This window comes from Mesoplodon densirostris, chromosome 7 (genome assembly GCF_025265405.1).
Source record: "Mesoplodon densirostris isolate mMesDen1 chromosome 7, mMesDen1 primary haplotype, whole genome shotgun sequence".
Lineage (NCBI taxonomy): Eukaryota > Metazoa > Chordata > Mammalia > Artiodactyla > Ziphiidae > Mesoplodon > Mesoplodon densirostris.
The window spans coordinates 104,896,702-104,968,790 of NC_082667.1; the positions used below are offsets into that span (position 1 = coordinate 104,896,702).

At 45.4% G+C, this 72,089-nt stretch overlaps 1 protein-coding gene across 1 annotated transcript; it reads right to left on the bottom strand.

Moving 5' to 3' along the window:
• Positions 1-3,516: 3,516 nt before the first annotated feature.
• On the bottom strand, positions 3,517-25,970 carry POU2AF1 (POU class 2 homeobox associating factor 1). Its single transcript, XM_060105247.1, has 6 exons — positions 25,880-25,970; positions 25,610-25,756; positions 7,384-7,514; positions 6,856-6,898; positions 6,506-6,771; positions 3,517-3,831 (listed from the first exon to the last, which is right to left on the bottom strand). The coding sequence occupies exons 1-6, from the start codon at positions 25,968-25,970 to the stop codon at positions 3,517-3,519; spliced, it is 993 nt and encodes a 330-aa protein (XP_059961230.1).
• Between the last annotated feature and the right edge of the window lie 46,119 nt (positions 25,971-72,089).

Here is a 72,089-nt window from a genome sequence, read left to right on the forward strand (position 1 = left end):
AATATTATTTATAGTAAATGAGGTCAAAAGTACTTTTATACCATTAATTAATAAAATAATTACTAAAATATTATCTATTTTATACTTCATCTTTTAAATTTCTATTATTGTGACTGTTTTATATTGGATGTTATATTTATAGAATAGTTCAAGGATACAATTTAAAAACTACTAAATATACATATATAAGAAGCTGGCCACCCTCTTCACATCATAGAGCAAGTGGTTCACCCTTCTATCACATAAGGAGGTGAGGACTGCAAAGAGCATTTTTTTAAATAAATTTATTTATTTTATTTATTTTTATTTTTGGCTGCATTGGGTTTCCGTTGCCGCACGTGGGCTTTTCTCTAGTTGTGGCGAGCGGGGGCTCGTGGTGCATAGCTTCTCATTGCAGTGGCTTCTCTTGTTGCGGAGCACGGGCTGTAGGCTCACAAGCTCCAGTAGTGGCTCACGGGCTCCAGAGCGCAGGCTCACTAGTTGTGGCGCACAGGCTTAGTTGCTCCGCGGCATGTGGGATCTTCCCGGACCAGGGCTCGAACCTGTGTCCCCTGCATTGGCAGGTGGATTCTTAACCACTGCGCCACCAGGGAAGCCTCTGCAAAGTGCATTTTTAAAAGAGCTGTTGTACCTTAGTAAAGCTGGAGAAAAAAACCCTCAAATCCCTTTCTTTCCGTATCTTTTTTCTGGATTATGATCTATATGGAGAATAAACAAAAAAGACAATGGTGATGATCATCTAAACTGAGGTGAATAACTGGATGTACTTTTGTTCCCCTAAACCAGAAATAAGACACACAGCAGAAAAAAGTGGATCATTAAAAAAATCACTCCTGTAAATATTACCAGTGAAGGCAATGAGCTCAGAGGTTCTCAGCAACTCAGAAAATCGCCGGGAAAAGGAGATCCTTCCAAACTGCTACTCATTCCAAGGACTGGTGTTAGAGGAGGCTGGCTGGTGTCTTGAGTTTCCATTTCATTGTGATGTCTGGTCCTAAGAGATGGCTCCCTTTGCGCATAGCACTCAGTACCATGTACACAGCCCTGGGTTCTGACTGGTGGACTCTAAGAACCTGCTGTGGAAATGCCAGTGGTTGATTTATCCCTAGACACCCAGCATCATGAGCAGGTATTCACATACCATGAATAACAGGAAGAGTAATAGGGTTACAAAGATTTTCTTCCTCTCCTCAGATCCCTACTCTTCTGGAGACCAAGCCTCCTGGCCTCACATGTCCTGCTTGGGATAACTGGGCTGCAAGCATAGTGCGGCTTGTTTTATCTTCCCTGGCAGCCAGTCACGTTGCAAAATCAACAAGACTAGTATAAGCTCCTTCCTAGAATGGCACTGCCTGACATGGACTGCAAGCTAAGGGGATTAATCTGATAAGAAATAAAACACTTCAGCACAGAAAAGTCTGAGCAAATCTTTATTGAAAATGTTTCCATCTTAACAAAAAAACCCAGGAAGAAACCTAGATGGATGGCTGCAACCAAGATATCCATGACCTCAAGATAAGAAGAAAAAAGACACCATTTAAATCTTAGCAAATATGTCAAGTACTTTATTTCTTTGCTTGTTTTCTCAGCTTAAACTCCCTTATGGAGATTGCTTCTGCATCTTCTCAAATCCTCAAACAGTAAGCGGAAAATTCTTGCATAGTGTTTTTTATTTTATAGGAAGCCAGGGCTTTTGATCAAACAGGGCTGAGACCCCCTTCTCCCTTTCCTACTCACATCACTGCCAACAAAGATAGAAATTTGTTATCTAAAATGATATCTTAACCTTTTAAATCTAAAAATTATCTAAATAAAAACAATTCAAGATATCTGTTTGGGGATTTTAGCCAGATACCAGATATTTGGGTCAAAATAAACCCAAAGCAGAAAAATCAAAAAAAAGGCAATTTTTCTCCAAAGTCTTTATTTAAAATGTCAATATATATATATCAAAGAAAGGGTCACTTCCCAGAAAAGTCCATTACTTCTATGCAGAGTCCTCCAACTAATGCATCTGCCAATAGTGACAATGGTGTCCTTAGCAGACAGATGTGCTAGTTCCCGAAGGACATGGCCTCTGTCAGGAGCTGTGCACCCCTGGTGACAGCTGTGCTCAGGCCCCTGCAGATCTGATGCTTCTCCAGCAAAAAAAAATAAAATAAAAATTGAAATGAAACGTAATGGTCCTTCTGGCTGAGGCTCTAGAATCCCCAGGAAGGATGGTGCTTGGGGAGGAGGTCTTGGCTCCACATAAGCGTGGCCCATGGAGGCTTAAGACACTAAAGAAGCACATGTGAGGGCCTCCCTGGTGGCGCAAGTGGTTGAGAGTCCGCCTGCCGATGCAGGGGATGCGGGTTCGTGCCCCAGTCTGGGAGGATCCCATATGCCGCGGAGCGGCTGGGCCCGTGAGCCATGGCCGCTGAGCCTGCGCATCCGGAGCCTGCACGTCCGGAGCCTGTGCTCCGCAACGGGGGAGGCCACAACAGTGAGAGGCCCACATACCGCAAAAAAAAAAAAAAAAAAAAAAAAAAAAAAAAAGAAGCACATGTGGCCACACTCAACCAGGTCTCAGTCACCCCTGGGCCTCAGTGGGTCTTGGCCTGCACGTAGCCCCAAAGAGGGTCTGGACATGGAAAGATACAGTTAGACATATCCCATCATCCTGTTGACCAAAGCTCGGCTCTCCTTGCAAGCATCCTCAAGGAGAGCAGCAAAACCACCTATTAAAGCCATATTTTTCTTAAATTTATTCCCCATCTTAATAACCAAGTAATCTAAAGAAAACCATTCCTCAGCCCTCCTGCTCACCCCTCCCCCCACGTACACACTCCATGCCCCCATCCCTCCTTTGTCCCTCTGACCCGGCCCCTACACGCTCTGATGTTCCCTTTCCCCCCCACCCTCCACCCACCACCTCGCTGAGCCCCAGGCCTTGAGACCCTGCTGTCAAGACTGTAAATCTGGCCCAAGCTGAGAACAGCAAACAAAGGAGCAACTGTGGGAACTGACAGCTCAAGGCCTCTGGCATTGGTTCCGCCCTTGGAGATGCTGGCAGGGCTGGTCTTCTCACAGGGCACCCCATCCATCTCAAAATGACAGAGCACAGGGCATCACTGCCTGAAGACGGCTCAGCAGGGCTGCTGCTCCCATGAAGCAGTGGGCATTGGAGAGAGGGGCCTTCTCCAGGAAGGAAACGTGGCAGAAATGAAAACCCTGGGCCACAGATTAGGCAACACTTGGCATCAAATATTATCTTTAAAATCCCTATAATTCCTTCCCAAAAGGAAACAGAAATGGAAAAAGAAATAAGAAAGGGAGAGTAAGAAAGAGACGAAGGGAGGAAGGGAGGGAGGGAGGGAGGGGGGAAGGAAGTCTGGTTTACAATTCTAGTTTGGGGTAGAAACTGTAGTTTGTAGTTATGAAACTCCAAACAGATATGAATCTGAGGCTCAATCCCAGGCTCATTTTCAAATCCCAGTTTCAGGGGACAGGATGCTCGGGGGGGCGGAGCCAGCCCTAAAAGCCTTCCACGGAAAGCGTGTGGTTGAGGGCATAGGTATCGTTCTCCTCTTCCTCCAAAAGCAGCTTGTCGATGGTCAGGGAACTGATGGCTCTCCTGGGGTCTTCCACGTCCTGAAGGACTGGCTCCGGGATAGAGATAGGGAGCTGGACAAACTGGGGCCCCGGCAGGGCTGGGGCTGGAGGCTGGTACGGTAGGGTGGAGGTGGGCAGCGTGGACAGGGGCTGAGGCCACGGGAAATAGGTGAGAGGTGCCTGGTGCTCTGGGCCCTCCAGCTGGGGTCCCACTGTGGGTGTGGCCGCACTTCTCGTCTGTGATGGGGGAGACACTGGTTGGTTAGCAGCCCTGGGGTATATCCACTGCCCACCCTGGTCCCCATGGGGATCTCTGTTTCCCTCACCTCAGCCCTTTCCTGCCGTCTCACTCCAGAGGTCTCCGTCTCTCCCTGCTCAAGGTCTTCCCCAAGGGAGAAGCCAGACAAACTTCCGCATCCCTTACCCTGTCACTCACTAGCCATATGTCCTTGCTCATGCTACTTCCCCATCTGAAGCGTCTGTAAAATAGATGACACTAAGGACTGACATCATAGGGCTGAGCGAATTAGAGATGCTTTTCCAGATTTCACTGAATATAAAATGCATCCCGATTTCAGAGATATTAAAATATGTGTGAGGAGGGGGGAGGTGTGCATCTTAAAATCAATGAAAACACAGCATGTTAAACAACAAGCCCGTCACACAGCTATATCCCAAAGCAGCCACTGCGGTGCCCTAACACAGAGACTGTCCAGGCTCCACACAGCAGCTTTGGCATTTTAAGGACCCCTTGGACTCAGCTCCACTAGCCTCCCACTACCTCACCCTCCGCTGCCTCTTAGCTGGGCCCCCTGTGGCCATCCCAGGGACCTCCAAAGGTCAGGGCCGTTCTCCCAGGTCCTCTGTAAACAACATCTTACCCCTGCACAGCAGCCACCCTACGAATCCCAGCTCAAGCCTGCAAAGCCAGGGCCTGGATTCTTACTATCTTCCACTGCTGAGGAAGCAGGTGGGGGAGGAAGGTCTTTGCATGGAAAGATGTGTGTGTGAGAGGCCAAAACCTCCCCCTACCACACTCCCTTCTCTGTCATAGCTCCTCCAGTTGCCACTGTGTCTTGGGAGCAAACTATTAAGAGTCACTCAGGGAAGAGCTCATTTTAATCTCCCAGGACCATGTTGCAATGCAGATTCTGGTACAGGAGGTCTGGTCGGGCCTGGATACTGCATGTCTAATTGGATCCCAGGTGACACCAGTGCAGCTAGTCCGGGGACCACAGTTTGAGTGGCAAGGCTTTAGGATGCTTTTCTATAGAATGATAGAGCTGGAAAGGGTCTCAGAGGACTTCCAGCCTCCCAGCAAAGCCTTGTTATTTCTAGTATTTCAAAAATCCAAACAGATATCCTACAGTTTTGAGTCATAAACCTGTGCAGGTCAACTGCAACTGCAGGTTTCTTGGCTCAGGGATAGAATTACATCAACAGGTCATCATAACAGGTCTTATCTCCTGCTGATCTGGAGTGCTGATTGGCAGCTCTAACCAGCTTTGATGAGTTAATTTACAAAATGGCAAAACAAATAAATTATTTCTTAATAAATATAGTTTGTTTGTTACACAACCTTTCAAAGCAAGAGGTGAGATTGATGAAAGGATAAATAATGAAAGGAATGCTTGGTCCTGAAATGGTTGGGAAACCATTGTGTCTACCACTCCCCACCCCCACCCCAGGCCTCTGTTATGGAAACGAGCTGCCTGGGAGAGGTGTTGAATTAGCTCCTTCCCATCCACCATCATTCAGGCCCCACAGCTGGTTTGCTGAGTAGCCAGGTGGGCATGGAGTGGGAGGGCTCCTGCAGCCTGTACCTGGATGGTGCTTGAGGGGCAGGAGCATCAGGGTGACACTGGACCTTGAGGTAAACAGAGAGGATGTGGGAAACCAAAGCAAGTTCCATCATCAAGGGTGGTTCTGCAGTGACTCATGAGGCTCCCGTTCTACCTCCCACAGTTTTCCTTGGACTGGAGCTGGATGTAGCTGTAACCACAGGTCTTTTCTCCTCTGAACACTTGGAGGATTCCCATTCCTTTGGTCAAACAGGCATCATTCACATAAAACTGTTTCTCTTCCTTCCTCCATTCCTGAGGGAGCAAGCACTTCCTTTCCCATCCGGCACTTGAAGACGGCCCTTGGTTAGTGTTGTTGGCCAACTTGGCGACGATCATAATAACTAGCATCTATCGGGTGCTTTCTGTATGCTAGGAACTATGCTGAGCCCAGGAAGTGTTCTAAGCCCTCTACATGCATCATGTCATTGATCCTGACATCAACCCATTTTACAGATGAGGACACTGAGACTCAGAGCATTAAGTCACCAAGCTCAGGATCACATAGCTAGTGAGTGAAGGGGCAGAGATTTGAACCCAGGCAATCGGACACTAGAGGTGGTACTCAAAAAATTACCCTGCAGGTGGGTCTGACTCCATCAAAAGTACAGTTTTCTCAAAAATTGTGTCACCTGTTGCTCAGCCTAAAAATGTTCTAGTAAATCCCATTATTGGGTGAACGATCACCCCCTAAATAATCCGAGTACGAAGGAGAGGCTGGCCCTGGCAAGAGACCCCACACAAGTATCACCATTCAATAAAACTTTAGACTCATTACCGAGACTCACTGCATATGGGGCAGCAGGGGACACTTAGGACAGAGAGGCAGGAGGACGTGCCAACCCCGAGGACAACAAAGCATGGCAAAGGAGGTCATAAGCCTTTTCTATGAAAGATATTTGAAGTCATTGGGAATGAAAGTAGGCCTTCCTGGAGGATGCGGTGGGCTGAGATGATGGGATTATCCTGGGAATCAACAGCAAGGAAGGTCAGGGGTCTGGAAGTCAGCCCCGGTTCTAAAAGGGTGCCCTCAGCATGGGTGGGTATAGCAAGGCCTTTGTGTGACGTACCGTGACGTTGGTGATGAGTGGCTGGGAGGCGTAGGTCAGCACCGAGGAGGGTCCCACAACCGTGTAGCTGGGGCACACGGGCTGCACATACATGTCAGCTGAGTAGGGGCAGCTGACAGCCTCATGGGACACATACTCCGTATAGGGTGCCCATGGGGCCAGGGGCTGGAGGGTGGCCGGGGCGGGCTGGGAGAGCCAGCCGGCACACAGGGCCCCCTCCTCCGTCACTGTGGAAGCAGAGACCTCCATGTCAAGGCAGGAAGGACCTGTGGGAAGGAGGAAGTTACAGAGCGGCAGGTGTCTCCCTGATGAGGGGCCGGGAGGAGGCCAGGGCTGTGGGGAGCTCTTACCTACTGTGGTGTAGGTCGCCAGGGGCTGAGGGGGCAGCACCACCTAGAGGGGAGAAGGGAGACCGGGATGAGGGCTCAGCCATCTCCCGCTGGCCCTCTGCAGGGAGCTTGCCCAGAGGGCCCCAGGGCAGGAGGGTATCGGGTGGGGCGCAAGAACCTCCCTTGTTAGAACTAAGCCCCATGTCCCAACCATCACCACCTATACTTTCGAGGGATCGGTGATCCCATTTAGCAAGAAGGCTGTGCACTGAGGGAACTGGTTTCATCAATGTCCCAGGGGGAGCCCTCAACTCACACCAGGACGTGTGAGACACTTGCTGTTCAGTGGACCAAGCCGGCCGGCCCGTATTCCTCATCGCACTTCAAGGCACTTCTCCCTGGGCCCATTCTCTGGCAGCCACACCAGGGCAACATGCAGCCTCCGTGCCCTCGAGGAGTAGCCCGTGGGGCGGGACGTACACTGCCACCTGACCACCCCCAGCCCCCTACACACACACACACACACTCTGGCCACAGCGGCCCCCTCACCGCGGTCGGTGCCACCGGCGGCCCGCTGCTGGCGTGGCCACGTTTCCTCCGCAGCAGCTCCTTCACTGGCTCCTTCACCCGCACGCCCTGGTACGGCCGGGGTGGGGCCGGGGCTTGCTCTGGAGCTGTGGCTGTGAAGAAAGCATCACTGGTACTCGGTCTCCCTTCGCAGACAAGCCCCACCCCAATGTGCCCCCTCTCCTCGAGGGTCTGCCTGCTCACCAAAGTTGTGCCTGAACATGCAGGACCACACGAGACTTCCTAGGGTTTTCCTCCCAGTATTATCACTCCTCCTGCCCCAAACCTTCTACGGCTCCCCTGCACCCAGAGGATTAAAGCCCGAGCACCACCGGGTGATCTCAACCCATTTTCCCAACTTCTTTGTACACTAACCACTATGGAAAGCCTGACTCCAGCCAGAAGGTCTACCTAGACTCCTCTCCACCTCCCTTGAATGTCTCCCCTCCTCATCTCTACTTGCAGTTTCCCACGGTCAGGATTCCCTCTCACTTTTCTCGACCTCTGGATTCTTCCTGACCCAAGACTACTACTGCAAGCCTCCTAGCTGACCACAGAGCCCACAGAATTTGCTTCATCCTACAACCTCTGCAACCCTTCCAGACAGGTTAGTATTCATCACAGGGGGCAGCAGAGGACAGCATAAGAGCAGGGACTCTGAGTCAGATGCCTCAAAACCTGCCCCTGCCCCTTTCTAGCTGTGTGATCCTGGGCGAGTTACTAAACCTCTCTGTGCCTCTTAACCTGCAGTTTCTTATCAAAGGAGTGTCGTAAGGAGTCACTGACATAGTAAATGGGAAGCATAATACATGCTAAGTATAAAATCAGGTACACAGTAAGCATTCAATACATTTGTAGTCTGCTATGTAATAATCAGTAATCCTTTGGGGGGTAAATTTCTTATGCCCCTAGCTAGGTTATAAACTTCTCAAGGTGAAATATTCCACCTTATCTCTCTATATCATCCCAAGTAGCATGTCCATAATAAGCTCAGGAAGTTATTGGTTGATTAATTGGTTGGATGATTATTCAAAATGCGCTGCCGTTCATCTTCCCTTCACCTCCCCTGGAACTTTAGAATGGGCTGCAGTGAATGCTTCCCGGGTTCTCTGTGTCTCCAAGGACAAATACCCAATGGTGATCCGTGTGACCAGGGGCCAGAGAGTATCCAGCCTTGCCTCTGAGAGAAGGTTCCATCTGCCTTTTGCCATCAATGCCAGGAAACCTAAGCACCATGAGCTGGAACACAGGGCTCTCCCTGGCAGGAGAAGAAGTCCAAAACAGCCATGGCTGGGCAGTGACAATCTGCTCTCCCAGATGGCCCACAGCCGGAGGCCTTGGGCCCTTGGAGGGCAGGCCTGGGTCAGCCAAGAAAGGCAAGTAGCACTGGGCCTTACGACTCACATGGGAGTCCATTATCATCCACTGATAAGGGCCCAGGGACCTGGGCTCTGAATCAAAAGCCCGGAAGCCTGGGTATCTATTAAAGCCGGATCCGCAGTGCTGCCCTAACTAAACTTTGCTCAGTAAATACCCACCTGATAAGACCCCAAGCCTGACCAGCACCAGACCTCCATCCATGCTCCAGGCACACACATGGCCTGGCCTGGAAGCCCAGGCAGAGAAGCAGGGGGAAGAGAGAAGTGCTGTCCAAGAGCCCCAGAAACACATGAGAGTCAGAGAACCCCAGACTCAGGTGCATTTATGGGGGCTTCCTAACCTGGCCAAGTAGCAGAAACGAGCAGGGAGCAATGCAAAATACAGATACCCAGGCCCTGCTCCTGGAGTATCTGATTCCAGGGGTCTGATGTGGACTTACGAATCTATATTTATAAAAATCCCTCAGGTGATTCTGAAGCTCTGCTGGGGTTAGAACCACTGCTAATGCATCCCTGATTTCCCTCTAACATCCCAAGAGGAGATGAAACATCCTCTTTCTAACTTCCCCTGTCACAACAAGGGATCTCTACTGGTATTCATTCATTTTTTCAAATATCGATGGGCACTAGGAATACAGCACTGAGCAAGATAGATGTGGCCACTGCCCACACGCATCTTGCAGTCTAGTGGGACAGGCAAGCAATAAAACAGTTACAACTTGTGAAATTCAAGCTGAAGCAGGAGTGCACAGCAGAGAGAGCCAGACTGGTACCTGCACCCTGGGGTCACCTGTGCACCATCATCATTGTTTAAACAGCAGTGACAATGGACTTAAGAGCTCAAGATACCTGGGCTGTCAGTTTCTGGTGGGAAGGTCTCAGTTGATTTATTTTACATCCCTAAGCCTCAGTTTCCTCATCTGTAAAATAGGGATAATAGTTCCTGTTTCACACGACTCTTGTGAGGATTAAGTGAAATAACACACGGGAAGCTCCCAAAGCCATGTCCGGCATGCAGTCGATGTTCAGCACACGTTATTTCCCTTCCCCTTCCTCCACCCATGTTTACCTTCCTCTGGAGAGTGCAAATGTCAGAAAGCTCTTCCTCCTACTGGACCTGCCTCATGGTGACAAGCATCATTTTTCCTGGCATTACCTTCTAATGAAACTCACAATTCATCCATTTACAGCTTTCTCATCTACAGAGTGAGGATCATAATGGTATATACCCGGTAAGATAATTTGAGAATTACATGTAAATGCTTAGAATAGAGCTTACACTGAGGAAGCACTGAAAAGATGTGAACTAATATCATCATTAGTATTAGTAGTAGTATCCCTTCCCAGCATCTGTAGAGTCTGAACGAACATTCCATTCCTTCAGCTATTTCTTAACGACATGTTTTGAATCCCTCTAACCTTCCTTCTGGCTGCTTCACTCCTCCACAAGTTCATTTGCCGCTTCCCCTTATGCTGGGTGATGCCCAGGGGTGATCAGAGACCCCAGGTATGGCCTGACATGGCAGAGAACAAGGGCCCCTGCCCTCCTGCACTCTGTTCACTCATTCTCAGGGTCACCCACAACTACATCAGCTTTTGTTCACACCCGTATCACTCAACCTACACTTGTCTCCGGTTGGGTTTCCAGCTATTCTTAGGCAAAAAGGGCAGCCTGAGGCCTTGTGCATTTGGGAGAAACTCAAGGGACAGGGTTATTTGGGGGTCTGAGCATGGTGACCACACTCTTAATTCAGTTGGGGGACAAGAAAGTCTCCAGCACACATGCACACATCTCAGACCAGATCAAAGACAGGTATATGGCTCATGCCCCTCTGATGTGCATGTACACTTCTGGGGAAGGGCCCAGAGGACTTCCAATCCCACTCCCCCCTGGGAAGTGGACACATGGACCACTTGGCTGCAAAGGGGACAGCTGGGCACTTCCAGCTTCTTGGCAAGTGAGAGCTTCCTGCCTCCTGTTGTTTTTGAATCAATGAACAAAGAGGTGCTGTGAGCAGAGGTCATCACCCTCTGATGTCTGGACCTCCTTGGAACCCACAGTGTCAACAGGTGTGCCCTGGAACAACCACCATATGGAGAACAGTTTCAAAGTCCCCACCTCTTCCTACTGCAGTCATGAAACTCCTACAGCTCCCAAGGGCCTCCTGACTGCCCACGCAGGAGTCCCCAGCCAGCTGCCAAGGAATCCTGTGACTGCTGCCAGGTGAGTATACAAGAGTGAGGGCACTTCTGAGAGTATCTTTGCAAAGTGCCCATGAAATATCAAAATCTGAAGCCTCAAGACAATTTCCACAGGACCCCAACGGCCAAGTGTATTTGCAAGGTGAAAACTTGCAGCTGGTGCCTTTCACACCAACCTTTGTGAAGCAGCGATAAACATTTCTAATTCCACAGTAAACACTGGACTCCCTACTGCTGCTAGCATGAGAAATGAGCCCACAAATACAAATTTGGAAGAGGAAAAGAAGCTTGTCTGCAGTCATGATTGCTTAGCCTTGGGTCCTCTGGATCCCTGAATAAAAAAACTAAACTCAAATATTTAAAAGAAAAATTTAAGATTATTAAAATAAGTTCTTCAAATAATAATACTAAATAAAAGGAAAATAAAACAGGAGATCAAAATAGTGATACACAAGCAGAGAAAGATGAAAGTCCAATTTCCCAAAGTAGAGTTGACCAGAGATTTTCATAGCACCGGTCGAATTGCAGCTCCATGCAGCACGCTTTCAAAGCCTGAAGCTTTCTCACAATTTATCCTGGGGTTCGAAGGCCCTTCAAGTCCCCTGTGGGCATCCAAGTGTCCAGCACTGAGAAAAATCTTTCCACCTAAACACAAGCCTCTTGACCCTCACTGGGAATCTCCTTTTTCAGTGTGAGAAGTTCAGCCATATTACCTTTCCACCACGGCAAGTCAGTCACCAATGTTGTTTGGGGAAAAAAACAACACTCATTTACAGAAAAACCTATGAATTTGGCCCCAGTGAGGGCTTCCCTTTTCCAAAATGAGCAACGAAAAAATCTGAAGGTATAAAAAGTCAGCAGAGGCTATTTCAGTTCCCCCTGCCGCATACCCAGACATGCTTCACATCACAAAAATAAGAGTCCTGCAGCTGCTGTTCCACTGGAAAGCACAGACCATGACAGATTCAAGCCGAAGGGTCACCTAAGACAGCAGTCTGGCTGCATGTGGGCCCTGCGCTTGCTTTGCACCAAGCTTCGGGAACATAGGATTCTACAGATTTAAATAAACATGGCCCTCAGTCCTTTGATAAGGTATAATAAACATCACCAAGGAAATATGCAAAACTGCCAGCACTTGTTTATTTAATGACCCCATGCAAACCACGTTCACACCACAGTGAGAAAGCTAGGCTAAGGAGGTAGGTCCTAGTGGAGCCAACACCCAGGCATCTCCTCAGGGCAGCTTTAAGAGAGCCCTCTTCAGGCAGGTGGTACCTAGAACAGCCTCCAATATATTCTTTTTTTTTTTTTTTTTTTTTTTACACCTTTATTGGAGTATAATTGCTTTACAATGGTGTGTTAGTTTCTGCTTTATAACAAAGTGAATCAGTTATACATATACATATGTTCCCATATCTCCTCCCTCTTGCATCTCCCTCCCTCCCATCCTCCCTATCCCACCCCTCTACGTGGTCACAAAGCACCGAGCTGATCTCCCTGTGCTATGCGGCTGCTTCCCACTAGCTATCTACCTTGTTTCATAGTGTATATATGTCCATGCCTCTCTCTCACTTTGTCCCAGCTTACTCTTCCCCCTCCCCGTATCCTCAAGTCCATTCTCTAGTAGGTCTGTGTCTTTATTCCTGTCTTACCCCTAGGTTCTTCATGACATTTTTTTCCCTTAAATTCCATATATATGGGTTAGCATATGGTATTTGTTTTTCTCTTTCTGACTTACTTCACTCTGTATGACAGACTCTAGGTCCATCCACCTCATTACCCTCCAATATATTCTTGAAAGAATACTCTTCTCCCAGCCATTGTCCTGTTAACAGATTTCCCATGAGCCACCAGGGCCAGGCAGTGAGTTGGACACCAGTCAGGATTGCTGCTCTACAGTTTAGAATCTAAGGTGGGATCCATGGTAAACCTACATTTCCATCATCAGGGAACCAGGAAGAGGAACCCATCCCACCCATCCTGACAATCTAGCTTGTTGAAAGCGCTTCCCATTTACAACTGTCTAGCTGAAACTTGAGGATGCAGCCATACGAGGCCATTTTGAAAGACAAAGCTTTCCTAGCCCAGAAGGACACATAACACATTATTGATCAGTCCAAATAACCACAGTACATATGATTCACTTTTGCTGCTGAACCTTCAGTAGTATTTTAAAAAATAAAAAAGACCCACTAAGGAGGAATACAATAATATTCTCGTTACTTACAGCAAAACCAAAAACAAATAATTGAACAATAGGAATTCAAGCCTAGGGCTAACAAACTTGTTCTAGCTTCTAACTGAAAACAAAGTCACAAAAGTTGCTGACACTTTTCACTTTAATGTAAACAAGCTTGCTTGTGTCCTTGACCTAAGACAGATGAGGGCTCCCAGGAAAGTTTAGCTCCTTTCAGCTGAAGGATTATTCATATCCTTAATTGAAACACTACTGCAAGTGTTCTTGGTGAAGGTCTGAGTCAAAGTTTTAAAATTTGTTCTTTGCATTCATGGACAATGGCTGATTTTTTTCCAAACAGGAAGAAAGAACTTGGGCTTTGGCCAAAGATTGGACTTGACATGCTACCGAAAGGCTTTCCCACCCAATTTACACTAGATTGTAGTTTACTATTTTTTTTAAATGTAGGCCAACAAAGAAATCCCATATACATGTAAATTTAGGTTTTCTATTCACTAATGTTTGAACTGAGGAGGACCCTGCAGCCAGGAAATATTAAAGTGTCACTCACATATTCTAGCAATCTGCATAACAGGGAAGAGGAGAAAAAGATAGACGGGCCAAAAGGGTGGCTTTAAAGGTATACAGAAGATATGGGAAAGTGGAACCTCAGCTGAATTAGGATTTGATGTTGCTTGAAGGCTACTGGTCAGCCAATCAAGAGTAAGTCTTGACAACTTCATGCGTAGAGTAGGATGTCTCCATCAGGAGATCTCAAAGATGGCAGCTGAGCCCATGTTCTCTGGTCTGGTCACAGAAAGGAAGGGAACAGTAGGCATTCCCCTCCCTGTGTCCCCATTCTAAGAGGTATATCCCCATCAGCCCCCACAGAGCTCACTGATCAACCATAGGCAGGTCGCTGGGAAAGCTAAACGAGGGCCACAGTCACTTAGGACTTCCCCAGACCTGGCCAGGCCAAAAGTTTTGGATGTCCCACCCCATGACCTTGGGTAGACTCGGCCACAAGGCCTCTAGTGCCAGAGCCTTCAGACTTTTTCCTCACAGGCACTGCTGCTAAGGTGTCCCTCCCCCAGAGCCCTCAGCACCCCCTCACACGACACATCCATCCTCCCTCCAACCCTCCCACAGAACAAGAGGAGCACGGAAGGCTCTGGATACTGCTCCCTACTCCCAAAGACAGTGTCAGTGTAAGACTTCTTTTCTGTGGAGACGCAGGTATGTTGAATGCATGGCTGCCAAAGGTCTGTGTGATTCCTGGTCATGATCTTAACTCCCAGGAACTCAGAAATCACCACACTCACCTTGCATGATGTTCTGTGGCTCACAGAGAATTTGACACAAATGATTTCAAGTGAAGACTCACCACAACTTCTGAAATAGGCAGGGGAGGTCTTCTTCTTACCCTCCTTTTCACTGATGAGGAAAGTGATGCTCAGAGATTTTAAATGATTTGCCTGAGGACTGTGCTTGTAAACAGCAGGGTCATCAGCTAAACCCAGGACCTCTGATTCCAAGTGCAGTCCGCTTCTGCCTCACATCCTGCCTCCTCTCTGCCCCGGCAAATCCCATTTATTTCTCTGGGGGACACTGGAGGTGGGCCACTGAATGGTCCCCTGCTCAGTTCTAACCCTCTTCCCTCCAGGCTGGGAGTCTGATCCAGTTTGATCCAGTTTCCCTTGACTGCCACTTCCCACAAGAGAGGGCGTCTCCCAGCCGAGGAGGGAGAAAGAAGTCCATGAGAAGCTTACCAGCCGTCTGCTCACATGAGGAGTGGCGAGAACTGAGAGACCCACACAATTCCCCGCAAAGTTTTATTTTTGGTATTTTTCGACTGAAATGACAGCGGATAGGTCCACCTGAGAAACCAGCTGCATCTGCCCGCCTTTTACAGAAACTGGGGTCACCAGAGCAGAAAGAGCTCCCGTCTCAGATACCATGTCCCAGGGTGGGGTCAACAGTAGGAGATCCCTGGCAGTGCATTCTGTGAACAGAGCGGAGGAAACCATGCCCCTGCCATCATGGAGTTTACTGTCTAGTCCAGTAGGGAATATAGATTTAATCAAATAATTGCACAAGCAAACCTAGAATTACAAATGGTGACAGAGCTGCATCTGCCTCATAATTGAATTATTATGATAATTATTATTATTTGATTGAATAATAATAACCTAATTAGGTTTTTAATAATAAAAACCTAAATTTACATGTATATGGGATTTCTTTGTTCGTCTACATTTAAAAAAATGTAAACTACAATCTAGTGTAAATTGGGTGGGAAAGCCTTTCTGTAGCATGTCAAGTCCAAGCCTCACTTGATTCAGTTGGGCTTGAATGAGCAGCCAGCCAGGGGCCCCAGCCTCCAGGGGCTGTATAAAGAGAAGAGTGCATGAGGCTCGACTGTTCTGTCTCCAGTGCAGGGAGATGGTTCTGGGGTTAGGCTCAGCCCACACCATGAATGGAAGACTTGCCCAAGATGTAACAAAGGAGCCCCAGATGTTCAGGATCCTTCCTCAGCCTACGGACCCTGGATAAACCCCAAAGATGTTTCACTTATCCTATCTTGGCTGATTAGCCCACTAGGGGAAGACCAGTCCTAGGAATTCAGATTCCAAGATGGAAAGCAGCTGGCTTCAGAAGTTCTAGGCTGAGTCTCAAATCTAACTTTCTGAGATTCATAATTGCAGGGGCTTTTGAGTCAGGCTACAATTACTCTCAGTGAAGTCAGAGACCACCTCCTTCTAATGGTGCATTTATTTTAATTAGGAAGGGAAGAAGCATCTAATGCAACCCTAAAATCCTTGGCATTGAAAAGTGGTGTGGCGTTGTTTGGAACCGAAGCAGATCTAGTTTGGAAAGCCTACTACATAGCTTATCACTATGTGACCCTTGGCAAATAATTTAACTTGTGTGTGCCTCAGTTTCTCCATTTGTTAAATGAGAATAATGATCTCCATCTCATGGGGTTATCATGAGGATTGTATGAAATTAACCAAACACCTAGCATGTAATAGGTTTTCAAGAGATGGCTGTTTCTCCTTTGTTCTCAGCCAAAAATCTGTGGTCTATCACTCATCAGAGAAGTAGCCTTGGTACAGTGACCCTAACTTGCCCTCATCCTGCTGCATCCTGATACTGAATGTCTCTATCCTCAATATACCCAAGGCCTTCTTCCTCCAGCAAAGCCTGTCTGCCTTCCTTGTATTCCTGGAAGTCATCCCTCAGGTACTTGGGCCTATGTCCCCAGCAGCAGGATGGCCCTGTTTAGGAGACAGGGAGGCCAATGATGCTGCAGAGAGACTGGTCAAAGACCTCACATGCAAACAGAGCAAGCCTGGAGAGGAGACATCAAAATCCTGACACTGACCTGTCGTAAAGATACCATGAGCTGAGCAGGACTGTTTTCTTCCAAAGCCACCAGAGGATTAGGTTTGTGGCAGATCTGACTTTTTAAAGGACAACTCCAGGAAAGAGTACCTTGGAGATTTTTGAGTGGCAGACAGAGTAAGATGTAGCCCCTCAAGGAACCTGTATGTATCTCCAAAAGAACAGGGACACAGCCATGACTGAAGCCATAGTCATGGATACATCTTCAAAGGACCAGAAACCTAGGAGCACATATCACATATGGGATGCAAACATGGCAGTGGATGAGGGAGGGCTCTTCAGTGGTCAGAGAGGAAGTTTTATCAGCTATAGAGCAAGACAGACTTCTGGCTGACATATTGGGTATTGCCTCAGCTTTATCTAGAGCAACAGGGATCAAAATGGGGGAAGAAGGGACCTACACTGAGAGCATGAGACCACATCAGGGAGTGAACCAACCCAGGGTTCCCACCCAAATTCTATGGAAAGGCAGCACCAGAATGAGGAGATGGGGCAGAGGAGACAGATACACCTTCCCTCTTTGGACTGAGACACAAAGCCTAAATCTCATTGCCAGTATGATCTAGAACAGGAAAAACCTGTGGTTAGGAACTGAGGACATTCAGTTGTTTGTTCCTTGATTTAAGCAATATCTAGTTTAGGATTTCCAAGACCAAAGACTCTTATAAAATAAATAAAATTTTCCTGAGACCCTCAGGTAGGGAACACTTCCTTGGAGGAAGGACTCTTCGGACCCAGCATCAGCTATATATTTGGGGTCAGACCCAACTGCCCAAGACTCAAGGCTCATGGTGGCCTGGGTACAGCCTACATGAGTGAAGGCAGCCCTAATAATTGATTCATGATGTGAGATGTAACTGCCAGTCAAAAGGAGCTTTTTTGTTAAGTCTCTGGTTTACTAACCAATGGCCTTATGATGTGGGGGAAATCCCTGGTGAAGGACACTGAAGAAGTCAGAACAGCAAGCCTGGGAAAGACATCACTAGGTCAATCTTTGAGGAATGTACCCCCTTCCTTATTCACAAGATACCTATGTAGACTGAAAACACGACTTTCACGGAAATGAATACAACATGCTTCACAGTGACTCACTTTTCTCTAGGAGTGAGGTCCTTACCCTGGAAGTATTTAAACCAAGGATCTGTGACCAGGTATCAGAATTCTTGCTAAGGAGTGGAAGACTGGTCCAGGTCAGGATTGTCAGGCCATAATCAAAAACTCTGGAATAGAGTAAAGGTGCCTATAAAGGGAATTTTTTGCCAAGAAAGGGAAGGAAGCAGGTGAATGAGCAATCAGAGCTCCAAGAGCCTCCCAAAAGTGCTCCATTTTTACTTTTGTATCAGAGGTCTGCAGTAGATTTGGTTTGAATAAAGGGGGTTGTGACAAAAATGTTTCAGACACCAGCCTAGATAGATAGAGTTGGATTTTCTTCCCAGTGATAATATTTTACGTCCTAAGATGCTCTTCCTTCCCCAGAATCTAAGCAAGAAGACTGATTACCATTTGTTCTTGAGGATCCACATCTGAAGCCATATATATGCTCCATGACACCTTCCCTGATTCCATTTTCCTCTCCCTCCTGCTGAAGGTATTTACTTCATTGGTTGACTTCCCTAGCTGGAAATAATTCCATTATTGGATGCTTGCATGGGATGACAAATGGATGGTTGATTTTCCTTCTATACCTTTCTTTCCTAAGTTGGTGTTTCTTTCATCCAGCATTAAAACTTGTTTCTATCTTCAACTCTCTTGCCTCCCTTTTTCCTTTGTTTTCTGTCTTCGCAGCATTTCTCAGTCCTGGAAGGTTATAGCAATCTTTGTACTCCTCTTCCAATTAAATTTATGATTCTTTCTAGAGAATTAAAAAGTAATTCATCTTTCTTAAGTGTGGTCAAATCCTTTTTGGTCCCAACACCTGGTCTGAGTATGACTCTGGTTTGTAATTCTTTGGCTACCTGCTCTTCCCAGAAAGTGATACTAATGAAACCATTACTAAGAAAAGGAGGCAGCACATTGCTGTTTCAGTTTTCAGTATCATTTGTTCTATTTCTTGCATACTTCAAGCTAGATTACAACACCTCAAGTCCAATCTTGTGAATTTAAAAAACAAACACAAGTTTGCCAGTCAATACAAGCCTTCCACCCTCCCACCTTATGAGGCTGGTAGGAAATTGTGGCCCAAGTTCCAAGTCTGGTCACAGGATGGCCAGCTTAACCATCCATGTAAGCCCTGATCACTAACCCCACCATGAGTTAAAAGACTGGAAATATGCATCCTGCTATTTCACAAGAAAGGCAGAACTCAGAGGCCATACAAACTGTAATCTAGGCTTGGCTGCATAAACTTTGTCCTCAGAGGTAGAGTGAGCGAGAACAGGAACATAATAATAGTAACTAATAGCTATTGAGTGTTGACTTAATGCCAAGCACAGTAGTAAACACTTACCACAACCCTATGAAAAACTGCATTCCCCTTGTACATACAAGGAAATGGCAGCAAAGTGAGGCAAAGCTGGCTTCATACAACCAGTGAGGCATAAATCTAGGATTCAAATTCAGATCTGCCTGCCCCAGAGGCTGAGCTTTAAACCCTGAAGGGAGAGAAAGAACAGAGTTGTCACTCTCTAATTCAAAATAACCCCCTCTACCTTGCTTTCCACACCTCACTTACACACACACACACACACACACACACACACACGTGAGGGGAGAGCCTGAGTCTTCCAAACTCTAGACAGTTCAGAATGAAGGAAGTGCCGAGAAGGCAAAAGCCTTGGCTCCCAGCACAGGCTGCCACACAGGGCTCCCAAGAAAACAAACAGGCTATGTTATTTTGGGGCAATGCTAGGTCCTTCCCTCCCCTTTGAACCCTCCATTTCAGCTAAAGTATCTGCAGAGCCCAGTGAAGGAGGTATAGCAGGAAAGCCAAAACTTCATTTCCTTCACTAAGCGAGCTGAAACACATGCACCCAAAATGTTTCCAAAGTATGAACAGACATCTGCCAGCTGGTGTACTTCATTTTGTCACTGGTCCTTTATCTAACATGGAAGGCCTGTGCTTCTACCAAGAGCATCCTCTTAAGCCCTGTGAGTGAGACGGGCACCATGGTAGAGAGACAGGACAGCTTAGCAAGACAGCACTCAGAGTGAGTTACTAACCTCATCTTTAAGCTTCAGTTTTCTCATCTATGAAACAGAGCTTAAAACAGAATCTACCTCATGGAATTTTTATGAGGATTAAATGAGATAATACACTCAACGTGTGGCAAAGACTGGTGGTTGCCACACCCAACATCTGCCCTCTCCTTCCTTACTGTCAACCGTGACATTTTGGAAGGTTGGCAATGTGCCCAGCTAAACAATTACACTATTCTCCCTTGCAGATAGGAATAGCCATTAGATGTCAGCAGAAGTTGTGTGTTGGTGGGGAGACACCATGATAGAGAAGCATGATTTTTTGGCCTTTCCCTTTTCTTCTTCTTCATTGTCTGAAACACAGGTGCGATGGTTGGAGCTACAGTGCAACTATGAAGCAAACTTGAGGACAAAGGCCACATGCCAAGGACCTCAGACCAGAAAGACAGAAGTAGCCTGAGACACTGTCGGCACTTAGAGCCTCCATACAGCCCCTGCAGACTACTATGGACATTTTTGTGTGAGAGAAACTATTCCACTGTCTTATTTATTTAAATCCATGTATTTTCTGGTCTCTTCAATAACCACCAAATGCAATCCAAACTGATCCAACAGAACATCTGGTATACTGCATGGCACCAGGGAAGCACTCAACACCCCAGAGCTGACATTTATCCCTATGAAAAGGATTGAACATGTTCTGCTCATAGTGGTGCAATGTCCCAAAGTATATTATAAGCCATCAATTTCAGCCTCCAGGTCAACAGTTCTCAGCTCTACTGCACATTAGAATCACCTGGGATGCATTTGAAAATATGTATTTATTTTTTATAAGCACTCATGAAGACTCAGCAACTCGAGGTGGAAAAGGATTTCAGTCAAGTCCAGTCTCCTTGTCCTCAGCCAGGAAAACAGAAGTCCCATTTTACAGCTGGAGCACTTGAGACCCACAGTGGTTAGGTGGCTTGCCTAAGGTCCCACACCTAATTACCCAGAGGTTGGAAAGTAGAATCCATGTTTCCTGCCTGCAAGAGTAACGCTTTGTCTTAGCATCACACAACCAGGACAAGAGGGTTTCAGAGGAAGCCTCTCCATCCCAGGCCCACTCTATCAAGCAGTTTCTCAACAAAAATGAGAAAGCCACAATGTTACTAAGTATTTCATAAAGCTGAAAAATATGTTAATGATCATAATCAATTAGCCAACCCTGGTTTCTCTGGCTCAAAGTGAGAAATTGGTGGACATCTTCATTTAGTGGGAAACAAGCCACTTTAGAAAGAAGTCAGAAGGACAAAAACCTAATATCTTTACTTCGTAATGAGAAAGTTTAAAAGCAAAAATTTACAGCACTTCTAAGTGAATTAAATGTCCAGATATTTAGCTAATAAATGTGGACAGGGCTTCCCTGGTGGCGCAGCGGTTGAGAGTGCTCCTGCCGATGCAGGGGACACGGGTTCGTGCCCCAGTCCGGGAAGATCCGACATGCCGCGGAGCGGCTGGGCCCGTGAGCCATGGCCGCTGAGCCTGCACGTCCGGAGCCTGTGCTCCGCAACGGGAGAGGCCACAGCAGTGAGAGGCCCGCGTACCGCAAAAAAATAAAAAATAAAAAAAAAATAAGTGTGGACAACCCTGGCCCTTTTTTGTTCCTCACAACAGAACAAATTTGCAGCTTTGAATCAGAAGAGAGCTTTCAAAACCTCTGACTCATAAACTTTGGGGCTGTAGAGGGGGACATGGTTGGTTTTTCATTTAGTTAATATAGGGAGAAGAAGTAAAGTGTCCACCTTGAAAATCATCAGCTCTTTTACCGATTAATCTGTGTGCTTAGTAGATGTGTGTCACTTATTTCACCTCCCCCTGTGCACATGAATTCGTGAATATCTTTTGGATCCTAATTGTCCTAATCAACAAGAACCACTGCATCAACAGATAAACTCGGTAAGAAGTAAAGGTGTTTATTAGGCTTATTAAGTAAGCAAAGGTTATAACACAGACTAGAAATATTAGAAGCAGTCCACAGACCGAAATTACTTCTTGTTGTAAGTTCATCTGAATTTATGCAGGAGATAGAGTTCCAAAAATTATATGTATATTACAAGTTTTTCTTACCTTTAACTGAACTTTTAACTCAAAAAGTTGGCTATTTAGTGGAAGCTTGGAGAAAGTATAGAGTTCTATGTCAATGAGAATTTTGAGACCTTAATTTATCTATTTGGTGAAACTCTGCTCCGTTCAAGTTGTCTGAAAGTAAACATTCATGCCATAATAATTTGATAATAAGTATTTCCTGTTCTTTTTTTTTTTTTTTTTTTGCAGTACACAGGCCTCTCACTGTTGTGGCCTCTCCCGCTGCGGAGCACAGGCTCCGGACGCGCAGGCTCAGCGGCCATGGTTCACGGGCCCAGCCGCTCCGCGGCATGTGGGATCTTCCCGGACCAGGGCACAAACCCGTGTCCCCTGCATTGGCAGGTGGACTCTCAACCACTGCGCCACCAGGGAAGCCCTTCCTGTTCTTAAGATGACTCCTTGAGCACTACAGCAAAGAAATACCAAGACCAAGTCTATGGGGCATCAAGACAAGCAGTCAATTCAAAGAAAATCAGTCAAGCAGGCCTTCTGTTATCATGTAGATCTTTCTCTAACATAAATAACAATAAAAAGCAGTTGTTCAATTCATTCATTTTCTAACATATGGTGTTGAGTTTATTATACACGCTTCCACTGCTTTTAAGGAAGAAGTCAACCAAGTCAAATTTCGGCATTGGGCAAATCATGTAATCAGTTGACTGCAAGGTTTGTCTCCCATTGGTGCTGGCATTGTGCAAGCCCATGATACCCAGTAACTTAGGGAAATAAACATCCTAAGTACTACCCAAATCATCTTAAACCAGAGGTTGGCAAACCTTGTCTGTAAAGGGCCAGATAGTAATATTGTTTGCAGAGGCCATATGGTCTCTGTGGCACCTACTCAATTCTTCCATTGTATCAGAAGCAGCCCTAGACAATATGTAAATGAATAGACATGGCCACGTCCCAATCAATTTTTATTTATGAAAACAGGCAGTGGGACTGATTTGGCACTCAGGCCACAGTTGGCAGACCTCTGATTTAGACCCTTGGAAAACTGTATGTAAGGTCCTATCGTTCAAAGATATTTTGCTGTGCCTTTTTAACTATGCTAATCAAAGTGTGGGAAATGATTAGAAAGGATTTGGCATAGCCCTAATCACTCGAGATGGGCCCACAAAAGGTGTCCCAGTAGGGAAGGTGCTCTCTTACCACTGTCATTAATTCTCAGGAGACATGATGACACTTCCCCCATTCTCTACTTTAGTTCTGACAAAAACCTTGTAAGGCAGGCATTAGATCCCCCATTTTCCAGTTTTGTAAGAATGGGAAAAGGTTAAATAATTAAGCTGCAGAGCGAACTTTCAAACCCAGGCCTGTCTCACTCCATCGTGCCTGCTATTTCTACGGCACCGTGACTAGTTGGCCTTAACAAGGGCTTCTTGCTGGGGTGGATGTGAGTTCTTCATATCTACGCGGCATCTGCTGGACCAAGTGCAGAACCTTGGCGGGGGCAGGGGGTGGGGGGAGGTGTGGTGGCAGTGGGTGGATCTGCAGGGAGCATGACTTTGTCCAACTGGCCGGTCAAGCAAATCTCAAATTCATGGCTGTGACTTGAAGATTTCTACCTCTGTGTGCCCACAGTTCTGAGCTGATCTGAAGCAAAGCCCATGTTCACATTTAGTCCACAAACAGGGGCACGGGCCAGGTAGGGAGGAGGCAACATCTACAAGGTGAATGTTTTCTTAACCCTTTCCAGAACCCCATAGTACAGTCATTTCAGCTCAGGCCTCAAGGGTGTTTTCTGAAAAAAGAAAGTGCCTTTTCAGCGCTCTTGGTGCCTGATTTCAAATTCTGACCTTCCATCAGGTGATTCTAAGTGGGCTGACAATGCTGCCCTGTTTTTACTGGTTTTCCCACAGGGTTTAGTCACCCACGTGCCCTCAGTGCCTTAGACAAGGGCCTCACTTAGGGTAAGGGGATGGGCCCAGTGCCCAGGGCCTTTCCTAATTTCCTTTAAGGTGCCAAAGATCAATTAAAAAGAATTTTGATTATGTGCATCTGAACAGGTAGAATCGTTCACCCCAGTTTTTCCAATGACGAATTTACAACGTGGTCTCCCTGGGGATGGAGTTTTGCTGCACCTGAGTGACTTCCAGGGAGTGAGCAGGAAACGTGCCTCTAGCATCCCCTTTAAAAAAAAATTGTTAATCTCATAGGTGGAGCTAAAGAAAAAATGCAGTGTGTAACAAAGAGGGGGAAATATGGCAGCTCATGAGTGCAAGGAAGCAACCCATATCTCAGGCACTGAAGCAGAACCAGAGCAATCAACATCATCTCGGTGGCATCTCATCTTACTAAGGGTATCTCTGTGGAATGGGTATCATTTTTACCCCATTTTACATATAAGAAACCTGAGGATTAAAAAAAGAAGAAAGTGACTTTCTCTGGGTAGGTAGGAATAAAGGCAGAAGTCCCTCCAGGGGCTCACATAAAATCCACAGATCGAGCTCTAAGTGTCGGGGTCCAGGCATATGGACACTCAGCAGCTCCCAGTAGGGACATTAATGCCCACCTACCACCATTAATGCACTCCCGCAGGGCCGGCTGCCTTCGCCCCCGCAGGGGAGGGTCTTGCTGTATCCTGCTCCTGGGAGCGGTGGCCACCACCCATACTAGAATATCCCTAGTTACCTTGGAAGGATTCCATAACTCTCAAATGCAAATTAGAATTCACTTCTTTCATTGAAGAAAAAAATTGCATCTTGCCAACATCGAACAATGATGAGACTTCACAATCTGAGAAATTTTGAAATCGTTCCTTCACATTACACATTAACAAGCTCAGATGCAGAGAATTTACACAAGAAATAAAGGAAACAATGAACTGCTGATAAGTGACTGTAAGTTATGACTTAATCAATGATGGTATATTTTCAGAACTGTAAGGTCTCCATTAGAATATCTTTTGGAAAATAAATAAACACTCCCTAATGTATCTTTCTGTGTAAATCTAGTTTCTCTTATATTAAGTTTGCTTGAGGTAGGGTGTACCTGAATTCATTAAAAGGCATTTTAAAGACCTAAGCACCTTTAAAAAGACAGAGAAATTTTTTGATACTACTTCTTTCTTGAGGAAGTACAGAACTGAGCCCCAGGAAGGTTCAACTCTCATGAGGCCATTGAGTTGACTTTGTTTTTCTGAGAAAGGAATGTTGTTGATAATCTCTGTGTGATTTCAATTATTAATAACACGAGTCTCTGTTCAGTCCCACATATGGAAACTAAAGTTCACAGATGTTCCATCCAACTCCAGGGATAAACATTAAGGTTAGAGGTAAACCCGCGCCCCATTGCGCGGGGACACACAAGAGGGGAAGCAGAATGACAGGAGAAAGACAGCAAAGCAGGTGAGGACAGGCTTGACAAGCCAAGTTTTCACATCGTCCCGATGCAGTCACAGAGACACATCGTGCCTTTGGCAGAAAGCTCAGTAACTCAGAGAGAAACAGGCCCACGGAACTGAACCACAGGCTAAAGAGTAGCTGTTTATAAAAGTAAAGGCACTCTGGTAAAGAGCTCCACGCTTTCCCCTCCAAATTGTGTTTTGTGAATCATCAGCTGCCCTTTCTTCACCACAGTGATTCATGCGGGCAGCGGAGACAGGATGAGCTGTCCCACCTTGGAACACTAGTTCGTTCCCCTCCAGGCTGGAAAATCAGCATCACCTCTGACAGGTTGGTTTCTCCACCCCGCTCCATCTCGCCTACCTCGTCCCTCCTGCTCCCCTGGCTGGGGACCGGGACCCCGCTGCCAGTCACCCCCCCCCCACCACACCCCGCACCTCCCCGGCTCCCGGATGCCTGGCGAAGCCCAGGCCCTCCCTCGCTGACTCGGCTCCGACAGCCACGGCCAAACCACTTACGTTTTTGCCAGAGCATGGCCTGCGACAGGATGTTGCCTTTTCTCTTTGAAGCAGACAGTTTGGCTTCTTTAATGTGAGACCCGGGTGTGCTTGCCTCCAGTGGAGCCACCGCCTGCTCAAGGCTGTTTCCTCGGCTTTTAAAGGCCTGAGTTCCCGCGGCGGGGGCACAGCGTCATCACATCCTCCCACCCCGGGCGCCGCCGCCGCCCCTCTTCTCCAGCGGGGCGCCCGTCACCCCCCTGCGCGCGCTCACGGGCCCACCGGCGGCCCACCCCGCCATGTGACATGCTCGCGGCCAGCCGGCTGGATCTGCACAACCAGCCGGCCCAGGAGGCCGTGGGCCGCGGGACGCAACCCCACCGGGTGCCAGGGTGCGCGGGGCTTGGGCAAGTGTGCGTGAGTGTGAACTCTGTGAGCGTGTGTGTCCAGTCGTGCCCCCCTCCGTGCAGCGATGGGCCCTAAGACCCCCTGGAAAGCTCTGGGTTTTCTGTGGCACCCATTCAGGCCTCTCCACCACCGGGGTATCAGCAGCGCTCAGTCCACCCTGGGCCCTGCTCGACGGGAAATGCGATTCCCAGGGGACACTGGTTCTCAACACAGGAGGAAACACCTGTAGACTCTTCAAGCCTCACTAAACAACCTCCTCGTTCTTTTAATATTGCTTTTCTGTGTATTCCATTTTGAAGCACGTTAGCGCTTCCCCTTGCCCCCCAGCTACCACCAAAATGGCCAGGCCTAATCATGCTTAAATAGGGGCAACACCGATTCTGATGGTCCGCATGCCCACGGAGAAAGAGGCCAGCTCCCTCAGCGCAGAAAGAAGACGCCCGGGCTCTTTAACTGGAGCTGGGTGCTCGAAGAGAACTTGCAGACGTTATGTGAAGAAGCCTCCCTCCGAGCCGGCAACACCTGTCTGTATGAAGTGACTCGGCGGAAAAGTAATGGGGTTCACCCCCTGAGAGTGTTTGGGGTGTTAGGCCATGGACTTCTTCCCAGTTTGGTTGCCTTCTGCCACTGGGTACCTGAAGTCCACATGCTCAGGCCCTAATGACCTCATCAGTCTGGGGTCAAGACCACCTGACTTGGGCCCCCTCCGGCCGGTCTGGGGCCGTGCTGCTCTGCCCTCCACACTGCCTCACAGCCGTCTCACACAACCTACATCGAATCATGCCATTCTCCAGCTTAAAAAGCCTTCACCTGGTCCCTTCAGCCACAGAGCTGGAGGCACAGAAGACCGCTGGCAATCTCATCCTTGTCTACCTTCCCAGGCTCATGGCCCACTTGCGCCCACCCCTGCCACTGGTCCCCAGTGCCTTCTAAGCGCCACTCTGCACCCGTGCAGCTCCTGCCTTTGACACTGCTGTCCTCTCTGTCTCGGTTCCTGTTCTCCAGTTCCTCACCCGAAAATCATCATCTCCTCATTTATCAGCATCCTTCCAGTGGAAAATGTTCTGACCCACCAAACCTCCTCATCCAGAAAATATCCGGCCCACTTTCCTCAGGTCCTGGAGCACTTTGTCTGTTTGTTATGTGGCAGTAAATTGTTGCATGCCTCTGTAGGCTCTGCAAGGAGGTTTCATCTTTGTCTCCCCAGTGCCAACAAAGGACCCGGAGCATATCTGTCTCTCAATAAAAGTTCATTCAAATGAAGTGATGAATTTAATGAATTACTGTCTCTAATGGGTTGTTGGTTTGAAAGCAGGTCTTGAGAAGAAATGTTGTCCACATAAACCAGCCACATAAACCAACCAAACTCACTCAGAAAACAAAATCTATCTCCTGGCTGAGTTATGAGCCCTCAACACAAAGCCTCTGGGCTTTAGGACATGGAGGCTCCAGTCAGTGACCTGGCAGGTAGCAGTGCTACAAGGCCTTGGGCCACACTGAAGTGTATCCATGGAAACAGGGACACATCCATCAGGCCTGGCTCCATCAGAGGAGACATGGGTTCCCAACAAGGCTCTGGCACTCACTAGCTATGTCCCCTTAACCAAGTCACATAAACCTCTGAGTCTCAGTTTCCTTGTTTATAAAATGAAGAAGCAGTTCTCTGAATGTCTCACAGGCTTCTTAGGAGGATATGTGACCTCAATGGTCCTCTCTCACGTTGCTCGGTAGTTTGGGCATCTGTCTTATTCTCTCCAAGTTCCATGAAATTAAGAACTTTTTTCTTATTTATCTTTGTGTCTCCTCACAGGCCTAGCATAATGATTTCCATGAAGTAATAATAATAACTTATTATGCACCAAGCTCCATGTGGAGCCTTAACTACATTATCTCGTCACCACAACTCTATGAGAAAACTTCTACCCATATTGTTCAGAAGAACAAACAAATGCTTAGGAAATTTAATTTGCCCAGTATCACAGGGCTACTAGGTGATAAGCTAGGTGTAAGACACAAGTTCATCTGACTAGAGCTGGAATTTTAAATAATTAACACAAATATATATTCGTTAAGTTGAAATCAGTGAAAGCCAAATGTGAACTATGTTTATTAGCAGAAATATAGGATCACTAATATTAAAACCTGGAGCAGATCAATAGAAGTGTATATCCCCAGGGATAAATCCTCTGGAAAGAGAGGAGGACAAGGACAAAACTGGAGGTGCTGTAAGAAATCAAATCTTGTATAGTGACAGAGAAAAAAATGTCAGCACATCCACCGACATGGCCAACTTTTAACCCTGCCACTGCTGACAACCTCAAAGCTCAGGAAGCAGGGTCCAACTCAGTGCCTCCAGCAAAGAAAGTGGATATCAAAGTAGATATCAGTGACCACATATAGGCAGGTATTTGGGAACCAAGATTTGATCAAAAAGGCAAACATTTGCTGGGAAGACATTTTCCATAAGTCAGAATCAAAAGTCAAACTACATGGCATAGTTTGAAAGAGGACAAGGAGTCCATGTTTGTGCAATACCTCAAGAAGTTGAAGAAACAAATTCTGTTAATGCCATCCAGATGTCTTGAAATACCGGTGTGTTCACATTTTTTAAAAATTGATATGCCAAAATCAAAACCCCTAAAATAATTCAGTAAAGAACTCTTAGCTTTGCAAAAATGATTCACCACAGGCTGCATTTCTTCATTCAACAAATATTTACTAAGTGCTCATTATGTGCCATTGTCTACATTAGGCTATTTTTCCCTTTTCATTTGGGCTTTAATCATCCTCTTCATCCATGGCACTTTATCATCATTGGTCCATGATGGACTCATTTATTTATTTATTTATTTATTTGTTCATTAATTTATTCATTAATTCACTTTCCTCCCTATCTACCATGCCTATTCTTTTTTCTGACTCCCCTCACCTCCACCAGATACCCACCATTCCAATCAAAGCAACTATTTTCATCTGGTTGATGTCAATCCTTTTATCTGTAGACATTTGTATCTGTTCTTACACAGTGTGTATTGTTTTGCTCACATAGATTTTTAATTCACATAAGTGGTGCTGTATTATAGAGCTCATATGGTTTCTTACTTTTTAACTCAGAACTATGTTGTAAAATCCATCCCCATTGCTATGTATACATTTCATCTGTCACTCCTAATGGCTTGAAAGTATTCAGTGGAATGCAGCACTGCATCATACTTAACCAGATTGTTTCCAACCTCTCCCTCCACAAACAGTACATCAACATTCTGATATGCATCCTTTTACAGAGGCATGTGAACATTTCCTTGGAATTATACGCCCAGAAATAGAATTACTAGGTCAAAGGATATGCATGTATTTAAGTTGACTAAATACAACCAGGACTCCCACCAGCAGTTCCATGAGGCTTTATGTATTTCCATTTCAATTTCACCACCAAACTTGGTATCATCCAGCTTTCTAATTTTTGCCAAACTAATAGATGTAGTGATATTTCATTGTGGTTTTATTTTACATTACTAATGCTAATAAATTTGGGCATCTCTTCATACACTTCCTAACCTCCTGGATTTCCTCTTCTCAAAAACTTTTTTCATTTCTTTGCCAATTTCTCTACTGGGGTTGCTGTCTTTTTCTTGTTGATTACCAGGAGTTATTCGTATATTTTATATGTATAATTCTAGATATAATAAGTTTTACTCAATACAAATTTCTTCTCCTAATCTGCCATTTAACTTTATTCTTGGTGATCTTCTGATAAGATCATATTAACAGCTGAGGAACAAGAATCATACTGATAGTACAATTTTCAATAGCAAAACTGGATGCAAATAGACAATGAAAAAATATTTTTAAAGTATAGAAGAAAAGACCATTGAACCTATAACTTTAAATCCAACCAAACTGTCATTCAAATATTGTAGCATAACAAAAGTATCCTTAAGCATACCTGACCTGACATTAAAATTGCTCTTGGAGGAAGCAATCAGATAAAAAGGGCAACCCAGGAGGATGACGTAAAAAATATAGGAGTAAAAGGTGGTCAAACACCTGGATAAAGTTTATTGTAGGAATTTTCTTAAGGCTGGGAAAAAAAAGAGAAAATACATCCATAAGAACCCAGAACAGGGGCTTCCCTGGTGGCGCAGTCGTTGAGAGTCCGCCTGCCGATGCAGGGGACACAGGTTCGTGCCCCGGTCTGGGAAGATCCCACATGCCGCAGAGCGGCTGGGTCCATGCGCCATGGCCACTGAGCCTGCGCATCCGGAGCCTGTGCTCCACAACGGGAGAGGCCACAACAGTGAGAGGCCCGTGTACCACAAAAAAAAAAAAAAGGACCCAGGACAGACTAGAGTATAGAAAATCTGATGCCTGTGGGTTGGACAGCCCCTAGACTATAAAGATTGTCTGTGGCCCAGAAAGTCAGAGCAATTTGTAAAGTTACATATCTGGAGAAAGATTTCTTGACATTAGAGGTGTGGTGGAACAGGAGGGAAGGACGTGGGTGATTTTAAAGGAAGGGTCGTATGTGTATATATTTTCCTTGGGACACAATCCATAGAGTTTACAAGAATTCCAAGGTTAAGAACCACTCTTTATTTTAGATAAATATTATGAGATCAAAAATTTTAATATATAAAGGATAAATTAACTAATTTCAGCTAGAACAAGAATGAGACCCCAAGTGATATGAGTACTCCCTGTGTATAATATCAAGTTCCATTGCTGCCTATACTCAATCTCCTGTGTTTCCTTTATACACTGAGTCAACTAAATCCATTTCTCATTTCTCCTGCAAATGAATATCATTTCATTCTTCCACAGAATTTGCCTCTTGTCAAGGCATCCGGGCATCACAGAGAGATTATTTAAGAGAGCCTGGTTTAAAATATGGCTGCACTGCTAGCAGTGTGGCCTTGGGTAATTGTTTGAACTGTCCTAGCTTTAGCTTCCTCCTCTCCCAAATCAAAATAATAAGAAGAATAGTTGCAACGATTAAATGTAACAGCCTAGTATAGAGTCCTCTCTGTACACTAATTTTCATTGTTTCACTTTGATCAAGAGACTACATAATTGAATTCCCTTTCATGTTTTTGTTCTCAAATTCATGCACACTAGGGACCCCTTCAAGTTTTGCCAATTTGTACTTTTCCAAGAGAAGAGCAGTTCCCACAACCCCTGCCAAAGAAGTAGTGGGATTCACACCACATCTCAGCATCCCCAGTCCCCAGGCACCATCTACAAATATGGCCAACAGCTACTTGGCAGGTCCTTATCAAAGAATGTCCTTAATGGTTGAGATTTCCAGCTTTATAGTGCTTTAAATAATTAGATGTTATGACTAAGAACAATTATAAAAGGAAATTACTTTCATTCTGATCAAATAAAGATTGCAGAGACCTATGTCAGAGTGACTTGAATGGATGCCAATGTTCAGAAGCTAGTGCTTTATTGTATGTAACAGCCTGGCCTCCATGGCAGGCTGCAGGCTGCCCAATTCTTTATGGCTATACTTGAATGCCCTCTGACGCTAGACAGATGGCCTCTAGTCATACTGACAAATTCTCTCCAACACAGGCAGCTGGCAAGTGTTCATGCCCCCTTTTTGCCTATGAGAAAACCAAGGGTCAGGTTGGTATAACTATGATCTATGTCCCAAGACTGTCATAAATAATCCTGGAAGATAGTCATAAAAACCTAGTGGTTATTACCTTTGATGCCCTTGTTACCATGAGCTTTGGAAAACAGCCCTCGCAAAAGAAAAAGTCTCCAGGTTATTCTTTCCACCATGTTTTCCTTCCAATACTTGGCAGTACACGCCAAATGATAGGCTTAATTAATTTCACCTCCACGTCACAAACAATACTTCCCCCCGCCCAGTCTTGCACAGTTGATGGCCACCTTCAAGAAATATCTTCCATGATACTTCTACAAAGGCTTACTGAGCACTAACTCTGTGCTAGGAATTACGCTAGATGTCAGTGATACCGAGGTGAGGAAGACATAGGCCCTGTGCTCAAGCAATTATCACTGGTATGAAGAACCTGCTTTTTTTAATAATGGAAAGTCCCACAAGAGTTCCTAGTAAGTAGTTCCAATTACACGGAATAATTATAAGAGACATTTCCGGGCCCTACCCTCTAAAAACCTGACTCAGTAGATCTGGAGTGGTCAGTCCATGACTCGGCTGATTGGTTGGTTTCTGTGGGAAAAAAAAAAATTCAGGTGACATTACTTTGGGATTTAGGAAGCACTAACTTAGGCAGTCAAAAGCTGGTCCTTCCTTTCTTCTCAAGATTTCTTTTTCTTTCCCTCTTCTTTCAACTCTTATTCATTGGAATGCCCCTAGAAAGCCCTAATTAAGAAGAAAAACAAAAAGCTCCAGCTTAAGTGTAGCATGGAAGATCTCTTGTCTACTTAAGCACATAACCATCATTTCCCACACACAGGAGGGAGGTTGGCACCATGAATACTCTGCACCCAGAAACAATCCCTTTCCTGTAGTTCCCCCCCTAAAGGGAATAGTGATCAGGTGACCCTGTGACCTGGCACCCACTCTGCATGCCCATGACTCAGACTGCCCAGTCTCACTGCTTCTCTGTGTAGCATTCAAAGGTCCCCCAAGTGACCAGAGCCTCCAAAACAACAGACATCAAGGTTGCTGTTGGACCCTGTTCCCCTTGAGCTAAAGGCTCAAAGGAGTAAAGTGAAGGGAGTTTGTCCAATGATTGAGATGATGCTTGTCAACCACCCTTCCTTCTGAAAATGCAACAAAGAACCTCCTCCTCTTCCTCTTTCTGAAACACCAAGCCCTCCAGTGACTCAGTATTTTCACTAAGTGTAGTTCATGATTTGTGCCCAAACACTATCAAAATAGGAATTACAATAAAGCTAAAGTCCATTTCCTTGTGAATCAAAGGTTTAGTTTACTACAAAAAGGAAAACGTTCCAGCACATCAGGACAAGTCTATTTGCATGTGTGCCATGCTCCTGGGCTACTTTTGGTCACAGGTGGAGCTGTGAGGCGGGCAGCTGTGCTGCTTTTTTTGAACTGCCACTTCTCTAATTTGGTAGGAGAGCAACTTGAATGAATGAATGAAGACATGGAGAAGATGAAAAGGAGATAGAAATAGAAATGGAAATGGAAGAAAAGAAAAGGCAAGAAAAGGACAAAGACAACTCAGAATTTTAGACATCTCAAGGGTCCAAAGGAAAAAAAGATCTGCCTCCAAAGACAAAGCAGTTAATTCAATCAAGCAGTAACTCTAAGTGAGGCATGTGTGGTCAAACTAACACCAGAGAGAAACTAGTGAACGAAGCTAAGCTTGGCCTCAGCAAACCCAGAGACAAAGTCAGATAAGACAGTCAGTCAGTACCTGGGTATCCATGACCCCCGATCCAGGTCAGGGATCAGATTACTTAGCCAGAAAAGTATACAATGCCCAGCACACAAACTCTATAAAAGGTAGCCATTATTGTTGTTATTATTACTTTTATTAATGATGAATATGGACGTTTTTTACTTCAGCCCAGGATTTCTACCACTGTCTATGGGAGCAAATACAAAACAAAAACAAAAACAGGACAAGAAATGTAACAGGATCACAATAATATAAACTGAATGGCATGAGAACTTTAAGAAAACAAAAGAAAACAAATTTCAGTTAGTGTGTTCCACAAAGTCACACCGTGAAAAAAAAGTGTTGGCAGTGGGGCAGAAGACAGAAATCCAACAGCTCCAGGAACCCCACGTGTACCTTCCTGTTCACAAAGCCAATGATAGCCAAGATGTCAGGACTTTTCTATACGCCAGGAACTGTTCTAGATACTTTGCACATATTACTTCATTTAATCCTTATAGAAATGCTTTGAAGTATTAGCCTCATTTTACAGATGAAGAAATAGAATGAGGTTAAGAAACTTGGCTAAAACATTCAACTCATCAAAAAAGCCAGGGTTCCAACCTGGGCACTCTGATTCCACACCTCCTAATCACCATATGACACTATCTCCCAAGAGAGTTAAGTCCCATGTAACCAATGGTTCATCCCTCCATCCCTCAATCTATTCATCCATCCATCCATTCATCTATCTATTCATTCAGAAAATATTTGTTGACTTTCACCCTACTATCATCCAGTCTGTATTTCGCACTGAGGATACAGCAGTGAACAAGTAAAAGGTCCCTGACTTCAAAGAGCTTCCATTTCATGGGAATTGGGGGGAGGTGGAAGAGAGACAGCACAAATTTCTTCTCACCAGAACAAGGAAAGCAGTAGATCAGAAAGAATCTCTTCAAATAAACATCTTGAGGCCCCCAGCCTTATATTTCCACAGGGCACACTTAGAAAAACATTTCTAAAAATTCAGCTAAGGGATACAGATAAAACCATCAATGGCATTAAAACCAGATGTTCTACATTCAACAAATTCCACAAACACCAACTAAGCACCAGCCACTGTCCTCACAGTGGCAAAGTAGAAACTGAGCTCAGGGAGGCCCAAGCTCAGTCAGATAAGCAGGAAGTGGGGCCAAAGCTCTGGTGAGCTTCCCACTCTGCCACAGATGCCTAGAAGGATTTTACCAGGGGATGCTGAGCCCAAAATCTAACAGTCTAATACAACCTGAACATCCTTGCCTTCCTTCTTTCTCCAAAGGTTTCCAGTCCTACATGCACAGCCAAAGATGCAACTCAGAACACGTGTCTTTCTGAAACGGAACCTTTTGTACCAGTGAGGTGGCCTTCACAGGAAGATGCACAGACTCAGGGCAAACATCCAGACAGATTGCTAAGCAGTCCCAGACCCACCTCAGCTCAAGCATAGATTGCCCAGTGTGTAGATGCCACCAAGCTGTGGATTGCAGAAACCTTGGAAGACTGCCTCTTCTGATGCAAGAAGTGTTGGGTTCCTTGGGGAATCATCTCAGATTTCTTTTTTGTTTGTTTGTTTTGTTTTGCAGTACACGGGCCTCTCACTGTTGTGGCCTCTCCCGTTGCGGAGCACAGGCTCCGGACGCGCAGACTCAGCGGCCATGGCTTACGGGCCTAGCCGCTCCACGGAATGTGGGATCTTCCCGGACCGGGGCACGAACCTGTGTCCCCTGAATCAGCAGACGGACTCTCAACCACTGTGCCACCAGGGAAGCCCTCAGGTTTCTTTTTTTATCCAGAAAAATTGACACAATGCCAGTTGTAGAGTATGTGCTCACTAAACTCTCATGGACTCATTGATCACCAGTTCTTCGTTCTTTTTCAGAGGGTGAGAAAACCATGTAGACAGCAGCGGCTGCACATGAACCTGGAGAGCAAGTTCCCAGCCTATCGAGTTTAACTGCAGTCCTTAAGTCCCAGGGGCTTGATTCAGGCTGCTGATGGATGAGCACAACAGCTCCAGTTGCCACAGCAGACCAAACACGCTGGTGAGAGTACTGAGCCAACAAATCCATTTTCTTCTGCTCTGAACATTTTGTAGGTTTTGAAATGCAGGCAGGAAATTTAACCAGGTTTACCTGGGGGAATGTCATGTGATCCCCAAGAAAGAGCAAAGTTTTGCCAAATGTTGCATAAGATTCTTACCCTTTCCTTCTTTCATCCATAGGACGTATGTTCCGTAGAACCTAGGACCTTCGCTGGCCAGGAGTCCTTACTCCTAACCATCCTGCAGGCCTATGTGTCCTGAGCAGAGTTGTGTCTGAGGCCTCTGACATTTCCAAGTATCACAAGCAGCCTGGTCCTTCATTGTGATCCACTTGGAAAGCATAGACAATAGGGAGCTATTGGAGGTTTTTAACCGAGGAGAAATAGGGTCAGAGTTATGCTCCCTTTAAATGTGGTTTTGGCAACAGTGTGGAGATATATTGGAGTTAGGAGAAAGGGAAGGTACAGAGAGAGTGTTTCTAACAATTGTTCCAGCAAGAATCAGCTAGGGTTGAACCCAGAGTGGTGACCATAGATGACCCCAAGCCACCTGGTTGTCATTTTTTTCCATTCTGAAGGCACAGTGTTTTTGTAGTCTCAGAATCTGTCACATGGTAGGTATTTGTTGGATTAATAAAAAGTAAATGAATCTGGAGTGAGCCATTCATTTTAAAGATGAGGAAACAAGGATCAGAAATTACCTGCCCATTGTCATTTAGATAGGCAAGGGCAGAGATGGGTTAGTGATTTTCACACTTTGTCATGTGTCAAAATCATGATTCTCAGAGTTTGTGATTTGGTAGGTCTGAGATAGGGTCAGAGAATTTGCATTTCTACCAAGCCCCAAAGGGTGATGCTGCAGCTGCTGGTCCAGGGATCACATTTGAGAACCCCTTGCCTTACCCATTTGCTGTCTACAATACCTAGCTGTCTTTTCTAAACAAAAAAAGATGGGGGGGAGCCTGGCCTGGCTCTGTCATCCCTCATTGCTTGGCTCTGAGCTTTGGGGAGAATAGGCATTCCAGGCTGTGCAATGGTGTATATATAACTTGGTGGGTGAGAGTCCAGACTCACAAGCCAATACCTAGGTTTGATCCTGCCTCCACCAACTCTAGGCAGGTTACTTATCGTCTCTGAGTACATATATTATAACATTTCTATGAGGGTTAGATTAGTTATATGGAAAACATACATGTAAAACACCATCCGTGGTGAAGTTGAGCCAACATTCCGACTTTGAGAACTAGCCACGACCAGCTCTTTCTGTTGGCTCACAGGCCCTGCCTTTTCCATATACGATGTTCAGATTAATGCCAGATCCATGTCCCACCTCTACTGCCCCCTCATTTTTACTATTTATCTCCTCGTGGGCACACTCCTACTCCTTCACAGACACTTGTGCCCAACCCGATACCTGGTCTGAGAGGCAGGCCTCCTCTCTGAGTCATCAACACCAGGAATGGTGTCATCTTATCATACAGTTACTCCCACCCACCAAGATACGGTTAGACCTGTGTTGGCCTAAGGGTCTTCACACAGTGGGAGAGCCCCAGCATGCTCATAGAACCATCTATCCCGCGTGTGTCGAGGAAAGCCTACGCCGTGCCCTGTCCCCATCGGACCCTTCCCCCTTGGCAGCTGTTTCATTAGATCTTAGTGCCCCACCTGCTCAGTACATGTTCCCCAGACGGTGAGGCCATGAGGTGACTAAGGGAGAAGGCTGAGCAACCTGAGTGCAGTGGAGAATCCTGCCTGGAGTGGGGATGGGAAGGAGCCCTCAAGCACAACCACGAAATCAGGAACGAGTTGGCCCTGCCAGGTGGACCGGCGGGTTTCCCAGCAACAGCTCCTGCCATCCTCAAGGTGCCCGGGGCTCCGCTGCAGTTGAGGTCAGGAGATGTGCCAAGGGAGGCTGGCTCAGGATCCCCTGTGGCTTCCTGCCTGGACAAACACACCTCCACAGTCCTGGTGGACTGTCATCTCCGCGGACCCCTGGGCGCACTCACACTGGCCCATCGTTCTTCTTCCTGCTGGCAGCTCTCTACCTTTTCCTCCCCGTCGCTGCCCCTGCGACCCCAGCAGAGCCTCATCACTCTGGACACGCTGAGCCGGCCTTGGGGCTCAGCACTGCCACCCCGGTGTGCACCACAGAGTCGGGGTTCTCAACAAGCACTTTCCTATTTGGGGGACATTCTTTCAAGCAGGAACCAAAGCAGCGTATTGTGGAAAAGTCATTTAATTGACAAAGATTTTAAACTGATTTCTGTCATCAGCATCCTTTTTTTCCCCCCAAATGAGTTATTAAGCAGATCCCCAAAGTATAAAACAGATAAAGGAGGACCAACTCCAGTGAAAACAGGGTGGGTCCGCAGGCTGTCTCTGGGTCTCCCCACATTTCAGCTTCCCTGGCCCTCAGTCCAGGCAGCCCCACAAGCACCTGCACGGAACACACACAGCTGGAAATGCTCTGCCTGAGAACATCCCCTCTGAGCTCACCTCACAGACTTTGAGACACACTCCCTGCATCACCCCCGTCACCTGGCTCAGCCTCTCATCCTGGCCCACTGGCCATGACAGACGGCTCCCAGGAGGCACCTCAGAGACATGCCTGTCTTCTCCCAGCCTGGTCCAGACCTGACTCTGCTGTTACAGGGTCCCCTTTCCATCCCTCTCCGCTTCCACTGCCTCCCTACCCCCTGCCCAGGATGATGGCAGGTGGCCATCCCGTGGCATTTTGCACCTGAAACTTGAGGGCAATTCAGAGCCAAGTCTACCCTTCAGAACAGTTGAGCTTCCTGCACAAGGCAGACTGCCTCAGTGCTAAGGGGCAAAGCATTAGGGCTTCTGGGGGAGTGAGGGGTGGGGCTTCAGAAATGAGCCCTCCTGTTACATGTAACTTCTAAACTGCCTTGGTATTAGGTAATGCTCGAAAAACCAGAACACTCTGACTTCTGGGCCGACAGGTCAGCTAGTGAGGGCCCACTGTGGTCCTCTGCAGCAGAGCCTAGGCCCCTCACCCACCCTTGCCAGGCCTCCTCCAAGTCAACCCCAAATCCCTTTCCAGCAAGTCTACCCACAGGCCCCTGTGCTGCTGCAGTTCCAACAGGTACAACAGAAAAATGACCACTGATTAAGATGGCAACATTCACCACTCCCTTCTTCTTTGCCAAAAGCTAGTGTGCTTTGCTGTCATGTCTGAGGTTTGGTTGACTTTCCCTGAAAACCAAGACAACTTGAAGCCACAAATGTGGATCCAACCGCAAGGCCCACTGCCCATCCTACTCCCCCACCTCGAACGTCCTCCCCATGCTTGTCCGTCTACTCACTTCCCAGGATCCTCAAAGCCTTGCCCAAGACCTACATCTTCCATGAAACTACTTATGATTCCATCCTCAACTGTGATAATTAATCACATACTGCCTGAATTTTCAATGGACATTGAAGTGTTTTTGTTTATTTCCATAACTCAGTTGTTGGTTTCTTGTAGGCAAGGACCAAGCCTTCCTGGAATCTCCCATGGTGTCCAGCACCATGTTTTATACTGTGATTTGAAAACAACTAGTATTTAACTAGTGTTGGTTGTGTTACCCACGCACTGTCTAGGTCCGCCACATGTTAGATACTTACACACTCTTTGAAGATGGTTGCCGTAAACCGGCTTCATCCAAAGAAAAAGAGGCTGAAAAAAGAATGTAAGAGCAAACACAATTTTAATCTCATAATTTCTTAGTTCATTTCAGATTTTTCCTAAGCAAACATTCATAAGTTTGGTCTGTATAATACATGTCTCCTATCTCCCAATACCCCCTCTACCCCCCTCCAATCCACTTTCCAAAATGCAGCCAAGAGATTTATTTAGCATGCAAATCTGTCATCTTCTTCCACTGCTTTAAACCTCTCAGAGGCTTCCAATCGCCCTTAGGCCCTAGTCCAAATCCTTCACCTAACTTCCTAGGCCCTGGGGAATCCAGACTTGCTGCCTTTCTAACCTCACCTTCTATCGGGTCCGCTGTGCTTTCTAGGATTTGCATATTCAGCTGGCAGTTCTTAAAACTTCCATACTATGCCCTCTCTCGACTCCAGGCCTTCACATGAGCTCTTCCGCTGTCTATAAATTTTCTTCTCCTCCCTCTTTCCTTCCCTCCCCTGCATGCCTTCACCTGCTCGATTCCTGGTAAATCTTCAGTTTTCTGATTAAGCATCACTTACCCAGAGAGGACTTACCTGGGCCCCAGAACTAAGATCAGAGAAACTGCCAGTTACTCACACAACATCCTTCCTGTCTCCTTTTCATTAGCGGTCTTCCCACCCGTTTGTTTTTCCTTCTAGTCCCTGAGGCTAGGGAACATGTCCCTCTTGCTCATCCATGTATGCCCAGTATCAAGAATAGTGCTGGTTGAGTAAAACTGAAACATCCTCACATTTCAGCCAATGTTCAGGACATCTTTCCCACGTATGCTTCAGGCCATGAAGACATCCTTCAGTTGAGCACTTTAGGATCACTGTTTTTGAGATAGTTTACAATTAAAGAAATACTTACTGTGCAGAAGAGTTCCATGGCCTCTAATTCAGTCCACTTTAGCATAACAAATCAAATCACTTACTTCCTCTACCACAATCTTATCCTCTGCCTCTGCCCTGTCCACCAGCCTCACTTGTGGTCTGTGGCTTGTGGAGCACAAGAGGAAGGAAGACAGCCAGTCATGGCCACCAACATAACCACCACCAATCAATACTACTACCCAGCACATTGTTGCCACTTTAAATAAAGCTGTCTTTCCTACTGGAAGAAAAGGTTCTAACACAGCTGATGGTCTGCAAATCTCAAACAGCTTCAGTTGATTGATCAACAGGTAACCACAGATGGCTTTATGTGTACACAGACTAGCCCACCATTTATGGAATGTGGTTTCAGAGGGCACCCCTGGCCTCCATCCACATTTCCCCCACTCCTGATCCAAGGTCTACCAGTTAGACCTTGGTTCTTTTGCTGAAATCAGTGGTTCTCAAACTTAACGTGCATTGAAATCACCTGGAAGATTTAATAAACGATAGATGGCTGGGCCCCACCCCCAGAATGTCCAGTTCAGGAGGCCAGGCTCAGGCCCACAGATCAGTATTCCTAAGTTCCAGGCAATGCTGATACTGCTGGTCCAGGGACCACACACAGAACCTCTCACTTAACTAGAACTTGTTTCCAGGCCTGGTTGTGCATGAGAATCACCTGTGAAGCTTTTTAATATTCCAGAGTTTGAGCGGAGCCCGGGCTTCCTCATTTCTCAATGAACCACCAGTGATGCTGATGCACAGCCAAGACTGAAAACCACAAGTGTTTATCCCCGTTTAAAGGCAATCGTCCCTCTAAAGGGCTAACACACTGAAGTGGAATCAGTGATTTACATGTTAGTGTGAATAAGTTCCTGAGCGTTCCTGAGAGATTTTAGTGGAGGGAAGGGTGTGAGTACTGAAGACCTTAGACTGAGGGACACATGTGGATAAGGCACACCCAGGGGAGGGAAACCGAGGCGGCCAAAACCATCTTTACTCACCTCACCAACAGGGTCGTCCAGCCTGTGAAAGCCCTTTGCAGCAGCCCCCTAGATCAGACAGTTGCAGCCACCTCCTTGGACACTCCCACAAACTTGACTTTGCTTCTCAGGCTCACTGACTGTGGCCAAGACCATCAAAATGGCAACGTGCAAAACCCAGCTGGTCAGATATTCTGACGGAAACCCCAGATACCACTTAGTCTCTGGCCATGGGCCGGCCCTGCCCCTGACCTCTTGTGCCCTTCCTTGTCCAGGGAGCCCCTGGAGAACTCTGCCTTATGGATTTGATCATTGGTGCTCCCTCCTGCATGGGAGGGGAGTGGACTTCAAGCTTTATTTCTTTATTAGGAGAAATGACAGCTCTCTTTAGCTGAGCATACTCAGATGTTTATCTCACTGCCTTTCAACCCCAGTTGGAGTGACTGATGGGGGAAAGGGAACAACTTTTTTCCAGTTTCCTCTCCCAAATGCAAGCTTTGCGTTCTCACTGCTCCTCAACTATTAGCTTAGTTCTTTCATGGCTTTAAGCCGGCTCAGTCTTCTAAGGGAACCACTCTCACTGCTCCTGCAACACCAGTCTCTAACAAGAAACTCCAAATTTAAGAGAGAGTTTCCACTTTCAAACTGTAGCATCTCCAGCCAGGGGCAGGGCCTGGCTAAACTGGGAGTGAGGCTGGTGTGACTGGAGGTTCCAGAAAGTGGCTGCAAGACAGGAAGTCCTCCTGCTCCCAGAGGGGTAGAGGTGCACTGTGTGGGAGTGGGGCCTGAGGGTGTCTGCAAAATGTATTTCTCTTAATCCTGTGTTGTGCTAAGGATGGCCTGAATGCAAGCCTCATTCCTGATCTGCCGAAAGCATGGAAGGCCTTGCACTGTGGAAAGAGCTGGGATGGGTCAGGGGAAGAAGGTCCAGATTCCCTCAGGTGCTGAGGAGGTCAGACAGAGGGTTTACAGGAAAAGATCCCTGAGAAACAGGAGGCCGAGGCTCCCTCTGACCAGGTGAACAACCTCAGAAAAGCCATGCCTCTGTATATATATACACCACATCTTCTTTATCCACTCCTCTGTTGATGATCACTTAGGTTGTGTCCATGTGTTGGCTATTGCAGATGGTGCTATTAACATTAGGGTGCTTGTATCTTTTCAAATTAGTATTTTTTTCTTCTATATATACCCAGCAGTGGAATTGCTGGGTCATATGGTAGTTCCATTTTTAGTTTTGTGTGGAACTTCCACACTATTTTCCCTAGTGACTGCAGCAATTGATGTTCCCATCAGCAGTGTACTAGGGTTCCCTTTTCTCCACATTTTCGCCAAAATTTGATATTTGTGTTATTTTTGATGATAGCCATTCTGACAGGTGTGAGGTGATATCTCATTGTGGTTTTTGTTACTCAGCCATAAAAAAGAATGAAATTATGCCATTTGCAACAATGTGGATGACCTAGAGGGTATTATGCTTAGTTAAATAAGTAAACGGAGAAAGAAAATACTCCATGTTATCACTTATATGTGGAATCTAAAAAAAAAAAACCATACAAATGTATATATAACAAACAGAAACAGACAAAGATATAGAGAAAAACCTACTGTTTACCGGGGGGAAAAGAAAGAGGGAGGGGTGAGATAGGGGTAGGAGATTAAGAGACACAAACTACTATGTATTAAAGAGATAAGCAACTAGGATATATTGTACAGCACAGGAAAATATAGCCATTATTTTGTAATAAGTTTAAGTGGAGTATAATCTATAAAAATATTGAATCACGATGTTGTATACCTAAACTAATATAATAGTGTAAATCAACTATACTTCAATTAAAAAAAAAGAAACAGAAAATCCATGCCTCCTTGCAAGGCCTCAATTTCCTCATCTGTAAATTGAGGAGGCTGAATGAAATGATTCTTATATCACACAGGCCCGATGTTCTATGATTCCACAATTGAACTCGTATTGAGCCACTTACCCTAAAATACAATAAGCAATTGCTAAAATTGCATTAAACTGAATACAAAGTATTTCATCTGTAGTACTGGAGTGAATTTACAAATAACAAGAACTCCAAGAAAACATTCACTCTCTCTCTCCCTGAAAGATTATGTAAAATGATAAAGGACTTTCTAAACAAGGTCCTATGCAAAGAGGTTCGATTTATGAACTTAACATCACTTAAAGAGGAAATAATACTATGATCCCTAAAGCTCTTAATCTGAAAGACAGGACATGTAAGTGAGGAAAACTCAAGAAGAAAGGAAGCCTTCCTCCAGGAGGTAGACTGAATACCTCTCCCTTTGAGTACAGACTAACTAGCTTCTAACATGCAGAGTATATAAAGGAGGGGAGTAACTACGGTGGAGAAACCTGGCAGACACCACTTTAACCAAGTAACCAAGGTCAACACGACCAGTGATAAGTCGTGCACCCCTGATGCCACGAGAAAGACACTACCTCTCTGTGACGTTCTTCCCCCAAAATCCATAACTCTGGTCTAATTATGAGGAAGTATCAGGCAACTCAAATTCAGGCACATTCTACAAAATGCCTGAATGGTTCTTTTCAAAACTGTCCAAGTCATAAAAGCAAGGTAAGCCTGAGAAATTTTTACAGATCAGAGGAGATTAAGGGGACATGATAACTAAATGCCACAGGATATCCTGGATTGGATCCTGGTACAGAAAAAAAAGACATTAATGGAAAAACTGGTGAAATGCAAATAAAGTCTATAATCTAGTTAAGAGTATTATACTGATGTTCATTTCTTAGTTTTGATAAATGTACCATAGTTATATAAGATCTTAACATTAGGGGAAGCTGGGTGAAGAGTATCCAGGAATTCTCTGTACTTTATTTTAACAACTCTTCTGTAAAGCTAAAATTATCTCAAAATAAAAAGCTAAAAAAAAGACTACAAGGGATAGACAAAGTTATTAATGCTGAAAATGTGTCAATTAACAATGAATATGGCATTACTCTTTGGATGTAAGACATATCTTTTTAAACATAAGATTTTAAATTTGTACATCATTAAACCTGAATGAAATGTCAAAAAACCATGGCATCACTATCTTTGTCTCCATATTCACTAAGTTACACTATAATCTGTATAAGAGATGTTCTGTCTTGTTCATCACTGTATCTCCATCACCTAACTCAGAGGAGACATTCAGAAAGAATGTGTTGAGTGAATGAATGATGTGATTCTGGGCTTTGTACACAGATAATTAGATAAACTCAACTCCTGAATTCTTGGAACATACAATCTAAGAAGATATATTTTAAATTATTGTATTTATATTTTTATGTGTTATTTGTATATAAATCTGAGAAGTCTAAGATTTATATGTAAAATCTAAGAATATACATATATAAAAAATATATACATATGTGTGTGTATATATATAATCAAAGAGAGCACTATAACAATATTAAGCCAATTTGAGAAAAAGTGAATTTATCTCAGGAGGGATTTTTGCCTTATTTTGCTCCCTGCTGTATCCTGAGCAGTTTTGGAATAGCTTTGGCATGAGCTGACACTCAATATATATTTGTTCAATGGATGAATGGATCAAACCTCATGTACCTGCCAAGGGAATGTCTTCCAGTTCCTTTCAGTTGAGTGTGTAGGAAGAGTGGGGTTGCTGCAGAGAAACCCTCTGTCTCCCAGCCTTGAGGCAAGTTGGCATGTGCTGTGTTTGTGCTCAGTGTTCCCCTGGGATGCCTTAGAGGTTCTCCCACTCTGCCTTCCATGGCCTTTCAGAATCCTCATTGTACACAAAGGTCTGACTGTGCTTTTGTCCAAAGGCAAGAAAAGAAATACCACATCGGAAATGTCTCTGCACTCATTTCCACATTGCAATTCATGTTGACTTGGTGAAGAAATTCAAAGGAACTGAACAGCTCTTTGCAGAATGGAACTTTACATGAAAGCCCCCAAGCAAAAATTGCAGAATGAGTCCCTTTACCCCCCTGAATTACCAAATAAACATCTCTCCAGGGAAGAGCTTCTCTTGTGGGGTCCTTAAGTGGTATTTACACCCATACTCATGTGAGCTCTTAACTCTGGATACAGCACAGGTAATTTCTCTACTTCAGGAACTCTCAAAGTATAGCCATGGTTCCAAACATGCAACACAACTGTGTACATAGAAATCTGCCTGGGAAGCCAAAGGTAATTAACTCTGTGCTTTTTTTGCTTCAGAATCTCAACCTCGAATATTTTTGTTATTCTCCTCCAGGCACTCCCACTATTAGGGACTAAAATTGAAATGAAGTGTCTTCTCTTCACCAGGACTCTATAATTAATGGAGGAAAGGGAAATGATTTTAGTGGGGTAAGGTCTCCTTTACCTGCATTGTTTCCACTGTTATTCATGGGAAAACAGAGAACTCCTTGAAATAATTTATCTCGGGGACAGACTTAACAGCTGCAAATGAGGCGATTTGAGGAGCATCCAAAAGTCCATCCAACCAAAACTAACTTCCTTTCTCTCCCACCACAGGGACTAAAATTGTCAGTATTCATTTTCAGCAAGTCACTCCCTCATCTCTGAAAATTTGAATAAAGATATTATCTGAGTGGGGTGACAAATTAAGCCATTGTCATGCAAGGAGAGGTTGATATTTATCAGATTAGCCAGCCAGTTATTTTAAAAAGTTCTTAAGAAAAGGTACCTAGGAATGTACTGGCTAAATGATGAAGGGGATGCTGCTGCTGCTGATGATGATGATGATGATGATGATAGAAATGACGGTAATGGTGAGGAAGAGGAGGAGGAGGAGGAGGAGGATAGCAATGATATGGCTAATGATGGTGGGGATGATGACGGTGGTGAGAATGATTGAGCTTATTGGTAGTAGAGCTGTTAACAAAAAAAAACACCATTTTTGAACAACGTGCTACGTACCACTCACTATAATAAGCACTCTGTATTAATTATTTCACTTCGTCCTCACATTCACTTTTTTTTAAATGTTATTTTTTTATACAGCAGGTTCTCATTAGTTATCTATTTTATACATATTAGTGTATATATGTCAGTCCCAATCTCCCAGTTCATCTCACCACCACCACTACCACCCACCCCACTCTCCCCTTTTGGTGTCCATACGTTTGTTCTCTACATCTGTGTCTCTATTTCTGCCTTGCAAACCGGTTCATCTGTACCATTTTTCTAGGTTCCACATATATGCGTTAATAGACGATACTTGTTTTTTTCTTTCTGACTTACTTCACTCTGTATGACAGTCTCTACAAATGACCGAATTTCATTCCTTTTTATGGCTGAGTAATACTGCATTGTATGTATATATGTACCATATCTTCTTTATCCATTTGTCTCTCGATGGGCATTTACATTGCTTCCATGACCTGGCTATTGTAAATAGTGCTGAAATGAATATTGGGGTGCATGTGTCTTTTGGAATTATGGTTTTCTCTTGGGTGTATGCACAGTAATGGGATTGCTGGGTCATATGCTAATTCTATTTTTAGTTTTTTAAGGAACCTCCATACTGTTCTCCATAGTGGCTGTATCAATTTACATTCCACCAACAGTGCAAGAGGGTTCCCTTTTCTCCACACCCTCTCTAGCATTTGTTGCTTGTAGATTTTCTGATGTTGCCCATTCTAACCCTTGTGAGGTAATACCTCATTGTAGTTTTGATTTGCATTTCTCTAATAATTAGTGATGTTGAGCAGCTTTTCATGTGCATCTTGGCCATCTGTATGTCTTCTTTTGTGAAATGTCTATTTAGATCTTCTGCCCATTTTTGGATTGGGTTGCTTGTTTTTTTAATATTGAGCTGCATGAGCTGTTTATATATTTTGGAGATTATTCCTTTGTCCGTTGATTCATTTGCAAATATTTTCTCCCATTCTGAGGGTTGTCTTGTCATCTTCTTTATAGTTTCCTTTGCTGTGCAAAAGCCTTTAAGTTTCATTAGGTCCCATTTGTTTATTTTTGTTTTTATTTCCATTACTCTAGGAGGTGGGTCAAAAAAGATCTTGCTGTGATTTATGTCAAAGGGTGCTCTTCCTATGCTTTCCTCTGAGAGTTTTATAGTGTCCAGTCTTACATTTAGGTCTTTAATCCATTTTGAGTTTATTTTTGTGTATGGTGTTAGAGAGTTCTAATTTCATTTTTTACATGTAGCTCTCCAGTTTTCCCATCACCACTTGTTGAAGAGACTGTCTTTTCTCCATTGTATATCCTTGCCTCCTTTGTCATAGATTAGTTGATCATAGGTGTGTGGGTTTACCTCTGGGCTTTCTATCCTGTTCCATTGATCTATATTTCTGTTTTTGTGACAGTACCATATTGTCTTGATTATTGTATCTTTGTAGTATAGTCTGAAGTCAGGGAGCCTGATTCCTCCAGCTCTGTTTTTCTTTCTTAAGATTGCTTTGGCTATTTGGGGTCTTTTGTGTTTCCATACAAATTGTAAAATTTCTTGTTCTAATCCTGTGAAAAGTGCCATTGGCAATTTGATAGGGATTGCATTAAACCTGTAGATTGCTTTGGGTAGTATACTCATTTTCACAACATTGATTCTTCCAATCCAAGAGCATGGTATATTGCTCCATCTGTTTAAGTTACCTTTGACTTCTTTCATCAGTGTTTTATAGTTTTCTGAGTAAAGGTCTTTTGCCTCCTTAGGTAAGTTTATTCCTAGGTATTTTATTCTTTTTGTTGAGATGGTAAATGGGATAATTTCCTTAATTTCTCTTTCTCATCTTTCATTTTAGTGTATAGGAATGCAAGATACTTCTGTGCATTAATTTTGTATCCTGCAACCTTACCAAATTCATTGATTAGTTCTAATATTTTTCTGGTAGCATCTGTAGGATTTTCTATGTATAGTATCATGTCATTGGTGAACAGTGACAGTTTTACTTCTTTTCCCATTTGGATTCTTTTTATTTCTTTTTCTTCTCTGATTGCTGTGGCTAGGACTTCCAATACTATGTTGAATAACAGTGAGGAGAGTGGACATCCTTGTTTTTTTCCTCCTCTTAGAGGAAATGCTGTCACTTTTTCACCATTGAGAATGACCTTTGCTGTGGGTTTGTCGTATATGGCTTTTATCATGTGGAGGTACGTTCCCTCTATGCCCACATTCTGGAGAGTTTTTATCATAAATCGGTGTTGAATTTTGTCAAAAGATTTTTCTGCATCCATTGAGATGATCATATGGTTTTTAGTCTTCAATTTGTTAATATGGTGTATCACATTGATTCATTTGCATATACTGAAGAATCCTTGCATCCCTGGGATAAATCTCACTTGATCATGGTGTATGACCCTTTTAATGTGTTGTTGGATTTTGTTTGCTAGTATTATCTTGAGGATTTTGCATCTATATTCATCAGTGATATTGGTCTGTAATTTTCTTTTTTTGTAGTATGTTTGTCTGGTTTTGGTATCAGAGTCATGGTGGCCTCGTAGAATGAGTTTGGGAGTGTTCTTTCCTCTTTAATTTTTGGAAGAGTTTGAGAAGGATGGGTGTTAGCTCTTTTCTAAATGTTTGATAGAATTCACCTGTGAAGGTTTCTGGTCCTTGACTTTTGTTTGTTGGAAGATTTTTCATCACAGTTTCAATTTCATTACTTGTGATTGGTCTGTTCATATTTTCTATTTCTTCCTGGTTCAGTCTTGGAAGGTTATACTTTTCTAAGAATTTGTCCATTTCTTCCAGGTTGTCCATTTTATTGGCATAGACTTGCTTGTAATAGTCTCTTATGATGCTTTGTATTTCTGCAACATCTTTTGTAACTTCTCCTTCTTCATTTCTAATTTTATTGATTTGAGTCCTCTCCCTCTTTTTCTTGATGTGTCTGGCTAAAGGTTTATCAGTTTTGTTTATCTTCTCAAAGAACCAGCTTTTAGTTTTATTGATCTTTTTTTTTTTTTTTTTTTTTTTTTTTTGTGGTACGCGGGCCTCTCACTGTTGTGGCCTCTCCCGTTGCGGATCACAGGCTCCAGACGTGCAGGCTCAGTGGCCATGGCTCACGGGCCCAGCTGCTCTTCAGCATGTGTGATCTTCCCGGACCGGGGCACGAACCCACGTCCCCTGCATCGGCAGGCGGACTCTCAACCACTGCACCACTAGGGAAGCCCAGTTTTATTCATCTTTGATGTTGTTTTCATTGTTTGTATTTCATTTATTTCTGCTCTGATCTTCATGATTTCTTTCCTTCTACTAAAGTTGGGTTTTGTTTGTTCTTCTTTCTCTAGTTCCTTTAGGTGTAAGATTAGATTGTTTATTTGAGATTTTTCTTATTTCTTGAGGTAGTATTGTATTGTATTGCTTGTATTGCTATATACTTCCCTCTTAGAACTGCTTTTGCTGCATCCCATAGGTTTTGGATTGTTGTGTTTTCATTGTCATTTGTCTCTAGGTATTTTTTTATTTCCTCTTTGATTTCTTCAGTTATCTCTTGGCTATTTAGTAACATATTATTTAGCCTCCATGAGTTTGTGTTTTTACAGGTTTTTTCCCTGTAATTTATTTCTAATCTCATGGCATTGTGGTCAGAAAAAAATGCTTGATATAATTTCAATTTTCTTAAATTTATCAAGGCTGGATTTCTGACCCAAGATGTGAGTTATCCTGGAGAATGTTCTGTGTGCACTTGAGAAGAAAGTGTAATCTGCTGTTTTTGGATGGAATGTCCTATAAATAACATTTAAGTCCATCTGATCTATTGTGTCATTTAAACCTTGTGTTTCCTTATTAATTTTCTGTCTGGATGATCTGTCCATTGATGCAAGTGATGTGTTAAAGTCCCCCACTATTATTGTGTTACTGTTGATTTCCTCTTTTATAGCTGTCAGCATTTGCCTTACGTATTGAGGTGGTCCTATGTTGGGTGCATATATATTTAAAATTGTTATATCTTCTTCTTGGATTGATCCCTTGATCATTATGCAGTGTCCTTCCTTGTCTCTTGTAATAGTCTTTATTTTAAAGTCTCTTTTGTTTGATATGAGTATTGCTACTCCAGCTGTCTTTTGATTTTCATTTGCATGGAATATCTTTTTCCATCCCCTCCCTTTCAGTCTGTATGTGTCTTAGGTCTGAAGTTGGTCTCTTGTACACAGCATACATATGGGTCTTGTTTTTGTATCCATTCAGTGAGCCTGTATCTTTTGGTTAGAGCATTTAATCCATTCAAATTTAAGGTAATTATCAATATGTATATTTCTGTTACCATTTTCTTAATTGTTTTGTGTTTGTTTTTATAGGTCCTTTTCTTCTCTTGTGTGTCCCACTTAGAAAAGTTCCTTTAGCATTCATTGTACAGCTGGTTTTGTGGTGCTGAATTCTCTTAGCTTTTGCTTATCTGTAAAGCTTTTGATTTCTCCATTGAATCTGAATGAGATTCTTGCCAGGTACAGTAATCTTGGTTGTAGGTTCTTCCCTTTCATCACTTTAAATATATCATGCCACTCCCTTCTGGCTTGAGGAGTTTCTGCTGAGAAATCTGCTGTTAACCTTATGGGAGTTCCCTTGTATGTTATTTGTCATTTTTCCCTTGTTGCTTTTAGTAATTTTTCTTTGTCTTTAATTTTTACCAATTTGATTACTATATGTCTCGGCGTGTTTCTCCTTGGGTTTATCCTGCCTGGGACTCTCTGCACTTCCTGAACTTGGGTGGCTATTTCTTTTCCCATGTTAGGGAAGTTTTCGAAAATAATCTCTTCAAATATTCTCTCAGGTCCTTTCTCTCTCTCTTTTCCTTCTGGGACCCCTATACTGTAAATGTTGGTGCATTTAATGTTGTCCCAGAGGTCTCTTAGGCTGTCTTCATTTCTTTTCATTCTTTTTTCTTTATTCTCTTCCATGGCAGTTAATTCCACCATTCTGTCTTCCAGTTCACTTATCCGTTCTTCTGCCTCAGTTGTTCTGCTATTGATTCCTTCCTGTGTATTTTTCTTTTCAGTTATTATATTTTTCATTCCATTTCTTTTTTGTTGTTGTTTTTTAATTCTTCTAGGTGTTTTTTCTTTAATTCTTCTAGGTCTTTGTTATACGTTTCTTGCATCTTCTTGATCTTTGCCTACATTCTTTTTTCAAGGTCCTGGATCATCTTCACTATCATTATTCTGAATTCTTTTTCTTGAACGTTGCCTATCTCCACTTCATTTAGTTGTTTTTCTGAGATTTTACCTTGTTCTTTCATCTGGTACATAGTCCTCTGCCTTTTCATTTTGCTCCTCTTTCTGTGAATGTGGTTTTCATTCCACATGCTGCAGGACTATACTTCTTCTTGCTTCTGCTGTCTTCCCTCTGGTGGATGAGGCTATCTAAGAGGCTTGTGCAAGCTTCCTGATGGGTGTGACTGGTGGTGGGTAGAGCTGGATGTTGCTCTGGTGAGCAGAGCTCAGTAAAACTTTAATCTGCTTGTCTGCTGATGGGTGGGGCTGAGTTCCCTCCCTGTTGGTGGTTTGGCCTGAGGCAACCCAGCACTGGAGGCTACAGGCTCTTTGGTGGGGCTAATGGCAGACCCCAGGAGGGCTCGTGCCATGCAGTACTTCCTAGGACTACTGCTGCCAGCATCCTTGTCCCCACAGTGAGCCACAGCCACCCCCCACCTCTGCAGGAGACCCTCCAACACTAGCAGGTAGGTCTGGTTCAGTCTCCTATGGGGTCACCGCTCCTTCCCCTGTGTCCCGATACACACACTACTTTGCGTGTGTCCTCCAAGAGCAGAGTCTCTGTTTCCCCCAATCCTGTCAAAGTCCTGCAATCAAGTCCCGCTAGACTTCAAAGTCTGATTCTCTGGGAATTCCTCCTCCCATTGCTGGCCCCCCAGGTTGGGAAACCTGACGTATGGCTCACAACCTTCACTCCAGTGGGTGGACTTCTGTGGTATAATTGTTCTCCAGTTTGTGAGTCACCCACCCAGCAGTTATGAGATTTGATTTTATTGTGATTGCGCCCCTCATACCATCTCACTGCAGCTTCCCCTTTGCCTTTGGATGTGGGGTATCTTTTTTGGTGAATTCCAGTGTCTTCCTGTCAAGGACTGTTCAGCAGTTAGTTGTGATTCCAGTGTTCTTGCAAGAGGGAGTGAGCGCATGTCCTTCTACTTCACCATCTTGAACCAATCTGCACATTCAAGTTTATATATCCATTGTACAGATGAGAAAAACTAAAGCTGAAAGAGATTAAGCAACTTGCTCAAAGTCACCCAGCTAGGAGAGAAAGGGCTGAAGCCCGCCAAAGATTTCAGATGTGCCCTGACTGAAGCACCCTACATTTCCAGGGTTAGGAAGCAGCTTCAAGTTTCCTGGGGAAGTAAGAGCACACCTTGAAAGGAGGAGAGGGAAGGACATCTCTGACTTACCCTTTGACCTCAAGTCCCCTCTGCTGATGTCACTATGACAGTTATTACAGAGGTAACAGACCTCAAATCAACTTCTCTACCATCTCTGATGGAAAAATACATAGGAAAAGGCAAAGACACATCTTGGTGAATATCGTATGAGCTGCTGGGGAAAAAAATGTTCTTCTACATGGAATTTTGTTTTCTTCCCTGGGAAGGGAGGACAGGTTACCCATGCTGCATACAGTGTCCCTACACAAACCTTTGAGAAAAAGACCAAGAGATGAATTGGACACAGTTAGCAACATGTTCCATTCATCTCCCACAGCCTTGTTTTCAATGCCAAACGATTTCATGTTATCCCATTATTACTTAATGGTATTACCTTGTTTATTAAGTAATTTATTGTTTCATCTGTTTGATCTTTCCTACTAGACTGCTAACTCTTTGTAAATGGAGACCATATCCTGCTTCTTTATACAGGATATATATATGCCTGTGCTGGGCATGGTGTAGGTGCCCAGTGAATATCTGAGTTCTGATTCATTGAGGAACCTCCACTCAACCTGGGTCAGCTCCTGTCTGATGGACACTGAGATGCCAGAATGATGGAAATCCAGAGAGTTTGCAGAGATTATCTGTCCTACCTATAAGAACAAAGATGACCCTCAGTATTTTTCTGCAAGCATCAGGCAAGCTTTCCCAAGGTTTGGGATCTGTAGCAGACTCAAGACCTTTCTCCAAGAGGCAGATTCAGCTCAGTGCCAGGAATTGCCCAAGTTCCCCTGTGCCAATGAGTTGTCCTGTACAGGGAGCAGGGAGGATTACCTGAGTTGATGGATAAAGGTATACTTTATAAACGCTCGCATTCATATTTACATGGTGGTTAAGAGCATAGACTTGGAGCCAGATTGCCTGTTTTTGAATGCCAGCTGTGCTACTTACCAGCTATGTGACTTTGGACAATCGAGTTAACCTCTCTGTGCCTCAGTTTTTCTTCTGTAAAATGGATATAATACTACTTATCTCATAAAATTGTTATGAGGATTAAATATACAAAAGCACTTAGAAGAGTTCCTGGCATATAGCAAGTGCTGTATATAGGTTAGGTGTTATTATTGCTATTATTTTTATTATTATTAAAACATTCTGCAGACATAAGTTATCTTTACCGCTCTTCACAATGAAGATATTTCACTGTCTCCCAACAAACTCATGAGACAGATTTTATTATCATCTTCACTTCAGAAAAGAAAAAAATTAAAATCAGGAGACTTAAATGACTTGTTAACGTTACACTCAGTTTGCCACACCATTTTGTCTTTTGATGAAGGTGCAGAGAGTGGTCTTCAGATGATGGTCAGATCCTGCTGGGCCTGGAGAGGGGCAGGGGCAATGGCTCAGCAGGGCCCTGCTGGCCTGAATAGGTTTTGCTCTTGAATAGAATCCTGGGATCATCTCTCTTTATTGGCTGACTGACCCCCACATAATCAAATCCATGCTTGTGCCCCACATCTCACCTCTGCTCACTCCTCAAATACGGTCCCTAGCTGCAAAATGAACCTTTATTTTTCTTGTTCTAATTAGCTTGGTGGTCATTTTGCCCCATTATTGAAAGCCTTGCATACTCTAAGTGCTTTTCCCTGGGGGAAAAATCTGCTATCTGCTTCCAGGGATGAGCAGGAGGACTTCGACAACTGGGCACTGGGCGGTGGGCGCCTGAGCACCAGGAGGCCAGCATCCTCCCTCCCCAAGCAGTTAGCTACTGAAGAGCTGGTGTTTTTGCTGATGGCACCTCCTTTGTACAGGCATCCAAAAACAATGCAAACCTGGAGCAAAGCACTGGGGAGGTTACAAAGATGAATCAGAACCAGGTAATGCACCCGTGAGACTTACAGGCCAGGAGTGGGTGCACAGCTCACATACAGCAAACTCTAATACTGGAGCCACCTGCCGCATTTCAAATGCTGCTCTTCCTCTTACTAACTTTATATCCTTAGACAAGTTGCTTGACTTGTCTGTGCCTCAGTTTCTCATTTATAAAATTTGGATAACGATTATAACTATCTTGAGAGGATTCAGTGAATTAATACATATAAAGCTCATAGAATAATGTCTGCACATAGTAAGCATTTAATAAAAGTTGGCTATTATTATCATATATTATATATTTATATATTATTAAATATACTTAATACATACTACATAGAGTATGTAGCATATGTACTATATACAGTTATACCATATAAGTATATACTCTACATATATTATAGAGCAGTGGTCCCCAACCTTTTTGGCACAAGGGGCCGGTTTCGTGGAAGACAACTTTTCCACAGAAAAATTATGGGGGGTGTGGAATGGTTCAGGTGGTAATGAGAGTGATGGGGGGATGGTTCAGGCAATAATGCGAGCGATGGGGAGCAATGGGGAGCTGCAGATGAAGCTTCGCTTTCTCGCCCACTGCTCACCTCCTGCTGTGCGGCCCGGTTCCTAACAGGCAGCGGACTGCTACTGGTCTGCGGCCCAGGGGTTGGGGACCCCTGCTATAGAGCATATAGCCTACATATAGCATATTATTACATACACTATTCTCAAAATAAATATGTATTATTGTTACAATGTTCTGTAGTAGCAGCAAGGAAAGAGTGATTATTTCTGACAAGGTATATCTGAGACAGATATAGTTATAAAACAATGTAATAATCACTATTTGTTAAGAGCTCAAAATATACTAAGTCCTTTATGAGTATTATCTAATATAATCCTCAGAAAACTCCATGAGTGGATAATATTTGCCACATTTTGGATGAGAAAACTAATCTTCAGAGCAGATAAATAACTTGCATAGCAGTCCATGGCGGGGCCAGGATTCACACCAGGGTCAGACTGCCTCCAGAGTTCAAGTTCTTAACCTTATTAAGCTATTGCCTTATTCCTCAGGACACGTGACTTTTGATGCAGGTCAAAAGACAGGAAAAATGTAGTGTGGGGGAATTAGGATGGAAAGGGACACAGAGGCCTCTACAGCCGGAGAACAGTGCTGGGGCAAAGGGGTTCTGTCAGCGTGACTGAAAGTATGCTAAAGGCTCCCCACACACAAACTGCAGTCTCACCTTTATTGAAGCCGGGCTCACCTAATACTCAACCCTCCCCATCCGAAGCCTCCAAATTCATGTCGTACACCAGATGGATATCCCGGAAGACAGATGGAAATGGGTGTGCAGAGTCACTGGAGCTGGGACCACACCTGATTGACAGAGTGGTAGGAGGCAAGAAGCCACCCCCGCCCCCTTCTCATCTGTCTCTCCTACATCCCCCGCTGTCTTTTGTCTCTTGGTTGCTTCAATACCAATCACTGATACCAATTACCACGACCTACTCAGAGCCTGACTCACTGGTTCTGGGAAGAGAGTCTTGGAGGGCAGAGGCTGCTGCAGTTCCTCAGGGAAGGTTCCCAGCAGAAGAAAGACGAGGAGCAAGCTTACGTGCTGAGAGACTGAGAGAACCAGGAGCTTCTTTTTTTCTTTCTCAATTTATAATCTTTTTAAATTTTTTTATTTATTTATTTTTTATACAGCAGGTTCTTATTAGTTTTCAATTTTATATATATTAGTATATATATGTCAATCGCCATCTCCCAATTCATCCCACAACCCCCACTTTCCACCCTTGGTGTCCATACATTTAGAACCAGGAGCTTCTAACTCCTGGCCAGGCCAGACCTGCCTCCTCCAGAAGCCATCCTCAACATCCTCACCTCCACCATCCAGAGAGGATTTCAGACACAGGGCACAGGTACACAGTGGGGCATAGTCAAAAGAGAGCAGCTCTGCTTTCATTCATTTCTGCCTGAGGCTGGGAGGTGCAAACAGAGCCTGGGCAACCTGGAGACTTCTCTCACCAGGACATTCAAACCCACCAGGGATGGTGAAACAGAAGCTGATGAAGTCATCTTCAGGGCAACCCAAATAAACATTACACATGCATTCATTTACCCAAAAACACGTTTATTGAGAATATTTTTGTGCCAGGCCCTAGGTAGATAGAGAGGTAAATAGAATCCCTACATTCTAGTGAGGGAGGTTTTCGAGTAAACAAATATGTAAGACAATGGGATTCATGCTTGGAGAGGGTGCTCTTGGAGAACACAAGAGGGGTACCAATTAGCCAAGGGAGCGTGGATAAGGATGGGCGCCATGACCTCTGAGTTGAGTTGTGAAGGATACGTGGAAATTGGAGTTAACCAAGGGAAGAAGCAGGATAATGCCATTTCGGAAACAGGAAAAGGTGGAAATGAAGGTTTATGCAGACGTTTATTCGCTGTAGTTACAGGAGATTGAAGGAACTGTCATTCATCAGCCAATGTTTTCTCTGAGAGTGATGGAAGAGGTGATGGAAAACAGTAAGGTTTAAAAAGCATCCCTTTAGGAGATGAAGGGAGCTGAAAAAGGAGTTGACTAGATACGTTAGTGAGGTTCGTGCATCTCTCCCGTGTCAGTGTCCTCTTCCTAATGCCGATGCAGTTTGGATTATGATTATTTCCTCTCTTTTGGATGGTTTTGGCATAAGAAATGCTGTATGTTATGGTAGGAAAAAAGCAGTTTCACAAAACAATCTTATGTAAATCATTTCATTTGATCAACCCCCCCCCCCCCTTTTACAAATGAAGAACCTGAGGTCTACGGGAGAAGGTAAAGGACTTGGCTAATGGAAATGATGGGAGGCAAACATAGATCTTCCAACTCCAGATCTTAAACTTTGCACTGTGATTCAGGAGACTTAGCTCTGGGCTTGGGCCTGCTGCTAACCTGCAGTAGGGTCTTGAATTAGTCACTTAACTTCTCTAAGCCTCAATTTCCCTATTTGGATATGAATCTATGAGTCTCTCTGAAACCCTTTATTAATCTTAGTTTGCCCAGAGCCCTCTTAAAGTGTCTTAGAAAAGAACTTGCACCGTCACTCTCCTTCACCCCTAAGTGTTCCTTGTTTAGGACCGATGTGATTAGAGATTCAAGAATTGCCTCGTGGGAGTCAACCCATGAGCCTTCTGATTTAGAAATGAAGCTTTGACAGGAAATATCAGAGATGACTTTTCTTATACTTCCACAACCCCACAAGGCTTGGGAATTCCCCTAAATAAACCAATTCATTGACCTAGACACCATGTAAGGAAAGATGGGGTGTCATGAGTAGAAAAGACCAAAAATAAGCTCTACAACCAACTAATTGTGTGCCCTTGGTCAAGGCCTGTTCACATCACACAACTCATCTTGTTCATCTGTGAAATGAGGTGGTTGGAAGAGATGATCATTACAGTCCAGGAAAAGTCTCTCATAAATCTGAACTCATGAAAGCAACTGCCTCCTCAATATGTCTACCTGATTTTCTAGAGACTGTTTCCAACCTAACGTGGCCCATGGACTACACTTTGAGTAGCAAGGACATAGAGTACGTAGTATGCATTAATTTGTTCATTTTTTTCTCTCCCCCAACTAAAGCTCTATGGGAGCCAGAACTTTGTTTACTTCTACCTTCCCTAGTGACTTATATCAATGATTGGCATAGAAGAGACATAAAATTTTCACTGAGTGAATGAATCAGAGAAGCATGAGGGTATGGAGCAAGCATGGCAAGAACCCCAGAAAACCATCTAATAAAGTCCTAGGAGCTCGAGTGGAAGCCAACAGGTTGACTTCCAGAAGCAGACAGAAATGCCATAAGCCAGAGAAGGCAACAGGATCAAATCAGTTCAGCTGAATCCAGTCATTAGGTTTAAGAGATGAGTTGGGCCAAGTGAGAAAGGTGAGCCCAAGAGTCAGGAGCTGGAATGGACTAGAATGTTAGAGCAAGGGCAAAAGAGAAGTGAACAGGTTCAAGAAAATTGCTCCAAGCATGACTGCAATGCTCAAAGCTCACTCTGTGCTTCAGAGGTTCTATGGTACATCCATGGACTGCACTTGTTTAAAGGCACACAGTTGGGGAGGACAAATTCCATTCCATTACAACCCATCTTGGAACTACCTGATTTTAGAATATAAGAAATAGGTACTATAAACAAGTTATTTAACTTGTTCTAAATTTCTTTCTTTCTAGTTTAAAAGTTGTCCCATAACTCAAGTACTCCAGGATAATATGATAATTTCGTGGTCTATTGTACAACACTTTAATGTCAGCATGGGTTTTCTGATGATGCTGATGAGGAGGATGATAATGATGATGGTGGTGACAATTGTACCCATCTTGTTTTCCAAAGGATTTGAAGTATTTTATAAAATAACAACAACAATAAATAACACTCACGTGGTGCTTACCATGTGCCAAGCACTCTTCTAAGGACTCTACAGATACCACCTCCTTTAATCAACCCCCAAATTTTATGAGGTAGGTACTATTATTATCCCCACTTCATAGGGGAGAAAACTGAATCCCAGGGAGGTGAAGTGACTTATCCAAGATCACTCTGCTAGCAAATGGCAACATATACAGCAAAACAAGAAATAAATTATTTAAGAAACAAGTCATAAAAGAAGAGAAGGATGAAGGATGGCACGTGGGAAAAAACTAACTTTATCAAAACTTGGGGAGAGGACTCTGCTAAAACTCACCTTAAACTTAACTGTGAGCTTCCTAACAGTCCAGGGGAAAAGGGAAATGGGATGGGTTTTAGCCAAAGGTGACCTCTGGCAAATTGTAAGAGAACTTTGTGAGACGAAGCCAGAAACATTAAAGAGGGGTATCTGTGTGAGCAATGCCACTCTAGGGGGCAAAGTCTAGCAGAGAGAAGTGTAGAGTCAGAGGCCAAAGGGGTCAAAGTGTCAAGAAGGTCAGGAACAGGGGTGGGGCAAAGGAGAGACCAGAATGATGAGGCAGGACGTTCCAAATACAGAGAAGGCATGAGTCAGCGTAAGCAGTGGACACACAAGGTAATCCGGGAAATGCAGGATTCTGACCATAAAGTCCTTTAGTGCCTTGCTACTCAGTGCGATCCCTGGACCAGCAGCATCTGCATCAATGGGGAACTTACCAGAAATGTAGAATGTCAAGCCCCACTGACTTCTACTGAATCAGAATCTGCATTTTTAACAAGATCCCCAAATGATGAATGCACATGCCCATTTGAGAAGCACCGCTTTAGCATAGACTGTGGTGAATTTCCCCACAGCAAGAGACTTCAAACACACACCAGGCATTTCATGTTCATGACCCCTTTTGATCCTCATAATAATAATACAATAAAGGTATCGTCTTTGTACCCACTTTACAGATGGGGAAACTGAGGCCCACAGTCACAGTCACATGCCTAATGAATGCAGAGCTGGGATTTGTTCCCAAACCAATTTGCTTCAAATTCAATGCATTTCTATGAATAATTTGATGGAAATCCACGCTAAGCGTCTGAGAAAAGAGTGGCCTAGCCGAGACATGAACAGAGAAGTGGCTGCTGGCAGGTGTTAAAGTGTGTTGCAGTGGACAGTGGAGAAAGGCCCCTGCAGCAGGGATGGAAAGAAAGAGGGCAGATGCGAGCGGGTATGACTGATGCCAGGGGACACAGCCAGGGCCTCTGAGAGCACGGCAAACTTGGCCCCAAATCCATTTCGGAAAACAAGACCTTCCGACAGCACAACAGGGGACCGTGGAGGTAGCTCCAGCCATGACCTGCTGCCACACTGGGAGCACCCCCTCCGCGCCTCCGCCAGCGCAGCTAGCTGCAGTAATGCGTCCTCCTTCTGTTCCGTTCTTCAGCAAAATGTCAGTGTGGGAGCAAAGCGAGAGTGAACGTGTCTTTAATGTGCCCATTAGTCATGTACCACTTGCAACCGCTCTTGTGTGTGATTTCTCTGTGTGCGTGTGTGTGTGTTGTACGTTATTTAACTTTTCCTTTATTTGTGATTGGTCTCCCCGCCGGCTTTTCACTAAGTTCCCCGTGGGCCAAGACTGTCTTGTATTTAATTGGATTCCCCAGACCACAAGGCAGATAGATACACAGTGTGTATTTAATACGCGTGGGGTGATGGATTGCCCCTTCTGGAGAGCAAAAGCAGCCCAGCCTCTCCCAGGTCCCTCCAGGGAGAGCCGACAGGTGGAGGTGATGGGTTCTGATTGCTAAGTGAGTCAGTGTCCGTGGACCGGCCCCTCCTCATCCGGGGCTCAGGGAATCCCTGCCGTGCCACACTCTTCACTTTCATCTTCATGGGAAACGGCCACTTCACCACACGTGGGTGTGTGGTGTAAAGACACTAGGTGGTGTTCTCGGCTGGCAGCTGTTTTGCTGTGTTGTTTTCCTGCCCCTTCCTGAGGAGATAAGATCTGGACAGGCTTGTGGTTCTCCCCCACCGACCCTCAAAGGCAACAAGCAAGACAAGTTCCCATTTCTCAGGCGCCTCCTGAGAATCACGCCCCATTTCAATATCTGTAATGAGATCCAGGTCGCTTGAAAGCAGCAGCGGAAAAAAAACGCAGCTTCCCAGAACACAGGGCAAGATCAATGTCACTGAGCTTCCCTTTCTTCTCAGAAGATCTCCAGGAAAAAAATGATTTGCATAGGCTGCCAACTTGGTACCTCACAGAGGGAGACTCAAAGCTGACGCTGGAGGTGCCACCACCTTCCTGGCTCTAAGGGGTCGGGGAGATGAGTACTTAAAAGAGAACTTTGTGACCACCTGGAGGGGTGGGATAGGGAGGGTGGGAGGGAGGGAGATGCAAGAAGGAAGAGATATGGGAACATATGTATATGTATAACTGATTCATTTTGTTATAAAGCAGAAACTAACACACCAGCGTAAAGCAATTATACTCCAATAAAGATGTTAAAAAAAAAAAAAAGGAGAACAAATAGTGGGGCTCTTTGGGGGCCCTGGGAAGAGGCGAGCAGACTGTTCTGGAAAGACTGAAGGACAATACAAACTCATATATCCTTGGAGAGAGAGAAACAGCTAAAAAGAATAAATGGCTATGCCCACAAACCCTTGGCTCTGGGCTGGGATTTCAGTTGCAAGATGCCCTAAGAGAAGGACTAATTCCTCTGGAACCCAGCTGGAAGCAGAGATAGTGACTGCTGGCCTCACCCTGTGCAGAGTGCAGAACTAGCCCTGTTCAGTACAACCCTGTGACTGGTTTGCTGATTCCCAGGGTGTTCTGCCAGCCCCACAGCAGGGAAATGTAATTGTGATCACTCCTTCCTCCTCCAAGGCTTCTCCTTCTCCTTCATTCCACTTTAGACCCCTTGTTTTATAAGTTGACAGCTAGTAATACCAGTCACTTTGAGGCTAATGTTTCCTGAGAAATCAGAGAGAGAGAATATAAAAGATAGCACTGTGTAGAGGGCTTGGAAGGATAGAGGGTAAAAGAAGTAGAGATTCTCCCTTAGTTTAAAAAGAATCTTGCCCTCCTGAAATAGTACAGATGAACTGGTTTGCAAGGCAGAAATAGAGACACGGATGTAGAGAACAAATGTATGGACACCAAGAGGGGAAAGGGTGGGGTGAGATGAACTGGGAGATTGGGATTGACATATATACCCTGATAGGTATAAAATAGATAACTAATAAGAACTTGCTGTATAAAAATAAATAAATAAAATAAAATTCAATAAATAAAAAGTATCTTGCCCTCCTGACCTTACATCCCAGAGGTCAGGCTGAGAAGAGAGATTGAGATTTCTTATGTATCCCCCAGCGTGAAGAATAGGGGATGAGGAGGGAATGTGGCTTGTGGCCCCTTATGGCCTAGGGATGTCCTCCACAAACTGGCAGCCCAACAGCTTCCCAAAACACAACCTCATTAAACAAGAAAGTGAAACTGGCTTCCAGAAAGGAAGTCAGTCAGGTCGCAGAGCTGGAAGGGGAGGATGTAGCAGTCCTGAGGGCTGGGGTGGGAGGGAGGTGATGGGGGTGGGGGTGGCAGGTAAAGGATCGGAGGCCCAGAGGCTAGAAATACAACGGAATCTGGCAGCTCCTTTGTTAAATTTCAGGACATTTTTCATTCCAGGCGACCTAGGACATCTAGCTGTTAAGGGAGAAGGGCTCAGAGGGTGTGCGGGAGGGAAAGCTCGGGTGGTCCTGACGGGGTAGCCTGGCTGTGGGAATGGGGTTGGAGAGACTAAGTCTATAGGGCCTTCTTGGCCCCTGGATATAAACAACCGAGTCTCCCTCTCTCTCTGACCTCTTCTTGGTTATACTTATTTATAATATTTATATTATATAAATATTAAATATATAATATATTAAATATTTATACATTTATTCCCAGGTAAGGTGTGCCCCTCACTTGGGGTCCCCAGACATACATACCCCAGACTTCAAGGGACTCTGGCTTCCTGAGGTCAGGTCAGAAGAATAGATTCGAGAAGTTGTCAGTCATGCCAAGGGAAAGGAATAATTTGGTGTACTTCAGATAGATCCAGAGCACACCTTGATTCTCGTTCAATATCCATGCCTCCTCCCAGCATAGCCTGGAACCCCTAGAAAGAACAGAAGGTCTCTGCCCATTAACACATCACACTGACCCACAGACTTTCGGGTTAGAGCCCCTGGATTTGCATTCTGGCTCCACCATGTACTCTGTGACCTTGAGAAAGTCATTTGACTTCTCTGAGCCTTGTTTTCAACTGTAGAAAGGGGATAATAATGGTCTTGACAGGACTAAATGAGATGCTGTAATGCCTAGCACGGCACCTGAGCAGATCAAACACTCAATAAATAATACTCATCTTTATTATTTTTATTACTATTATCATTGTTTTCCCTCAGATCGGTAGCCTCACTGGGCCTTCAGTGAATTCTCTTAAAGTAGATTTTTGAGGATGCGGGTCCCCCAGCACTTCCCAAGTCGCAGCAAGCCCTTGAGGATGTGAGTGTGCACACGGTGCCATATGTTAGTGTAAACTTCAGGGGCTCAGGCCCCAGCACAGCCTCAGGGTGGGCCTATATTTTAGGCAGATTTTGGTGACTCCAACGCCTCTGTCTTATGCCCCTGGATCTGAACCAGCTTTTCTACAGATTGAGAGATTAACTACAAGGACTGGCCCATATCACATTTTATCAACTCTGGCTGAAGGATTAAAAATGATGTTAACCAGCATCTGTGACTAGGTTTCTGCCAATCACTGCTTCGCATGGCTGCCTCTGCTTCTCTTCCTCTTCCTCTTCCTGTCCTCTCTTTGCTGATCTGGACTCGGCCGGGTATTCTTGTCACAAGGTCATCGCCCAGGTGAGCTCAGCTCAGCGTGAAACAAAACAGCTCATCTGAAGGCACCACACCCCCCCCCCCCCGTACAGGGAGGGGGACAGCCCTTCTCAATCCCCAGTCCTCCCCGCAGTGGGTTCTTTTGGTTCCATCTTGCAACAGCCAGGCAGAAAGGCTTTACATCGAAACTCTTGGAGCCCTCAGACAGGGAGAAGAAGGTGCCCCTAATTCTTTGGGTGCTGGGCAGTCTGCATCCACTCCCTCAGAGCACTATCTGGGGGTCCACCACTCGGCTTTAAAAGACGTCTGGGCACAGTTTGGTTTCAAAGGGCTTGGATGTTTGTTATTTTTCGAGCTTCGGCTTTAGATCCGTTTGGGTGTCCCCCAGAAGAGAGCCACGCTGATTTGGCATTCAACCATCCTATGTACCACACCCTCCTCCCCACTCCCAAGCATCTTGAATCCCTGCTGCACCAGCTGCCAGTTTGTGTGTCTGAGGCGTCATGTTCTTGGGCCCTGCGGCGTATTTTATAAACACACGGTCAGTTTACACTGCCTGGGAACTTAGGGGCTTTCCTCTCTGTGGGAAACAGCTGTGAGGGGCTTGACCAACCTTTGCTTTGTGGAGAGTGAGACATCGCTTCTGATCATGCATGTGGGGCAGGTGCACTGGCTGGGTTCCTGCTGTTATGCCTGAGGATTCTCCCAGAGACACCAAGATGGGAAGGATGCTCATTATGCTCTCCTCCCTCCTCCCAGTTTAATTGCTCATAAGTGACTTTGCATATGATAAACCCCCGTCTCTGTTTACCCCTCATGCTGTCTTCCAGTAGCACCCTCCATCACCTTACTGCTGTGGGCCTCTGAGATCACAGAATCACAGACTCATAAAGCTGGAAGGGACTTCAAGAGGGTCATTCACCCAACAAACTAGATGAGCACTTACTATATGCAAAGAACTGTGTCACATTCCACGGGTGAAGGCAGGTGAGCAAGACCAAGTTCCTACCTTCACAGAAGTAACAGACTTCCAGCTCTGCCGTCACCTCCAGGAAGCCCTCCAGGACCTCCCGAGGCAGGCTCGAATCATCTTCCTCTTTGGTCCCCTCTGCTGACCACTAGCACGCACCTACCATGCTGCAGTGAAATGATCTCCATGGCTTTCTCCCCCATAGAACGTGAGCTTCCAGTGGGCAGGACCAGCCACGCTGGGTGACAGTGAGATTCTGCAGCTCATATCATAAGGTTTTCATAAAAAGGAAATAAAAGTTGAAATGTTTTATTTATTAGCCACCAATAACAGTGGCTATTTGGCCAAACACCAAAACAAGATGAAATTGGTGGCTGCCTGAAGAAGAAAGAACTAGAAAAGCCAGAGGGATACCACCAATCTGGAGAGCCCGTGAAGAAGCTGGTCAAAATGGGGTCATCTAATCTACTGCTCTCTTGGCCCTTCTGCAAATCTTCTCTGCTATGTCTGGAGGAGGTTTTATTTGCTTGCTAGAGCTGCCATAACAAAGTACCACAGACTGGGTGGTTTAAACAACAGAAATTTATTTTCTCGTACTTCTGGAGGCTAGAAGTTGAAGATCAAGGTATCAGTAGAGTTAGTTTTTTCTGAGGGCCTCTCTCCTTGGCTTGCATGCCTTCCCCTCTTTGTCTTCACGTGGTCGTTTCTCTAATTGCTTCTTCTTTTTTTTCCTTTGGCCGTGCCACAGGGCTTGTGGGATCTTATTCCCTGACTGGGGATCGAACCCGGGCCCCCTGCATTGGAAACATGGAGTCCTAACCACTGGATCACCAGGGAATTCCCTCTAATCTCCTCTTTTTATAAGAACACCAGTCATACTAGATTAGGGTCCACCTATATGACCTCATTTTACCTTAATTACCTTTTATGAAGATTCTCTCTCCAAAGCTATTTTCTGAGGTACTAGGGTTAGGACTTCAACACACGAATTCGGATGGGAAGGGACCAGATTCAGCCCATGACAGAGGTCAACCTGGTGTTCACAGAAGCGCCAGTGAATTCCTGATAAAAGCCACAGCCAATCAATCCAGGAGCCAAGAAATAGGCCTGTGACTACCTCCTCTCTTGGCTGACTTACAACCCTACAGATTCAAAGCTTCACCCAGTACAGGTGACCAAACATAACCTGATTTGGCGATCCGCACCTCCTACATGAGCCCCCTTATCACTTCCCTCCCCCCAGCATTGATACTACCTGAGGTTTCTGTGTTTGAGCCAAGGGCAAGAGAAGGTGTCGATGTGGAAAAAAATAAAGAGACATGTCTCCCTCGGGACTAGGATGGGAAATGACATCAATGGAGGCTAATTCTAAGGAGGCCCACTGGCTTGCTTCCCAAACTCCTAAGCAGAACATAGGAAAAGGTCCAAATTCCCTGGCTAAATGGAGGAGAGCCAAGCCACCAGCAAGCACCAGCAGTGGGCTGCTGACCGCCAGCCAAAGCCACGTGCTGCTAGACAGGAACCAACATGGAGCAAAAAGAGAGGCCTGGCAGCAGGACGGCCTTCCCCTCAACATGGCCCTGGCTTTTGGCTTGTGCAGGGTCATGAGTCCTGAGCAGCCTCAGTTCCCAGGGTTGTTCTTCACTGTCGGGTGCCAGTTGGCTAAATGTCATATTAGAAAAGAGTACAGGATGTGAGGTTCCAGATGAACTGACTCATTGTAACCAGACTTGGCTTGGCTCGGCTACACAATGCCAAGACGGCAGTGGGGGGATGTTGCTGACTCAGCCCAGGGGAGCCCAAGGACATGCAGGTGAGGGAGGGGTTGGGGGTGGAGCATGCCCACTGCAGACAACTGGAGTGGCCTAGAGACACTCAGAGCTCAACCAGCAAGCTGCAGGCCAGTTGTCTAGGGACAGGAAGCTCCTAGGCAGGCTTCTCAGCTGCCCCTGATCCAGGTCTCAAGGTACTGGCAGAAACCAGATGCTGACTGCTCCAGGAGATATTAAAGCTTCTTCCGAAATCATCCCAAGCAGATCAGATGACCTGCACCTCAATCTCATCCTGAAATTGCATCTGAGGCAGGGTAGACCAAGCTAAGCAGCCTAGCTCTGGAGCTAGAACTCAGGGGATAAGAGCCAACAACCTTCCCTGGACCAAGAAGCATCCTGGGCTTTGCCTAAAGAAAGGCACATTCTGGGGCTTCCCTGGTGGCGCAGTGGTTGAGAGTCCGCCTGCCGATGCAGGGGACGTGGGTTCGTGCCCCGGTCCGGGAAGATCCCACATGCCGTGGAGCTGCTGGGCCCGTGAGCCATGGCCGCTGGGCCTGCGCGTCCGGAGCCTGTGCTCCGCAACGGGAGAGGCCACAACAATGAGAGGCCCGCATACCACAAAAGAAAAAAGAAAGGCACATTCTGCACACAACGATTATAAGCCTAAGAATAGAGAGAAAAAAAGGCAGTGGGCATGGTAAGGAATGGACCCCACCTTAACAAAGATTCTCTAGGAGAGGTAAAAGAGGAGGAGATGAAACTAGTGACCATCTCACAAGAGCTAAGCCTCAAAAATCACAGGAGCTACATGTAGAACCACTTATCTTAGTTGTGGTTCTCCCCTTCAGTGGGTAAGAACATAAAAAAGCATCCACACAATCTAAGACAGGAGTCTGTCTGCTAGAAGGCGAGAGGGATTCCATAGGCAACCTGGTGACCCCCTTTCATTCACTCATTCAGCAGATATTTGCTGAGTATCTACTTTGTGCCAGGCACTATGTTGCATGGTGAACAAAATTCTCATAGGCCCCACCCTCATGGAGCTTAAATTCTAGCAGAGGGAAGAGAAAATAATCAATCACACAATTTAAAGTATTTATAATTGTGACAAATGCTACCAAGGGCTTTAAGAGCATATAACAGGACCTAATCTGGGAGGTCTGGGAAGGTTTCCTTGGAAGTGACACCTAGGCTTCACTCTGAAGGATGAATGGGAATTACCTAGACAAAAGTGTGGGATGGGGGTGGGGAGAGCATGCCGGGAAATAGGAGTAACATATGCAAAGGCCTTGACGTTGGAAAGAGCATGACAGAATCAAGAAACTAAGAGATCCCCAGTGGCTGGGGTCCAGAGAATGATGCAAGATGGGTCTGAAGAGCATCCTTCTCCAGAAGGTATACTATGTGGGGCCTTGTAGACTTTCCAAAGAGTTTTGATGTTTATCTACGAGAAGTGGGGAGCCATAGAAGGTCTCAGAGCAGGAAGAGATGACATAATTAGGTATGCCGACATAAGCCCTCAGCCTTCCCCCCCGACCCCTTTTTTTTTTTTTCGGTACGCGGGCCTCTCACTGTTGTGGCCTCTCCCGTTGTGGAGCACAGGCTCCGGACGCACAGGCTCAGCGGCCATGGCTCACGGGCCCAGCCGCTCCACGGCATGTGGGACCTTTGCGGACCGGGGCACGAACCCGTGTCCCCTGCATCGGCAGGCGGACTCTGAACCACTGCGCCACCAGGGAAGCCCTCAGCCTTCCCCTTTTACCTAATGTTGCCTAGACGCAGATGGAGAGACTTGACCTTGAGTCCACGGTGATCTGAAAACTCTAACCTGGACAATTCAAGAGGGTTACTCTGTTTCTAGTGAACAGAGCTAGCCAATTGATTTGTAAAGATAAAGTTTAGGTTTGCACTTATGTGTGCAGAAGGTCAAGATGTCAACATGGGCTCCTACCTGGGCTACACATTAAGTGGTATCTGTAATGCAGAGGGTCTAGACCACCCAGTTTGTGGGAAAGAGAAAGTGAGGCTGGCTTGGCCAGCAGTGCTACACACTGAGGCCTATACATGGTGGAGATGTTGGCATGTTACAGTGATTTTCATGGTACCACTGACACCAAGCTCACCGGACTTAGCACAGAAGCAGCTAAAGTCGGGTGTCAGCCTCTCTTCCTCTCTGAGACTCTATGGTTCACTGCAAATTCCATCATAAACAGGAAGGCGGTTCCTCCTCCATTCACTCAAAGGGAATTTCTAATCCCTCAGTCTGGTAGGATCCTCCTAAGATGCTCCAAGTCAGGCAGTCTTTTTGAGGTAGGAGATAGATGGGCGCCTGGGCTGGACAGCTGGTGTTTGTCAAGTGGAGTAAAATTGAAGCTTTGTTTCCCCAGACACTCCAAGGACAAAGCTAGTGGCAGAAGCTGAGCTCTGCTGGAATAAGGAGATAAGATTCCTGAGGTCAAGGAAAACTTACCTGTCTGCACATGCGCAGGAGGGCTCACTGGGGGTCAAAAAGGGAGAGGGTGCCACCCCATAATAAGTGTGGACATACCCCCCACAGGCCTCTGTGTTGGAATCCATCTTAGCAAACATTTGGGCACGCATGTTGGGGAGAGTCCTAGGGCAGGGCAGGTGTGAAAAAAGAAACAAAATAATTGGCCAAAGGTAAACAAAGACCCAGAAGGACTATCCTGTATTAGTGATTTAAATCACCTCTTTACCACACTCCTCCTCATTAGAGAGGATGCCCGAACCCTTTCTCTCTAGGTGTGTATTTCTGCCTTGTTTCTGTCTTAAATAAATGAACTGCTTCTCTGTGTGCTCTCCCACATGTTATGCTGTGTCTCTAATAATAAACTTTGTACCTGCTTTTATAGTTTTTGCCTCCTTGAGAAATGCATTTTCCAGTGGGGGTAACAGCTAGGGGAACCTTGCTTCTATCCTCTAGCCCTTGGTGGTCTAGTGGCTAGGATTCCTGGGTTTCATCCAGGCTACCCAGATTCAATTCCTGGGCAGGGAACTAAGATCTCTGTACAAAACCACTCTCTGCTGTCTCTCTCACTCCTGTCTCTCCAAGATCATTTACTCTGACCCCAAGGAATAAGGATGCTGGGAAGTTCCTTCTGGTCCCAGAGACCATCAGTAAGGAATCTAGCAAATCCCTCCCCCACTCTGAGCCAACTGCCCTCCCTGACACTCCAAACTGAATCTCAGTCTCAATTGTAAGGCTCAGTTTGTCTCAGAGGTCGCCAGGAAGGGTAGGGAGGTTCTGAACAAAACCACAGGGCCACACTTCTGCTGGACTTCCTCCCCACCTGCCCAGGAGAAATGGCTCCATGCTCGGCCTCTCACACCTTCTAGGCCCGTCCTGCTCCAAAGCCTGGACCCACACCACACAGCCAGCCACAACTCACATGTATGCAGGACTGACAACAAACCTACTGCCCTGTCCTCAGCTCCCCAGGGCCTCATCTGGCATGAAATGGAGAAGAAGTGACCCTGAGGCCTCCTAAGAGAAGGAAAATGCAAGTCCCATCTGCGACTGAGACTTTCTGCAGGAGATGGGTGTCCGTGCTGCTCACTTCACCCTCCACCACGGGAGTCCCGAACACACATGCACACACACACACACACACACACCTGTCCCCCTAAATGCTCACATGGCCACCGCAAGCCCTGGAACAGAAGGATGTCTCCCTTTACCTTGTCTTCACCTCTTCTCCATCTGAGTGCACATGAAGACACTCAGCCTGAGTCAGGGAGGACTTGCTACCACTTGGATATCCTCCCATTTAGAACCTTTCTGCCTTTGGGTGCAGCAGGCCAGCGAGGGCCAGGGCGGGTACTTCTCCGAGGGCTGCTCAGGGAGCATGGACTCGAGGTTCCCACACAGGACCCACTCAGGAACTCTGGGTTCCACGTTGCCCCCTCCCCCGCTGCAGCCAGTCCCTGAGGACGGCCTTGCTCAAGGGAGGGAGGGCAATCTCAGTAGGTAGGAGCTGTGGCAACTTCCCTCTTAGTGAGGCCACACCCCTCCGTCCTTTCCCCACTAACTAAGTCTCCCCAGGTCAGGACATTCGTGCATTTTCTTTGTGTGCTGAGCATCTTTCCAACCCCTGGGCACCTGGCACAGTGGATTTCCACTTCTTTTCCAGCTATGGCTCCTGCAGTCCTGACTCTGGACATGGCTACTCTTCAGCACACGCCTACAGAAGAGAGCCCCCACTGGCCGCTCCTCAAGCAGCCGGTCAGGCTCCCAGACAGGCCCTCACACCAGCTGCCGCAAAAGTAGGCACCACGGTGACAGAGCTCCCCCTACTGACAGCTCACGGTGGTGGCAGGCCCAGGAAGGCTTGTGGGCTCCGTCTCCCTCCCCAGTCCCCAGTCTGTGAAATTAGGTTTCGCCCCCTCAATCCACCGTTCATAAATGAGGGCAGCGTTATCCAGGAGATCCTGAGAAGCAGAGGCCTTTATATCAGCGCCAGGGCTCCCCAGGCAGCACAGAACTTCAAGCAGAACTTGAAATGACACCCAGGACAGGGCCTTAACCCAGCACTGGGCCAGCCTGATGGGACAAGTTCCAGGGTGCTCACTGCAACAAGCTCAAAGAATCATGTGTGCCAGGTAATTCAATTGTGTCCACGCTGACTGCCACCCAGAGAGCTGGCTTACCCTCCCCAAGGGAATCCTTAGACACTTTGCCCATCTCTCATGCCACTGGCAGCTAAACACAAGCCTACAATGTCTAAGGGACATGTTGATGTCCATGAAATGAGTAATAACATAATACACTTGGTGCTCAAAGCACCATGATATTCATTATCTCATTTAATCCCCAACAACTCCACATCAACCCCCCATAAAGCAGATGTCACCAGCAGCTGAGGCATGGAGAGATGAGGTAACGTGCCAGGAGGAAAGCTCAGCTCCTCCTACATTTTGTCACTTTCGTGAAGAGCTGAGAACCCTGAGGAGGAGGGACTGGGAACCAGGAAGCTTCTGAGGTCTGATCTCCTCTGAGGATCCTGACAGAAGAAAAGCGGGCCAGACCTCTCCCTCCCCAGACACTGAGTTCCCCATAAGGACCCTCCTCAGCTCTTCAGAGCCTTAGAACCACCAACACTAGTAGGTTAAAGGCTTAATGGAGAAGCGAAACAGGCAAGGGGAATTAACAAAGGCGCATAGACTTGATCACCCTCTCCTGTCCTGTCCATGACCATGAAATGCATCTTTGGAAGGATCCAGGAGAGCAGTCTGCTGGGGGAATGCTGGGGGCCCTCCTGCATAAAACTTCAGGGCATCTCCCATCTGCAGCCTTAGTTTATACAATCCAGCACCTTCAGAACTTGGCATGGGATTCACCTTGATGTCATTTTTGCAGTAAGACAACAAATGCTAGTTTGTTCACATTTATTGGAGTGGATCAATCAACCCAGCAGCAGCAGCGTAAATGAATGCTAATTGGCCTCATAGGCATTTATCATCGTTAGAGCTGTAAGACTGTGTGGTTAGTAATCAACTAGGCTTGTAGATAAGAGTAAAAGATTTACCAGTCACCTAGGTATTCATTTATTAAATAAAATTTATTTATTTTAAATAAAATTTACCTAGTACCTTTCAGAGGAAGACACTGTATTAGGTACAGTAAGTCCCCTACCTATGAATCTTCAAGGTGCAAACTTTCAAAGATGTGAACGTGCATTTTCATGTCTAATCACATAAGTTAGTTCATGTGTCTGGCGTACACTGTCACGTGCGTGCATGCTCTATAAGTAGTTGTGCTTTTATGTACTTTATAC

What these genes read in the sequence shown, in the direction of transcription:
- POU2AF1 (XM_060105247.1), bottom strand. Translation starts at nt 25,970, where the DNA reads ATGGCGGGGTGGGCCGCCGGTGGGCCCGTGAGCGCGCGCAGGGGGGTG. An exon ending in GGGCGGCGGCGGCGCCCGGG is followed by an intron (nt 25,757 to 25,879) that starts GTGGGAGGATGT and finishes CTCACATTAAAG; the next exon opens with AAGCCAAACTGTCTGCTTCA. An exon ending in GGCATCCGGGAGCCGGGGAG is followed by an intron (nt 7,515 to 25,609) that starts GTGCGGGGTGTG and finishes CTTTCTTCACAG; the next exon opens with CCACAGCTCCAGAGCAAGCC.